Source organism: Hordeum vulgare, chromosome 4H, assembly GCF_904849725.1.
Source record: "Hordeum vulgare subsp. vulgare chromosome 4H, MorexV3_pseudomolecules_assembly, whole genome shotgun sequence".
NCBI lineage: Eukaryota > Viridiplantae > Streptophyta > Magnoliopsida > Poales > Poaceae > Hordeum > Hordeum vulgare.
Window position 1 is genome coordinate 303,606,130 of NC_058521.1, and position 72,089 is coordinate 303,678,218.

General features: G+C 47.9%; 1 protein-coding gene across 5 annotated transcripts; it reads left to right on the forward strand.

Annotated features, from left to right (window-relative positions):
* Positions 1-13,638: 13,638 nt before the first annotated feature.
* LOC123448537 (retinoblastoma-related protein 2-like) lies at positions 13,639-38,699 on the forward strand. 5 transcript variants are annotated; one of them, XM_045125467.1, is made up of 18 exons: positions 13,639-13,859; positions 13,943-14,041; positions 14,116-14,243; positions 14,338-14,434; positions 14,547-14,593; positions 14,784-14,967; positions 15,166-15,232; positions 15,329-15,508; positions 15,613-15,803; positions 15,887-16,754; positions 18,016-18,160; positions 18,267-18,339; positions 18,423-18,596; positions 18,673-18,786; positions 18,905-19,031; positions 19,115-19,227; positions 38,082-38,197; positions 38,274-38,699. In XM_045125467.1, exons 1-18 carry the CDS (start codon positions 13,800-13,802, stop codon positions 38,431-38,433), a joined length of 2,943 nt encoding a protein of 980 aa, XP_044981402.1. In that variant the 5' UTR covers positions 13,639-13,799; the 3' UTR covers positions 38,434-38,699. The 5 variants fall into 5 exon arrangements, 4 of the variants coding, with proteins under 4 accessions (XP_044981402.1, XP_044981404.1, XP_044981403.1 ...); XM_045125469.1 differs by having other exon boundaries at positions 18,905-18,998; XM_045125468.1 differs by having other exon boundaries at positions 15,329-15,493.
* Positions 38,700-72,089: the final 33,390 nt, after the last annotated feature.

Here is a 72,089-nt window from a genome sequence, read left to right on the forward strand (position 1 = left end):
TATACAACTACCATTGTTACTTAACTGGAATTAGTTTGCCTCGGGATTGCTTCCTCGCAGGGAGTCGAGGGAGGATCTTTAGGCGTGACCTCACTTTAATATTGCTGCAACAATATGACTATTAATGTTTTACTCGTGTTCTACTCTCGTCTATTGCTGCAAGACCCTGAAGATGCTAGTCTCCGATAGGACTAGGCCTTCTCTCTCTATTCTCGCATTGCTGCAGTCACTCCACATATAACCCCCCTTCTTTGATACTGGTGCATATTTAGCATAGTTCTGATGTAAGTCTTGCGAGTACTTTGGATGAGTACTCACCGCTGCTTTGCTCCCCCCTTGTCCCCTTGATTCGTTTGCTGCGACCAGATGATGGAGCCCAGGAGATGGTGTTTCCTGCCGACGCCTGTCGCCCCGTTGGTGTCTTCTTCGTGGAGGCCGCTGAAGATAGGAGTAGTTTAGGAGGTTCCCAGGCAGGAGGCATCGCCTCGTTCGATCGTTGTATCTTTTGTGCTAGCCTTCTCTAAGGCACCCCATGTTTTATGTCTGTACTCAGATATTGTTGCTTCCGCTGACTCGTGTGCTTATCGAGCTTCTGTATTCTAGCCCTCGAGGCCCCTGGCTTGAAATATGAAGCTTGTATTATTTTATTTGTGTCTAGAGTTGTGTTGTGATATCTTTCTGTGAGTCCTTGGGTTTGATCATACGCATTTGCGTGTATGATTAGCGTACGATTAAACCGAGGGTGTCACAAGTTGGTATGAGAGCCGACTGCCTGTAGGTAGCCCCCTTTCCAACTCCTTGGCCGAAGTTGAGTCTAGTGTTTGAAAAACTTTACTAACACTGATGTTGTGGCTTACGGGCCCACATCTCAATTGGGTGGTATTAGTATCTTTTACTCGTTTCCTATACTCTGGGCTCTACTCTCTCTTCTCTTTCGGGTTAAAGATTTTACTAACTCTAACATTAGGTTCTCGTAAATACTTCCTTCCGAAGAGTCCCTCATTCCTGATAATGACTCTATTCGTCAGGAGACTCCAATGATATTCTCCCATGCTTTCTCTTGAGAACTTGTGCCCATCGCTCTTGCGATTACCCTTCCTTCGTCAACCACTATGGATGACTACCTGCAAATGTCGTTCATACCTTCTTTTCTAATTGCTCTTGTTTTACGAGATGCAACGAATTATCTTATCAGGGATTCGTCCATCATCAGTTGTCATGGGTTTCGAAAGTTCTTCGGATTACTATTCGATCTTTCGGAATCCCCAGTAGCCTATTGCTTTTGACCTTTCTCATCAGCTGGTGTTATGGTTAAATCCATATGTCTAGCAGCCTACACTAAAATCCTTTGTGATTTTCCTGTGATCTTATTGATTCTGCCTTTGTGTGAATGCACACAATCATCTGTTGATATTCATAAATTATCTTCCGGCTCAGACGTCCTTCCACACAGAGCTGGTTCTCAACAATACGACTTTGATTGATTGCCCATCTAATTCTAATCAGCTTATTCATCCTTCATCGGAGCCTCTGAATCTGATACACCAATCTGGAAATTATGAATTCCTTTGGTATTTAAGTATCGGTATTTTTCAGATGTTCTATTTACCCGATGCATTGCATCCTATACCCCTATGATTGAGTACCGATACTCAATAAGATTTTGTGGACTGCTAAACTCATTCTGGGTTATTATCCGACGATATCTTTTGCTTTCGAAAATTCTTGTGACTGCTTCCCCTGACACATGATGCCATTGGTAAATTGAGTCTCCTCCCTCTGATAAATTATATCCTATACTTTTGTCGGCCATGCACTGTTGTCAAGCATGTGTTAATTATTCTTGGAGTGTATGGTATATGTTCCTAAGATGCCCCTATGGGTTGAACCTATGCCTTACTAAATCAATATGACCCGAAGAGTTTTCACGAGTCTTGCTCTTCTGGTGTTTTTGCCGAATGTTCTTTCAAGGCTACAACTTGATCAAAGGCGAGGAATAAATGGCAGGTGATGCATTGATGAAGTGGGAGTCGACCTTGAACTTTGTGTTCATGCCCATGGAAACGATGTTGATCCTATCAAACTTCTCGTATCGATAATCATTCATTATGTGGATTAAATCTAGTATCTGTGATCTTGTCCTTTACAATCATGGTTCCGACCATGTTGTCCTACAATGACTTCATTCTCAGGCGAGTTAAAGGTACTTGTCTTCTTCAGATCAACACATCGTCCCAAGCCTTAACGTTGATCTACCTTCGAGTATTATCCCTCGTATCTCGAGGATATCACGGAGCTACATATTTTCGTGTGAGATCCTCATCAACTATGATATTTTCATTAATTCCAGTTTTCCTCGTATTTGAGTTTTTGGACACGCGAGTACATCGATAACGAAATCGAGTACGCATTGCGATTCAACAATTTTTAGTAATCTTCCTTGTTTACGAGTTTGTACTCGATCATGTCATTCCAAGCTGTTAAGCTACGTCATCATCGTCATGTTGGAGCTCGACCATGCTATCTATACCCTTCATCCCTCGAACACAATTCCAACTGTGTGTTAAGCTTGCATCGAGCTTTCCACATCATGTTGGTTGTCCTGAAAGGCAATCTCAATTCTAAGCTAGCAGTCTTGTCTGTGTTCCCGACCACCTCTTGCTTCATCATTCCCTTGCTTGATGTCGTCGCTAAACGATTACATCTTCATGAAATTTCTCGACAAATGTGTCGTGATCATCATCAGCATTCTGAGCTCTTGCAGGTTATCGACCGAATGCATGATGAGAAATACCATCCTTGCCCCTCGATGATTTGTATTATCATCGACATCCTTGTTTGCTTTCCCTCCAACACAAACGTGTTCTTGTTTTGTGTTGTCCCTTGAGTTCCTTGCTAGTTCAACTTATGTTAACTTCTACCTTGGAGTATTACTATCTTTTATGCAAAGGATGTCGTGAAACTTGCACACGTCTTAAGAATTCTTGATATAGTGATACTTCTCGACATCACCATTCATTTCTTGGTCCCGTGTTGTTTCAAACCGGGATACCAACAAGTGAACTCTGATGTGTGAATCTAATACTTCTGGCAACCCTCTTACCTTGAGGTTAACAACTGATTGCTTCATTCTTAGTGTGTTGGGTGTTGACTCATCATTTTAGCATTTGTCGTGCTACTCACTCAGTAATTCCGAGTGCACCCTTTTACCAATGTTTAAATGTTGTGGTTCCCTCGAGCATACAACATTATATCATTTGATTTGACAAATGCTATCTCCTTGATATTATAATTTTGGCTGTCAAAATTTTGAGGGATTGTTGTTGAGCCCATCAGCCACACCCTCAACTTCTCTATGGTTCACGATGAAGCCCTTGAAAGCTTTATCTTTGTGCCTAGCTTGTGAAGAATATGTTTGACAGAAGAAGTGTGTTTTCCTAAAGTTCACGTGCACTCTTTCTGCCATGAATATGTGAAAGTTTTGTTTCGCTTCCTCTTGGGAAATATCAAATCATTCATGCATGTGCGAAGTGTTATATGCTATGAAGATTTGTTATCTTCACTTCATATAAATTCTCTTAGCACGCCAAACCACTAACTGATTTGATCAAGGAAAAGAAGTTCCTTCATAAGAGCTAATCCAGACTTACACATGGGACCTTGTTATCCCCGATGATGGTTCCCAAATGAGAACTCAGTTGCATTTGACGTAAGAATTCCACATGGGCACGAATGTATTGACATGATGTTCATGTGTCTTACATACGGACTCATGGTTCAAGAATTGCTTGTGTAGCTCCTATCATGAGAATCTTGCATCTTCATTTTTCTTCTCAGGCATATTGAGTCTGAGGTGTACCGGCACCAATCAGATTTAAATCTCGGGCACATATCCCAATAGTTATAACTTTGGACTTTAGGAAAACCGGTACGGTGATGTCTTGTCTCGCACACTGGGCCGAAGGACCTATTGTTATAAATTCTTCCATATGAAAGATTCGCCATCTTCCATGCGAAGAATATATGACTTATGTCATAAGTTACTCCTCCTGAATCCTCTTTGTATACCCATAAGTCCGACCTTCATCTGATGACCATATCGATGCTACCTCGAAGCATGGATGTGGTACTTCAAATTTCAACAGGAACATTGAAAGCGCAATGCTAAATTGTTCCTGATCCGTTATCCAAACCGAATGGTATGGGTAAACATCATGCTCCCTCTTGCCTCTTTATCCAGATGGATAGGCACTTAATGACCTATCATGTATACCATACTCTATGTTTTCCTCGGGAATGGTATAATTTAAATTCTTTGTGTGAGGGAACACATTCTCATTCCCATTGGTTTGTTTGAACTTTCTTGTGGCATAACTTATCTAAGCAGTGTTAATTCCCTGCTTAAGTAAAATTCTCGGTATATAAATTTGTCAGTAAAACCCAGTTACTATTGTGGATAACATTCCGGTAGCCGTCGGTGAACGAGAACTTTGCCTATTGGTCCGCCTCGTTGTAACGAGCAGGAAGATGGTTCTATTCGTCCCCGCCCTTGGTACCGATATGTTGTTCCAACATAACTGACAGGCTATCCTCTGACATGTCTTGATACCAAGACCATATAATATGTCACCCCACTGTCTACTCTCAGCCCACATGGTGGACCCATAACCCAAAGTTCCACAGGATTGAAACCTGACTCTCCTGTACATCTTTGACTCCAAAGTATCCTTTACACTTGGCTTCGTATGAAATTCTCGAGCCACCGTTCAATGTACCGATCACTCTTCGGTCCGGATATTATCCAACATACTAAAGATCAAGTCCACATTTTTCATGACAATCTGAAGGCTGCTCAGTCTCGTCAGATGAGTCGGTATGACCGTCATCATCGGGATATGGTCTATCAACCTGGCGAAAATGCTTATCTTCACATCACACCAATGAGAGGTGCACATCGTTTCGGAATCAAGGGCAAGTTAGCTCCTCACTATATTGGTCCTTTCACTGTTCTTGAAAGGCGTGGAAAAGTGGCTTATCAATTGGAACTGTCGGCGAACCTTTCTTAGGTTCACGATGTCTTCCATGTGTCTCAGCTCCGCCGTTGCTTCAAGGATCCTATCCGAGCAGTGGACCATGATATGCTTGAGCTACAACAATACCTATCTTATAAAGAGCATCATGTCCGCATTTTCGACCAAGCTGAGCGTAAGACTCGTCGCAAAGGCACCAAGTTCCTTAAAGTGCAGTGTTCAAATCATTCTGAAGATGAAGCCACTGGGGAACGCGAGGTTCATCTTCGTGATGAATACCCCGAGCTCTTTCCTTCTACCTCTTGATTCTCGGGACGAGAATTCTTGTTAGTAGGGGAGAGTTGTGACACCCCGGTAGTTAAGCTACAGTAACCGCACCCTAATGATGCTAGGTCATCATATTTAACTGAGCTAGGTTGTCACTTAATAAAAATCAAAGCAATTGTCATATTTAATTTAAAGACAAACGAATTAGATTTTCAAATGTAAAAATATAAAAATGTTTGATTTGTAGCAGATAATAATGGTTAATATATTTTCTAAACTAGAATGCAGAAAAATATATAAATAAAGAAATAAGCAAAAGGGTAAAATAAAACTAAAAATGAAATACAAAAAAAGACCTTCACCCCACTGGGCCGAACCCAAATCAGGCCACCTAAACTACCCGAGCCCACTTCCACCGGGGGGTATAAACCCCGTGGAAACCCTAACCGGGACGCTCCCTCCCCTCCACACTTCCTGCCGCCGCCACCAGGGCACGAGAGCCTCCCCTCTCGGCCCCCACTCCCACCAACCCCCACGTACCGAGCCTCCCTCCTCTCGGTCTCCCTTCACCCCCCACGACAGAACCCCCGCGAGACCCCCTTCCCCATCTACTCGATCCCCCCCACTACCCACGCGAGGAACCCACCTCTCCCTACTCCCGATCCATCCCATCTCTCTCTCTCGGTAACCCCTCCTCCCCTCGCTCCCTTCTCTCTCCCAACCGACAGCTCCCGTCGGCCCCTCCCTGCCTCCCAGGGACCGAGTCCCTCTCCTCCCACACCTCGCCTCCCGCAGCGTCGCCCGACTCCCCTCCCGTCAGCCCCCATCCTGCTGCCGGCGGCTCCCTGCCATCTCCCTCTCGGACCCCCCTTTCCCCCACGACACCACCTCCATCGAGCCCTTTCCTCACCATCGGCCTCCCTCTCCGGGAACTCCATCTCGCCGGCCGGAGCCCTCTCGGCGGCTCCATCTCCGGGGGACCCTCCTCACCGGGGCCCCTCTCGGTGACCTCTCCGGCGACCGTCCTCACCGGAACCGCGCCGTCACCATCACCGCCTCGTCGTCCTCCTCGCCGTCACCTCCGCCTCCGGAGAACTCCGGCTTCACCGGGCCCTCTCGTCAACGTTGGTGAGCCCCTCCTCGAGCTCGTCCCACGATCTCGTTCCCCTCGCCGTCCCGGTTCCGTTCCGATGAACGACACTCCGATCCGACGCCGTTAGGTTCATGTAGGAGTTCGTGGAGATGTAGCTCTCTCTCTCTCTCTGTGAAGTTCTATGTGTTAACACAGAGGTGAGAGTTGTGAGAGTTAAAATAAATAAATAAAATAAATGATGTATTAGATGCGTATGTATGTATGTATGTATGTATGAGATGCGATGTATGTATTTGCGTATATAGATATTTGGAGGAATACGATATTTGCATGATTATGTATCTGTGAATAAAATCGAGTATTTGGCCTAAAGCCACTTACCGGTGGGGCCAACGCACCCCGCTGTCTATGACAGGGAGGCCCCACACCCCTTTTAAAGAAAAGTAAAATTAAAATATAAAAATAAAAATAATGTTTTTATTAAATAAATAAATAGATATATTAGTTAATTAATTAATTAGAATATGACACGTGGGTCCCCCCACTAAATTAATCTGATTAATTAATATTTAATCTTAATTAAAACTTGTGCCTATGACGTTCGGGACCCGCTAGTCAGTTGACCAGTCAACTGTTGATGTCAGCATGACATCATGCTGATGTCATAATAGCTTTTTATTAAATTATTTAAAATTATTCTTTAATTCCTAATTATTGAATAAAACTTTAAAAATTAATATTAAATAATCTGTAAGTCAGATCAAAATATTTTCAACATGAAAGTTGATCAGCAGAACGAGACGAACCCGGATACACGGTCCATTCGTGTGTCACGCGTCCCTAGCATAGCAAACATGGAACATTTCCATCGTTTCCAGTATGACCGGTAGTAGCCCGAGACTCGGAAAATATCGTGAGATATTCTTCCGACCCGTCTATGACGGATGTTGCTGCGTTAGCTCATGTCTAGCGTGCATCTTGCCATGTCATGCTTTGTGTTGCACCGTTGCTATTATTTATTGTTTCTTCCCCCTCTTCTTACCGGTAGACCCCGAGACTGACGCTGCTGCCGGGTACATCTATGACCCTGCCGATGAGTCCTTTGCCGCAGAGCAGCAAGGCAAGCAAACTCCCCTTGATCATTCCTATATCGCCTATGTCTTTCTTCCTACTGCTTGCATTAGTATTTAGCTACCGTTGTAGTTAGCTCCTATATCTGATGCATGGCCTATTTTTGATGAACTGCTACTTTCAGTCCTGTACTTTAAATCTGCTTAGTATAGGTGGAGCAGTCATCCCCTCTGACCCCGTAGTTCAGTTGCCCCGCTTGTTTTCAAATCTCGATCTCTGATCGACGAGCCAGACCCGACAGAGCACATACACCCCCTTCGTTGTACGAGGCTACAGGGATACTATCGGGTACCGAGGGTGACACCTCGCTAAGTACTCATGATGATATCTCTGTAGTATAGCTAGTCGGTCGTGGTTATCGAGGGTGATTCCTCTTTCACCATTCCCGATGATGCCTCTGTCGTGCAACCCCTCAAGTGTGGGACCCCTGAGGGTGATTCCTCTAAGCCCACCTTGACGGGTACATCGTTCGGAATCCAACGAGGGTGATACCTCGGATTCCCCCCGATGTTATACCCACACAGCTACTCGACCATGTTATTGGGATCGTTGATGTTTAGTTGTAAGACGGGTGGATTCCCGTGAGACTGTGAGTTGGCCTAATTAAAATGTTAACGGATTTGGGTATTTGATCTGGGTTGGTCGGAGACCTTTTCGCACTAACCGGCTACGCGGGAAGAATTATGGGTACTCGGCGTCGCGGTATCAGCCGAAGCTTTTCAGATGCCAGCAATGTAGCGGCGCGCGCCCGAGGGGTCCCGAGATGCATCGCTCTTGTGATTAAGGGATGCTAGGACTAACGTCGGCCGCCCACGCCATGTGCAGGAGCGCGAAGGGGAACTGGGCCCACGAACCCTTTGTGCTTAGGAGTTAGACCGGCGGGCTAGCCTCTCTGATTAGTCTTAGGTGGGGCTGCGACGTGTCGATATTCCGAGGCCGGGCAGGACCCAGAAAAGTATGTCCGGCCAGAGTGTTATCGAGCGTGACGGGACATGTGGTGCACCCCTACAGGGATGAAAATTAACTATTCGGATAGTCGTGTCCACGGTTACAGGACGATTTGGAGTTGTGCCCTGATCTTATACAACTACCATTGTTACTTAACTGGAATTAATTTGCCTCGAGATTGCTTCCTCGCAGGGAGTCGAGGGAGGATCTTTAGGCGTGACCTCACTTTAATATTGCTGCAACAATATGACTATTAATGTTTTACCCGTGTTCTACTCTCGTCTATTGCTGCAAGACCCTGAAGATGCTAGTCTCCTATAGGACTAGGCCTTCTCTCTCTATTCTCGCATTGCTGTAGTCAGTCCACATATAACCCCCCTTCTTTGATACTGGTGCATATTTAGCATAGTTCTGATGTAAGTCTTGCGAGTACTTTGGATGAGTACTCACCGCTGCTTTGCTCCCCCTTGTCCCCTTGATTCGTTTGCTGCGACCAGATGATGGAGCCCAGGAGATGGTGTTTCCTGCCGACGCCTGTCGCCCCGTTGGTGTCTTCTTCGTGGAGGCCGCTGAAGATAGGAGTAGTTTAGGAGGTTCCTAGGTAGGAGGCATCGCCTCGTTCGATCGTTGTATCTTTTGTGCTGGCCTTCTCTAAGGCACCCCATGTTTTATGTCTGTACTCAGATATTGTTGCTTCCGCTGACTCGTGTGCTTATCGAGCTTCTGTATTCTAGCCCTCGAGGCCCCTGGCTTGAAATATGAAGCTTGTATTATTTTATTTGTGTCTAGAGTTGTGTTGTGATATCTTTCCGTGAGTCCTTGGGTTTGACCGTACGCATTTGCGTGTATGATTAGCGTACGATTAAACCGAGGGCGTCACAACTACAAGCCGGAGGCGATGTCTTCGTCGGTGCTGCTCAGCCCTTGGCTCGGCTTCTTCGTCACAGACGCTCTTGACGGCGCCGCGGACACCACATTCCCGATGCCTTCGGCGCGGTCGTACGTCGATCTGGAGGAGCTGTGCCGGGGCTAGCCTCTCATGGACTACTCCAACATGTGGTAGATCGGAAATCCATCCATCGATCCATCCGATGGACTGGATCGTCTCCATTTGCTTGCTGGTAGCTATAAATGGTTAATTTGATTGGTGCTAGCTCGTGGATTGATTAGTTGCTTCAATTACTTTCAATCAAGGATCGGGTTAATTAGGCGGTGGTGATTCGAGGAGGATGGTCGATCGTGTGTTTGTTGATGCGTGCAAGGCATAATGTTGGCCTATGAGTAGAGGGAGTGCTGATTAATCTACGCTAGGATGTGATAATAAACTGCTACTAGGTATTTGTAGTTTGTACATGGTTACCTGATTTCTTGCCATCATACAATTTAGCAATAAGGGGACGAATTGGAGGGTAGGAGATATACCGAGACCGAGTTGATTCATAAATCTGATTGTGTGTTGATTGAAATGAATTATTCCCCTTCTATATGTTCTATTTATTCGATTGTTGTTTGATCTTGTATGTCAAGGTTGATTTGAGGGTCTTGGTTACTCGACAGTACCGTGTCTATTAACCGTGCTTGTTTCCCAATACAATGGTAGATGTGTTTAATGAGCTAGCAAAATGACGAAATGGTTTGAAGATTTTGAAGCGCCCAATCGCAATTTCTTGTAATCACGATTTGTGATCCAGCAACATATGTGTTTATCGAGCAAAATATACTTAACCTGTTTAAATGTTTTGAAGCCCGTCAACGAGCCAAGGTGCATCGGGTACATTGTGTTTCGTCTCATTCCTTGCACAGGTCACAAGTTTCATTTTCCTACATATTTATTCAATGGTTTCCAAATTACAGTGGTTTTGATTTCTCAGCGCGTTTACTTACTGGTTCCAAAGGTAGCGGCCAGGATGGTTCAAACCTGCAACATGTGGTAGTTCCACGTGTTTTCCTCAAAGAGGTGACCTATTCACTCAATAAAAAAAAGAGGTGATCTATTTAATTTCTCTACCAATTTATTCATTATTTTTAAAAATATAGCAAAAAGTGATCAGAATGTTTCCAACGCCCGACCTGTAAGACATGAGCTACATAGGCAAGGTGTGCGGGCCAACCTATATGGAAGCCCAATTATTATTTTTCTCATATGGTCAAACTTGCTCTCACACCTCACCGATTTTCCTTCAAATCGTGCGGGCTGCAACCCATTTAGACTTGTTGTAGCTCCGCTATTGTTGATGGAGTATAGGACAATACAGTGCAGTTGTTCGAGTGCATTAACGAAATGTTGTTACTCGACTTAGAGCTATCGTTTTCGGGTTGAACTCTATTCTTCGTATGAAGATTGTTCTTATAAATTGTTGATGCAGTTCCATGGACGACCGATGTGGGGCGTACGTGATTAATTTTTATTTTTGAATTGGGGGCTTATGATTAGTTCAAATGGACAAACAAGCATTTGGCCTCACCTGCTCATGTCTCGCATAAATCAAACTGTGTCCTGTACATGAGTGTACCCAATCATGCGCATTCGTTTCAAGGTCACAGAACGTCGTCGTCAAATCCACTTGCATCCATGAGAAAAAAAAACTAATCAAATATATATTCCTTGTGATCAATGGGAGCGCGTCCAGTTGGAGTGTCTCTCGTGCTACTTTGTACTACTCCGTGTGCAATAAACCTGTAATAGCTCTTTTAACATTGATGACAAAACTAATTTTTTTTCATGTGTGTGCACTATTTTTACATGTACTTTAAAAAAATACTTGTCATGTAGATCCATCTTTATACTTATTACCACTACTTCCTCCCGAACTGAGACCTACATTTATCCATTTAATATATTAACCATTTTATGAATATATGCCATCCTTATAGATGAAATATTCTTGGTCAAAGACCTCCCCCGAAACAAGAAAACATCGAGTTCTTTTTTTGTAAAGGGAGCACTTGGTCTTGTGCATTAGATGATGCACATACCCATAAAAGATAAAACATTGAATTCTTGGTAAGAGCTAGAGATCTTGTTCACCTTGTCATTTGATTATTCTCTAAGAGTTTATTTGGAATATTGTATAAAGTTGATTGGGTACTAAACGTGATTTATGATACAAATTGTCATGCAACAAGCTTCGTTCTTGTGTAATATTTTATGATTTTATTATCTTTTTTGTTTGTTGTTGGATAACCATTGTCAGCGGCCAAGTTTGCAAAAGAAACCTTTTCAACGTGACACCTATATGCTTGTCCATTTTTCCTTGCATTTTTTAGCTTATGTATAAACTTAATTAGCTTAGAGTTATTTAGTAAACCCACTCAAAGCTTTTGTGTTGGTCCAAATAAAAATATCATAAAACAAGAATTGAGGACCAACTTTAATTAAAAGCCTTATGTTAAACTTTAATTGAGGAACATTGCCAATTTAATTATTCAAAATAGCACAAAACTGATCTTACATATATATTCTTAAAAAGAAGACAAATGTGATATCATTACTTAGCCATAGACAAGTGTTAAGGACAATATTAGTATTCATGGTAGTTCCATATGCCCAGTTAGTAGCAATGTTATTCATTTATACAATATTCATGGTAGTTCCATCTTTGATCACTTTGTAGTTCAAAACTTGCATTTTTGTTCAAAAATATTATCCATTTATCACTGAGTGAATGGAACAATGCACGTGTAATAATAAGTATCTCAATGAAAGGTATTTGCTGGGCACATGATCACATGTTTTCGCAAATATATAATATATGAGTGATGTGTTGCTATGTTAAATTGCTTTAATTTTTTTTTGCGGATCTGGACTAGCTGGTTGGTTAGATGAAGAAATCATAACACATGAATTAAAGTGGAGAGGGCAAATAAAATGTGATTTCACTAAGACGCAATGGGTTGAATAGTTGAATTATCTTGTCCTTTTATTAATCATAAGGCCAATTATCATCATATTTGTCATGGATCGCGGTGAGGGTTCTCATAGTTGGAGAAACTAAGTAGTATGTGGATTCTCATAGTTGGAGTTAGTAACACACACAATGACGTATTAGTTGCATGCCAAAGAACAAACATCATATTTTTGTTTCGTCGCAATGCACGACAATCAATTGTAATGTCACAACGTGGAAATGGCTCGGGAGGCATCTGATCTGCCGTCGTGGTTAAGGGGCATCACGGGTGGCGCATGCCTCGCCCCCCTTGTAAACGGTGGTAGATCAGCATGAACACCGCGAGGGGGGGGGGTGTGGATCAGGACGGAGAGTCGGGCGGTTAGCAGAGAACTCCTCCTTGATGGCCCATGGAAAAGTACGATGTGAAGGACAGATGGTGCCAAGACGAAGGTGAGATGGCCGTCAACCCGTTTAAAAGGAGAGGGTGCCGACGAAGAATATCTGACAGGAAAACTAAAGGGTGCATCATGGGATGTGTAGTTGGGATCGCGTGTTGGAGTTAACATGATGGATAGTCCACACAATCATATTTCTTTTCCGTCTATGGGCTAAATTTTTGGGAGCCAAGAATGTTTAAACGGTTGAATATTGAAAAGCTGCTGGGTGCTTGTTTGATGTCTTAACACAACCAAACTTATGAAAGAAAAATGAGCTTCGAGTCAACCTTAATTACTTGTAGGCACTGGCATTTTACTAGTTTCATAAGGGGGACGAATTCAAATCTGGCCAAACGGGTCGAGTAAATGGCTGGCCCGACAACCCGCGTGCTTGGCACGACACGGGTCCGGCCCGACACGGCTAATCGTGCTCGGGCCCGGCACGAAGCACGCCTCGGACCGTGCTTGGGCCTGGAGGTTGGGCACACGTGCCGACACGACACGTCCCATTTACTCCCTGTGTCTCAAAATAACTGTCTCAACTTTATACTAACTCTAGTATAAATTTGTACTAAGCTTAAGACACTTATTTTGGGACCGAGGGAGTATTATATATATACACAAAAATATGACCTCAATAGGTTAAAAAATAAACCCATAAGGTTAAAAATATACGGCCCAGCGTGCTAATCGGACCAACATGCCGGTCCGTTTAATAGCCGGACCGTGCCTGGACGCAGCCCACGGGTCGACACGGCACGACCCGACTAATAAACGTGACTTGGTGGGCCGTGCCGTGTCGGCCCGTTTGGCCAGGTCGACAACGGTAGTTTCTCCATAAACCCCTTTCAACAAGTTATTTCTCAATCCCGACCCCCCAAATCCGAAACCTAGCTCGCCGGAGCTGCGCAATCCGGTGAATTCTCAAGCGGTTCAGTACGAGGCGTCTACGCCATGCGATGCATCTGAAGCGTCGTGATTGACCGCACAATTCGTATAATCCATGGAGCCGCAACCTCCGCCGCCTCCCGCCGTGGAGACGCACTTCGCCGATCTCTGCAAGGTCAGATATTTCTTCGCCACAGCTGAAATCCTCTGAAGTTTGGGGTGGGAATTCTCTTACTAATTATTGAAGGTTTGATGCAGGAACTGGGAGTGGACGAGGGCGTCGCTAGCGAGGCCGCGGCGTTGCTGGAGGAGGGGAAGGGCGTGTTTCTCACGCCCCCTTTGTTTGGGAGCAAATCGGTAAGGAGTGCTCTCTTTTGTCCTGAAATTCTCAATCCTTGCGCGATATCTTGCTAAGGTTTGGATCCTTGCAGCCCGAGGATGTGGAGAGGCTATGTTTTGCTTTCGTGCTTTACTGCGTGGCTAAGCTGAAGGGAAAGGGGATGAAAGAGGAGAGCTCCAGGGTTCGGCTGTGGAAGATCTTGGAGGGATGCAAACTCAAGTGCGTGATGTCTGTTATGATGGTTGTAATTCTGGTTTAGTAAATCTTAGCGTTTGGTTGAATTGGTTGTGGTTTCCTTTTGTTTTCTTTGCAGTTACAATGATTTCTTCAAGGGATCACAGCAGCTTCTTTCGAAGCTTGACCATGTTTTACGGAGCCGATATGGGACGGATTGGGAAGATCTGCTAGAGGTGGGTTGATGGTCAGTCCTGTTTCGTTTTCAACATACTGAGATGAGATCTTCATGAGGTGCAGGTGCTAACTTGTTTATTTCTGTATTGGTGTTGTAACTTGTGATTCCAGCTGAAACAATTGCAGAGTTTGGTAAATCTGTTGGCAGATGCAAGCAGGTGAAAACCTCTACGTGCGATAAGATCACCTTCAGTTTGATAATAGTATAACAGTGGATTTTCTTCTCTTTCAGCAGGATGGGTTGTTCATAAGTTTGTTAAAACTAATATATAATTGATTATCTTGTGATTTGCTTATTTGCTCTGCATGGTAATTCTAATTTTAACATATGTTCCCCCAATATGCCAGGTTCTATTGCAAAGCATTTAATGAGCTATTCTTAAGTGCTAGTACTGGCCAGGAGCCTGGATCGACTACAAGTAATCCTGATTTTTTTTGTTTTGGGTGGCTATTTTTCTTAGCCCTCCGTTCAAAATCACCAGAATTGTTCAAGGACTTGGTATCCTGCATCCATGGATTAGTTGCCATATTGGTCAGTGTTATTCCCCCCCTTCTGTTTTGATTTTGTTTTATTTATACTATTCAGCCTTTAGTAATACGAGCTGGTACAGTTCAATTTTTGTTAATACGAGCTGGTACTTATGTTCAAGCGATCAGTTTCCCAAATAGCCACCACTTTCTCTTATCCTTTCTTGGGCTTAATTTGTCAAAATTGTTTAATCTGTGGCAGGCCATACTTTTAATTCATGTACCTGCTAAATTTAGGAGCTTCACAATCGAAGGTTCTTCTCACTTAAGTAAATATTCCCATCTTTGTATCAGTTGTTTCTTTATTGCACATCATTATGCAACGCATAGTTACGATTTTGTTTTGCTGTTCTAATCCAATTCAGTAAAACAAACGGTGAGGGGTGTTGATCTCCTTGCTTCGTTATGTCATAACTATCATACCTCTGAAAACCGCTTGAAAGAAATGATGGGGAAGTTTCACAAGGCTATAGAGGAGTTCTTCAGCACGAAAGCAGTAAGGGCTTCAGAGTGCAAAACAGAAACTTCGGGTAAAATAGATACAGGCATGACCTCGTATAACCATTCTCTCGCGTGCACACAGATCTATTGAGTTTGGGTTATTTTGATATGTTTAATTAGCTGAAGTGTTGTTTTGTTATGGTGGCAGATGGTCTAATTTATTTCAGAGATCTCCTTGATAAGGAGTGTTTTCATTCAAATTTTGAGAAGTTGGAGAAGCTAACTACTACCACTAGCTGGGAAGGGGAGCTTGATCTGGAAATGTTTTTGGTCAATAATGGCAATATAATCAGTGCTGAGAACTCTTCTAGAGATTTCTCTAATCTAAGCTGCCCAAAGGTATCCTCAGTAATTCATATAATTATGTCACTAGTATAGACTGAATTCCTTCTGCACATGACATTGACCCTCTCATTTTGCAGCGTGTCTTTGAAACATTAGCATCACCTGCAAAGACAATAAAGAACATGTTGACTGTCCCTAGTTCCCCTTCATCACCTGCCAATGGTGGTTCAGTTAAGGTAGTGCAGATGACACCAGTGACTTCTGCCATGACAACTGCTAAGTGGCTTCATGAGGTGATATCTTCGTTGCCAGAGAAGCCTTCGACTAAGCTCGAGAAATTTCTTTCGTCTTGTGATACAGATTTGACAAGTGATGTAACAAAAAGGGTCAGCATAATTTTGGAAGCAATTTTTCCAACTAAGCCTTCTGGCCATTGCGGTGGTTCCATGGGCCTCAATTGTACAAATGCCTTCGATATTCCATGGGCCGAAGCAAGAAAAATGGAGGCATCCAAGTTGTACTATAGGGTGTTGGAGGCAGTTTGCAGAGCAGAATCACTCAATACTAATGTAAATAATCTGACTCCGTTGTTGTCAAATGAGCGTTTTCACCGATGCTTGATTGCATGTTCAGCTGAATTGGTTTTGGCAACACATAAGACAGTCATCATGATGTTCCCTGCTGTCTTGGAGAGTACTGGTCTAACTGCATTTGATTTGAGCAAGATAATTGAGAACTTCGTGAGACATGAAGAAAGCCTTCCAAGAGAATTGAAAAGACATTTAAATTCATTAGAAGAACAGCTTTTGGAAAGCATGGCATGGGAGAAAGGTTCATCACTGTATAATTCACTGATTGTTGCCAGGCCATCACTTGCTTCGGAAATAAATCGCCTTGGTCTTTTGGCTGAATCAATGCTGTCTCTTGATGACATAGTAGCAAGGCAGAATTTCCATGCTGAAGACTTGCCAGCTACACCATCAAAAAAACAGGCTGCCGATCCAGGTACATTGCTACTCGGCCTTGACTTCATCTGAAGTTTTCTGAGACCAACTCTTCAGAAACTTCAAACTGAGTAGTCCTGGTATTGAGGTTGCTAGTTGCAGATTGTTCATCTTCTGATCAGTTTCGTCTATTTTGGTATTTTGAGAAGAACCATCTGCCAATTTGATTGCACAGTGCTCATGCTCCTTGCATTAGTTTAGGTGCGTTTTATCTGGGCCAGCCCATCAAACTAGGTGCATTTTATGTGGGCCAGCCCATCAAACGTGAAGTTTTATCCCTTAAGTAGAGTCCTGGTTGATTAAGCAACTTTCTTAGGGAAGAGTCCAATCAGTTTAGGGAAAATACACAGGAGTTCCTGGGTGGCCATCCCCTACATGAATATTAAATTTAAAAAATACCAGGAAATTAAAAAAAGCTGGAATTTTGGGAAATCAACCGTGGGTGCCTATTCTACTCCTGTGTTTTTAGTTTCGTTAAGAAATGGCATACGCGGCGAAGTAAATACAGTCCGACCTACGATCCATCCAAACAGTTCTTCTCTATACATTAGGATTTTTTTGACCTTTTCACCGAGAATACCATGGATGTCATTTCTTCATGAACCTTAACACGGGAGTAGATTGGGCACCCAGGTTTGATATCCCAAAATTCCAGTATGTTTTCCCTGTTCCTTTTAAATTTAATACTCATATAGGGGGATGGAGCACCCTAGAGCTCCAAATCCTCATCCAGATCATATTAGAGCTTGAATAGATCGTATTAAACTTAAATACATTTATTGGCTTGATGGTCAAGTCTTGTCTACCATATAAAGGGTCCGACCCCTCAATAAAGCAGAGAAGAATATTGTCATTTACTTTTTCTACTTTTCAGTATGGTTATGTCAGTAGTAGATCCTTTTAGTGCAAGTTTGGTTGGGCGATTTGTGCTTGACTGACCACGGTTCCCAGAATCTAAAAACTAGCCTTTCTACAATTGTGAAAAAACCCGAGGTTGCTATAAACTTGGTTATTCATGACAGTATGTTCGGCTTACTGCAGCTGGTCCATTAACCAGTACATGTCATGTACTGAAATTTTCAAAGAGTAGCTCGGTGGCCTTATTTTTGTTTACATCAACTGTAGCATATTGAGGTGTTCATCATGCACGATCTTCAAAGTTCAATAACCAAAAGAACTTAATTGTGATTTTATTTGAAACAAGCAGTTCTGCAATCTTACGTAGCTGTCAATGGTTTTAAGTTCTTTTGCTAATTGCTTAGATGAGAATGGTGACACTCGGTCACCAAAGAGATTATGCATTGAATCGAGGAGCACACTGGTAGACCAAATTCCGCAGACACCATCAGCAAAGCAAAGCTATACGTTGAAAGCGAAATGGTGTCCTCTCCAGTCGACATTTGCAAGGTATGTCTTACATTTCGGTTTTTACTAGTTTTCAGACATAGTATTTTTATGTTAACCAAACATTCATAATTTTCTGAAGGTTATATTTATATTGTTTCTTGTGCAGTCCCACTGTCAGCAATCCGGTTGGCAGGAATGAAAAATGTGCTGAAGTAGGGGTTCACATCTTCTTCTCCAAAGTGCGGGTCTTGTAATTTAATCTTCATTTTCTACCATTTAGTTCTGTTTTCAAATTTCTGATTATGGGTTGCAACTTTTGTAGATCTTGAAGTTGGCTGCTATTAGAATAAGGAACTTGTGTGAAAGGCTTGGGCATGTGGAACAGACAGAGCGTGTGTATAATATCTTCAAGCAGATTCTTGATCAACAGACAGCTTTATTTTTTAATCGACACATTGATCAGCTTATTCTTTGTTCCCTCTATGGTGTTGCAAAGGTCTTGCTTATGCTAGCCAATTAGCTCTGTATTACTTCTTCCGAGTTCTCTGTGCTGACAACAGCTCTTCTGACAGGTTTCCCAATTAACGCTGACGTTCAAGGAGATTGTCAATAATTACAAAAGAGAACAGCAATGTATGCCAGAAGTTTTTAGAAGCGTCTTTGTTGTGAATACAGATCACAATGGAGTATGTACCTGAACATGAAATTTCACTTTATTTTTCTTTTCTTCTGATAGTTCTTTCCTGAACTTCTGGTTTCATCTTTGTTGTTCTTCTCTTCTGACGATTCTTTTCTTTCTGACAGGGACTTGGATCACGCCATGTTGACATCATTATTTTTTATAATGAGGTGTTTGTTCCAGCAGTCAAGCCTTTCCTGGTGGCACTAATTCCTTCTGGTGCTCATCCAGACAACAAGAAGAATCATAATAGTATTTGCTCTGCTCTTAGTTTTATTATCTCGTGTCTATTAATTTGTAATTAACTAATACCATTTTAATCACCTTCATTGTAGGCCAAATTCCTGGATCACCAAAGTCATCTCCCTTCTCAAATCTACCAGATATGTCCCCAAAGAAAGTCTCATCTTCCCATAATGTTTATATTTCTCCTCTGCGTCAAACCAAGGTGTAAATTTTTGTGTCTGTTCATTTCCATGTTCAATTGCTTTACATTTTTTTTCTGTTTTTCTTCGTCTAGTATATTTAAATTGTTAGGCTGACCTATATACCATTATACCTATATATGCTGTCTGTCAGTGTGCCTTCAGTTTGATAGGTTTATGCATGATATTTCCATATAGTGTGTGCATGCTGTAAATTCTCCATAGGATCATTTTAGGGCACTCTTTGCTTGTGAATCAGTAACTGCGGCAATTCTAGCAATACAGGTCAGCAGACTACCTTTTATACTGTTAAAGAGCGTGTAAGTTGTAACACGTCTTACTGCTGTTGTTTCCTGTCGAGGTCGAGAGGAAGAGCAGTACCTTCAGACTGCTCGAGCTAAGTCTTACTCCTCACGTGAGTTCCTCTCCGGTGTGTGGTAGCTGAGCTGGGAACGGGATGGCTGGGTACCTCCTTCTAGGTCAGTCCCTCTACATGGGCTTGGGCCATAAGAGAAGAGGATGGGCTGGGCCCATACCTGTTCAACCCCCCCTCAAGATGGGTGGTAGATATCTATCATTCCCATCTTGTTACATGTCAAGTTACAATCCTTTGTTTCCAGTCCCTTTGTCAAACAATCTGCAAACTGCTGCCTAGAACTGACATGAGTAAGGCTGATGATCCCGGCACCAAGTTTCTTCTTAATGAAGAAGCGGTCAACTTCCACATGTTTTATCTTATCATGTTGAACTGGGTTATTAGCGATGGCTGTAGCTGACCGATTGTCACACCTCACCTTCAAGGGTCCCTTCCTCAGAAGTTTCAACTCGCTATCTCACACAACCCTTGAGATAATGCTCTATACTCAGCTTTTGCTGTTGATTAGACACAACCGGCTATTTCTTGCTTGCCCATGACACCAAATTTCCTCCCACAAACACGCAGCAGTCAGAAACTGATCTTCTATCATCTTGACAACTGACCCAGTTAGAGTCACTATAGCCATTCACCTCAAGATGTCCACTCTTCCCAAACCACAACCCTTTACCCGGAGTCCCCTTCAAGTATCTCAGGATTCTGTGCACAATATCAATATGCCCACTCCTTGGTTCATGCATGTATCTGCTCACCACCCCCATAGCATACGTAATTTCAGGCCTGGTATGACACAAGTACAACAACCTCCCAACCAATTTCTGATAATTTTCCTTATTCACTAGCTCTTCTGATTGTGCTGACACTTGGTGATTTTGTTCAATCGGGATAGGGGCAGTATGACATCCCATCATGCCCATGTCACTCAAGAGATCCAAGGTGTATTTTCGTTGGCACAAAGAGATTCCCTTCTCTGTCCGAGGCACTTCAATGCCAAGGAAGTATTTTAGGTTACCCAAATCCTTTACCTCAAACTCCTTGCTCAAACAACCCTTCAATTTCTCTATTTCCTCCTTATCATCTCCATTGATGATAATGTCATCCACATAAACAACGAGCGAGAATGGTGATCTTTCGATCAGAGTGCTTGTAGAACATCATGTGGTCACCGTTACACTGACCATACTCTTACCATGGACAACACGTCAGAACCTATCGAACCATGCCCTTGGTGATTGTTTCAGTCCATACAAGGATTTCTTGAAGTTTGCAGCACAAGTGACCAATGTCCTTACTGTGTTCATCTTTGCCACGAGAGCAATCGTCTCTCATAGTCAATTCCATAAGTTTGACTATATCCCGTGGCGACCAATCTGGCCTTATACCGTTCCACCTCCCCTTCAGGATTCTGCTTCACTGTATAGATCCACCTACAACTCACTGCTTTATTTTCTGCCGACAATGTGGTGACCATGTCTTGTTTTTCCTCAGTGCTTCCAACTCTTCTATCATCACTTCACGCCATTTGGCCACATTTCACTTAATTCTTTTGCTTGCGGGATGCCTCACTTAATTCTAAGTATGCTCGGTGTTAGGGCATATTTCTCCCTAAGTGGTTTTGGTGATTGATGACAATGCTTGTGCGGACTAATCGTATGCATTGAGCATTTCAGATAATTCATGTCTAGGCACAAGACGTTTCGGTGCCCCTCGGAGTCTTTTGAAGACGGTTGCTTTCTACGTTTCTTTTCAGTGGATTTGAGTCGTAGGAAAGCCGTACTGTTAAGAGGGGTCCGCTTCGGAAATGTTAGGGTGGAATCAGCACGTACACATCTGTTCTTTTGCACCACCTTTCCTTCGCTTCTTTGGAGCTCCAGTTCGTTTCCCCTTGTCTGTGCAAAGTGAAAGCAGCAAGGCACTTGTTTTCAGTGGCCAGCGGTAGTACCGCTCAAGGGACCGGTAGTACCACAGGTGCCAGCCGTAGTACCGCTGTCACCAGCTTCTACTACGAGCGCCTACGGTAGTAAGAGCGGACATAGTTTTTGAGGGCGGTAGTACCACAAAACCATGTCCGGTACTACCATGTCGGATTTTTGCACAGCCGTAGCCTCAGCGGAGGTAGACACGGAAGTAATTTTTTACTTTCGTGTACCTCCTGTGGCAGTTGGATACTGCCTTGCGGTAGTACCGTAAGGGCGTGCGGTAGTACCGCTCGGGCCGTTCTACCGCTCGTTGAACCTGCAGTAGTAACTCCCTGTGCCACTACCGTGCATGCGGTAGTACCGCTTTGCTCGGGTTGAAAGTGGGGGTAACGGTTGGACGCCGTGGTTCTTTACAACCAGGTTGGCAAGGTTATTTGGACGTAGCTCAGTCCCAAGCATCGAACCAACCGTGCGCCATGCGATCGTGGCCACATGACAAAAAAAAGAGATGTAGATATGTCTCTCTACACGAGCAGAATGAACAACGGGGATTGCCAGCCCAATTCCTCGGTTCCATAACATCTCTGGTGAGCACAACATCTTGGAAGAGTTGCGGTAAATTATTTTATTTTATTTTGGATTGGATTTTAAGTGGTATTTTAGCCTTCCAAATCCGTCGGTAATCACAACCAGCAAGGTTTCCTTCGGAATACATAGATTTAGTCGTATAGTTGCCTTTAGGTCCAAATGACCATTCAACTTTATCATGCCCATCCTTGGATCAAGGTGCTCAACAACACGTCCCACATCCACGACACCATTGGCCTCCCCGAGTTAGGCGAATACCTATGCCTTTGGCACATGACCCAAACCACCCTCAGCGATGAGCCGGACAACATTCGTTGGAAGTGGACCACGAATAGTGTGTACACGGCCAAATCCGCTTACGTGGCCACTTTCCATGGCTCCACCCATTGTCAAGCATGGAGGCTAACATGGAAGTGTTGGGCGCCACCACGGGTGCGCTTCTTCCACTGGCTTGCCAACCTTGACCGCTGCTGGACTGCCGACCGCCTTGAGCGCCGCAACCTGCCGCACCCACAGCGATGTCCGCTCTGTGACCAGGCGCTGGTGACTATACAACACCTGCTCCTCGCGTGCCCCTTCGCCCGACAGGTGTGGTATGCAATCCTATCTTGGTTGCGCCTCCCATGTTTGCCGCCTGACAACGACGCCGCTCTCCATGATTGGTGGCACTATGCAAGGCAGAGCACCCCCAAGCCCATGCATAAGGGCCTCGCATCCACTGCCCTGCTCGTCGTCTTCGAGGGTGCGCGCCCTTCCATCACTACCGTGATCGCCAAGATTAAGGATGAGACTGTTCTTTGGGCCAAAGCCGGAGCTTTGGGCCTCCACGTTCTATTGTCGCAGACCTGGGATATGCACTAATACCCCTGTAATTTGCCTCCTAGGAGCAGTGTACCAAACCCTATATTTTTAATACAATGAGACGCAAAAGCTTTTTGCATTTCTTGAAAAAAAGGTGCTCAACAACACTGCTAATTTCATTAAACTGCTGGGTAAGATCTGGGGTAAGCCTATGCCTGAACAGCGCACCAAACAAGTCTGCATATTTCTGGAGAGTTGAGTCATCCCCCCCCTACGCATAGAACCTCACTTTTATGAAGTTTATTTTAAGCCCATGCATAAGTTCAAACATATACAACAGCAACTTAAGCTTAACTGCCTTGTCAAAATCATCTTCAATGCATAACACCGTATCATCAGCATACTGCAGGATAGCTACCCCATTGGGAACAAGGTCAGCTACCAACCCTTTAATAAGATTGTTTTTCTGTTCAAAGTGTGCATTCATGATCATTTTTGTCAAACTTTCGACAGCCAAATTGAAAAGAAAAGGAGACAGGGGATCCCCCTGGCGGACCCCTTTGTGGCTTTGGAAGTAAGCCCCCACAGTGTTGTTAATTTTAACACTGACAGTGCCATTGTGCAAGATTTTTTCTATCCACCCACACCACTTCTCATCAAAGTCTCTAAGCTTATGACATTCTAATAAGACTTCCCAGTTGACTTTGTCATACGCTTTTTTGAAGTCAAGTTTCAAGACTATCCTAGTTTTTTCTTAACATGGGTGTGGTGTAAAACTTCATGTAAATTAAAATTCCTTTCATAATATTGCGCTTTTTGATAAAGGCATTCTGATGACGACTGATGAGTTTGTCAGCAAAAACAGCAACTCTGTTATCCAACACTTTAGTTATCAGCTTATATGGGCATCGTAAGAGACAAATGGGTCGGAATTCCTATTTTTCCCGCTCCATCGAGCTTAGGAATCAAGGTTATAACCCCATAATTCAGTCTCTCCACGCCCAGAATCCCCTCGTGAAAAGCTTTAAACGAATTCATGATATCTTGTTTAACTATATCCCATTAGAACCGATAAAATTCGGCTTGAATATTATCTGGGCTGGGAGCTCGATTACTATCCATGGACAATAAAGCTTTTTTTCACTTCAGCCTCACTGAATGGCCTAGTTAGGAATTCATTATCTTCCATATTTAGTTTTTCATCCGCTCCCCACGTATCCGGATCAAGATGAAAGATATCACCAGGGGCTGGTCTGAAAAGATCTTTGTAAAAAGTTGTGGCATGACGTAATAAGTTGTCCGTGTCCTCAATAATCACCCCCCCTGGTGGTAAAAGAGTAAATGGTATTTCCCCTCTTTTTTCCATTGGCTATCCTATGGAAAAAAGATTTATTTCTTCAACAACCATGTCTCACGAGACTGTTGGAGCCAGAAGAGTTCTTCATTTTTTTTTATCTTGGAGACCAGAACATGAACCAGGGACTGGACGCCATCGGAGATGCATTCATTACGCTGCTTCCAGATCATCCATGGTATCAATAGGGCAATGGAGGCAAGGCCTTTATGCATCAGTGCCGGCGTGTTTTGCCTGGCCTGCAACTACCAGTCCATGAGGGAGTCTTCGTGACTTGGTCCTGCGGTGGTCATCCTTAGCCAGGAGAGGATTTCGTACCAAGTCTGCCTGGCGAAGGGGCATTCCAGGAGGAGGTGGCTGATCGTCTTGGGGACTTGGTCGTAGAGTGGGCAGCGTGGCTGGTGTTTGAGACCTCGTCGAGCCAGGCGGTCAGCCGTCCAACACCTGTCCTGGTTGGCCAACCAGTGGAAGAACTTCACTCATGGCGGCGCCCAATTCTTCCAAACGAGCTTCCACGAGAAGCAAGTTGTGGAGCCTTGGAAGGTGGCGAGGTAGCATGAGCTAGCAGAGTATGTACCAGAGGCCGTCCATCTCTATACTAGTTGGTCCTCCATACTAGCTGGTCTGGGGCGTCTGAGAGTGTGATGTGCTCGATCGTCAACCATAAACGGAGGTACTGGCCGATTTCGTGTATGCCCAGGCTCTGGATTTTGCGGCGGCGCTTGGGGACGCAGGTGTAGAGGGCTGGGGCTATTTCACTTACGAACTGCCCATTTGATCCAGCGGTCTTCCCAGAAATACGGCGTAGTTCCGTCCCTGATGGTCATCGTGGTGGACGCGAAGAATAGTGCTCGCTCCTCGGCAGAGAATTGGAGGTCCAGGCCACTCCAAGGCGCTCATGGTCAGTGCGCGCGCAAGAACCATAGCCATCTTAATCGCAGGCGAGGCCGGCGCGCTCCAGATCTTGAACTCCCAAGCCTTCGTGCGATATGGGCCGACAAACGCGACGCCAATTGACGTGGCACATGGCCACCGTTGGCGGCCAACCCACAGGAATCTGTGCTCAATCTTCTCAATTTGACGAAGGTCTTCTTCGGCGGCGCGTAGGTGAGTAGTTGATGCACTGGAATGGCGCTCAACACCGACTTCACCAGCGCGAGCCGCCCAGATGTGTTCTTCAGGTTGGCCTTCCAACTAGAGGCTGCAATTGGCCGCAGCCGGCTGGCCAATGGTGAGGGGGATCCCGAGGTAGGTGATCGGCAGGTCAACGATCGGGCATCCTAGGTTTGCCAGTGCGACCGTCGCCTTGTTCGGGTCGCAGTGTAGCAGCTAGCCGGAGCTCTTGGTGTAGTTAACCATCAGGCCCGAGGCACGGCGGAAGAGTGCCAGAACCTCGCCCACGATGATGATGTTGCTCGTGGAGCAGTGACAGAATAACACCACGTCGTCCACGTACAGGGACACTGTAGGGGTCGAATGCCTCTGGTGCACCTGTGCCATGATTCCCATGTTGATAGGGCGCTTGATGAGCCTGCCCAAGATGTCGACGGTGAGCACAAAGAGTTGTGGTGATACAAGATCACCCTGTCGGAGACCCTTGTGGTGCCAAATGGGTGGGCCCGACTCACCGTTCATCAAAACCTGCGTGCTCGCTGAAGATAGGAGAATGGCGATCCACTCCATGAACCTGTTCCCAAAGCCATATTGGCGTAGGGTCTCCAGAAGGAAGGGCCAAGCCAGGGAGTCAAAAGCGCGCACAAGGTCCAGCTTGAGCAAGACCCGCAGGGCCCCCAACTGAAGAAGGAGCTTGGCCGATTGCTTGATGAAGACGAAGTTGTCGTGCAGGCATACGCATTTTGGCTTCGGATAACAAGGCTACCTAGCTTGGGGGCAAGTCGCAAGTCGCAGGGAGAACACCTTTGCAAAGATCTTTGCCACCAGGTGGATGAGGCTTATAAGCCGGTAGTCGTTCAACACGCTCGCGTCCGCGCGTTTTGGCAGCAAGGTGATCAGTGCCTGGTTGAGTTTGGCGAATTCGCGACCTCTCATCTCGTAGAGCTGTTGGAAGACGTCAACAAAGTCCTGGCGTACCGTGTTCCAGCAGGCTCGCACAAATTCAGCGGTGAAGCCGCCCGGCCCGGGCGCCTTCCGCGCAAGTAGCCGTTTGATCGCCTCCTAAATCTCTTTGGCAGTAAAAGGGCATCGAGGTCTGCTAGGTCAGCCGGAGCAATCAGCTCCGTAAGGTCCTTCGTGCACTCACGGTGGGCACCGGTGCCTAGCAGCTCATCATAATGAGTGAATGCCGCTTCTGCCATGCGCTCGGGATCGGTGATCCTCTGGCCGTCCATGGTCAGGCCAATGATCCTATTCTTTTGCCGTCGAAAGGAACATTGCCTGTGGAAGGAGGCTGTACTAGCATCGCCGTCTTTCAGATCGGCGATCCGAGCGTGCTGACGGGCGAAGGTGTGCTCCATAGACGCGAAGTCGAGATAGGCGACCTTGAGCTGTTTGCGAAACCAATCTTCATGTGGCGTCAACTGTCAGTCCTCCTAGGCTTTGTCGAAGCGCAAAAGAAGGTCGTGCGAGATTGCCATCTTGTGCTTGATGTGCCCGATAGATCGGGAACTCCAGCTTGTCAACTTTTGAGCTGTGGCTTGCAAGCATCTGCCTATGGAAGGGGTCGGTGTCGTGCATAGACGTCCAAGCAGTGTCCACCATTGCGTGGAAGCTGTCCATGTGCAACTATAGGTCCTCGAAGTGAAAACATCAGTGCGCAGCCGGTACCGGAGCATAGTCGAGAAACAAGGGGCTATGGTCCGAAATTAGAGATGCTAGGCATCGAAGGGTGCAGGCAGCGTGGGTATCCTCCCAGTCGGAGGTACAGAGCACTCTGTCCTGGTGCACAAGGGTGGGGGGGGGACTGCTCGTTCGACAGGTGTAGCCCATTGAGGTAAACCTCCTTCAACGCAAGATCGTTGATCAGCCTCAGGAATCTGCCCATCTTGCGTCTATGGAGGTTGCCATTGTTCTTGTCCTCATCGTGGTAGATTAGGTTAAAATCTCCACAGATCATCCGAGGTCCTTGGCAAGCGCTCCGGATGTCAGGCAACTCTTGGAGGAACCCTATTTTATCCCCTCTTCCCGCGGTCCATAGACGACCATCATCCACCATGGGGTAGCGAAAGCGGGGGAAACCTTGGCGGTGATCGCGTTCGCGGAGAACTCCAGGTCCGTGATAGTCACGACCTTGCTCTTCCAGGCGAGAAGGATGCCGCCTCTCGTGCCGATCGTTGGCAGGTAGACATAGTCGTCAAACTCTGAACCTAGCGAGAAGGATGCCGCCTCTCGTGCCGATCGCTGGCAGGTAGACATAGTCGTCAAACTCTGAACCTAGCAAGAAGGATGCCGCCTCTCGTGCCGATCGCTGGCAGGTAGACATAGTCGTCAAACTCTAAACCTAGCGTGTTGAGGATCACGGAGGAGCAAATCAGGGCCATCTTTGTCTCGTGGAGACAAACAATGGCTGCATCGGTGGAGGCCAGCAAAGAGCGGACAGCGAATCTTCGTGCACGGGCGTTTAGGCCACGGCCATTCCAAATAGGATAAGGTTTTAAAACAACCGACTGATCTAGTGGTTGCCGCTTGCGTTGTACACGTGTAATTGCTGGTCTTAAAAAAAAACAGTTCCACCAGCGTAGACTTATCTCTTTCACATAAGTTTTCCTCCACTCGTCGCGGCCTCGGTTGCATCTTTCATCATCTTCCTGGCGTCCTCTCTCTCTCTCTCTCAAAGTCGATACCTGCCTCCACTGCCGCCTCCATCCACCAGCAACCAAGCTCCATCGTCGCTGGGGAGCTTCTCTCTACTGCAAGGATAACCATGTGTGCAGCCATGGCGTCGTCGGTGCTACGTTGTAGGAGCACGTAGGGGATGGATGGAGGCGGTTGTTGCAACACAGCATGCAGTGGGAGGACGGCAGCGAGCACAGGTGGTAGCCGCCGGCGGCACTACTCGCTACCGGTGCTGCAATGCAACATGCAGGAGAAGACTGGCGGCGAGCACTGCCAAGTGCAGCAATGCAATGCAACACATGGTGGTTTGCGTGGGCACTGCTCGCTGCCGGTGCTGCAATGCAGGGGGAGACCGGTGGCGAGCGCTGCTACGGTGCTGCAATGCAGAATGCAGGGGGAGACCGGTGGCGAGCGCTGCTAACTGCTTCAACGCAGCACGCAATGGTTGCCGGAGGCGGGGGCCGCGCTGCCGGTGCTGCAACGCAAGCATGCGGTGGTCGTTGGCAGCGGGCGCCGCTCGCTGTAGTGATGAAACACAACATGCAGGGGGAGGCGGGCGGCGAGCGCTGCTCACTGCTGCAACGCATCACATGGTGATTGCTGCAGATGGGCGTAGCTGTCCTTTTGTACCGAGAGGGTGGTAGAAACTGCTGGGAGCGACGCAAGGGATGGCCGCGACTTCGTCGGCGTTTGCTGCAAAACGGCCGCACTAATGCGTGAGATCATAGTGTTTAGACGAGGTGATGCTGGGAGTAGTGTGGTGTGGCCACCGAGAGTCGTGGGTGCTTTTCCTCTCCAGGGGATAGAGTAGAGGTACGAGGTGATGAATAGAAGGATCCAACGGTGCATCCCTGTGCAATCGGATGGCTAGGGATCAACCAGTTGATTTGTAGCAGCGCCCTTCCAAATAGCAATCTTAAGGCCGTGATACATAAAGAAATGATCGACGGAACAAGGATTGCCACATCACAAGGCCTAAGTCTCGCAAGCGGCGACACTGCATGAGGCGACAACCGAGGGCGGCGCCACATCGATAGGGAGCTCGTGGTCGACAAGCGTGGCTATGGCCGAGAGGACGGCGAGCGGGATGGGCACAGCAAAGATGCCATCATACGCCTTCATCTTCGATGCTGTAATCCTCTGATCGGTGCCCACGATCCCGAGCGTGCGAAGGATGTGAACCGTTGCCCGCCGTTCAGCAGTTGGCGGCACCGTCGTGGGCGAGCGTGCTGCGGAGGCTGAACGTCCCCCCGGGAGGGGTGAAGTTCAGAGGTCGTTGTGCCTTTTCCTCGGCGCTGGCATTGTGGCTCCGATTTGCTTTGTTGCTGCAGTCAGGAAATCGCCAAGCGTCCAAGCCCTGTTCGTGGTGGCGCAAGTAGCGGAGCGTTACTGGTGAGGATGCAAACCGGCCAGCAGCAGCACGAAGAGGCGCAAGATTAGGCGATGCCCTCTGTGCATCCCTATTGGGCTCAGCCATGGGTGATGTGGGCCTCAAGGGTGGCCCAATGCGGTCCGGAGTGGACATGGGGGTCGTGGGGCGCTGCAGGAGCATGATGGTCTGCTCGGGCCGCAGCCCAGCTTCGGGGTTCTGCTGGCAGCTGTTAGCTGAGGCGGTGGTGAGGGGCGCCAGAATTTGCGCGTCAGCGCCAGCTGTAGTCGTCCTAGCCATGGCGGACCGGTCAGCAGAAACCTCCAAACAAACGCCAGTGGCTGAATTGATATAGAGAGGATGGAGGAACAAGGACCTCTTGATTTAGAGCTATGAATGATGCCTGAATTCCAACCTGTGGTACTGCTATTATGTATATTGTTGAACATGTAAACCTGAAAGCTCTGCTCGTTGCATCTTTATCAGAGAGAAAATCTTGGAGAACAAAATACTTCGCTAAGGTTCAACCATTTCGCTACGGTTTTCTTCCAATTTTTTCTAAGGAATTCTGATATAATATATATAGGAAAATGATTCGGTACCCCTGGGATTATGTACTCTCGCTGATATATACCGCATTGATGAATCGAGTATACCCCTTAATCATTTTTAATATACTTCATTAAATGTTACTCCCTCCATAACAAAATGGAAGATGTTTTTAAGCCCTTTGCAAAACCAAAAAACGTCTTACATTTTGGTACAGAGGTTGTACCAGATACCCCAAAGTGAGTTTAATGAAAAAATATATTTCAGACCATATGTTTTATATTATTTACACACAAACTGTTTTTTTTCTGTTACTCCCTCTGTTCACAAATATAAGATGTTCTAACTTTTTTCCGAATCCGATGTATATAGAAACGTTTTAGTGTTTTTGTTCACTCATTTCAGTCTGTATGTACTCCATATTGTAATATTCAAAATATCTTATATTTGTGTATGGAGGGACTACATTTTTATATTGCATAAACCGAGGGCTCTGACGATATATTTTCGTAAAACTTGTTTTGAGGCATCTTAGAATAATTACTAAGTTATATTGAGTATGATGAAGAGGTAAAATAGGTTAGTTTAAGAGGTATATTAAATGTGGGAGTACATACTTCTAAGGAGTACAGAAAATTAGTCCAGGGATGGGCAGCACTAGCATATGACCTGGCTCTGTGATGAGCACACTGTTATGACGGGCACTACTTATAGCCGGAGGAGGCCCAATGGGCCCGTTTAGTTAGGGGCTTAGCCCAAGTTATCTTATTTTTATTAGCAGTATGGTTATATAAACAGTTGTAAGACACCCTTTTGGAATTAAGCAATAAGACATATTATATTGCCCGGCTCCGAGAGGAGCCGGAATCCCTAATCCTAGCCGCCGCCTCTTCCATCGCCACCGCCTCTCCACCCCGCGAGGCGGCGCCCTCGCGCCGGCTACCGCGCCCTCGCCCTCGCCAGCCTCCCTCATACCCCTACAGCCTTCGGCCAAGACCCGGTAGGATCCTAGCTCCTACCAGGCAGGAAGCTTCGGTTCGACCATGTCTTCGCCGCCGCCCTTCCCATCCCTTCTGCTGTCGATCTCCACCACCGCCCCGCTCGCAACAACGACCGGCGCCCCGCACGTGCCCGTGCTGGTCACCTCCGCCGCACCGCTTCCCGCTGTCCTCACCCCGGAGGAGCTCACAAGAGCGATTCGCGACCTTGCCACTTCCATGCAGGGGATCCGCGTCTACCTGGCCGGTCCCTACGGGCCACCGCCGGCCGCGCCACCACCCGCCGCTGCTTTCGTGGCAGCCGCCGCACCAGCTAGCATCTACCGAGCTCGTCGGGCCGCTGCAGCCGGCGCTGCAGCTACCGCCGCCACCAGCCACCACCTCCGGGCCGGGCCCCACCCCGGCGCCGGGGGTCCCTCTTCACCAACTCCGGTTCCCGCCCTCGCCGTCGCCGCTACCGGCCTGGGTGACCGGTGAAAGGATCGATATGGTTGGCTAGAGGGGGGGGGTGAACTTTTAAGACCATCAATTAATTCTTTAAGCATGGTTTTGACTTCGCTCGTCAAGGACGTCTTGAGGGCGGCCATAGCCGTATTCAAGTCGTCCCTTGTGACCGAAGTCAAGTCCATGTCCTCGGGTTGCCCACGGTTAACTTCCTCTCCGCCTTCAATACTTTTCGGGTGGTTAAACCCTTAATAAAGAGACGTGGCTCTGATACCAATTGAAAGGATCGATATGGTTGGCTAGAGGGGGGGGGGTGAATAGACAACGACCACTTTTTAATTAATCTTAACAAGTTAAGGTAAACACTATACGGGTTCACAAATAATATGACAAAGAGGTGAACCCTATAGAAGCTAACAACAAGAGCTATTAAGACAAGTAAGATATAGTCACAAGCATAAGCAAATACAAAGTAAAGGTTAGAGATAACCACAAGTGGAACCGATGGAGACGAGGATGTGTTACCGAAGTTCCTTCCCTTTGACAGGAAGTACGTCTCCATTGGAGCGGTGTGGAGGCACAATGCTCCCCAAAAAGCCACTAAGGCCACGTATTCTCCTCACGCCCTCGCACGATGCAAGGTACCGTGATTCCACTATAGGTGCCCTTGAAGGCGGCGACCGAACCTTTACAAACAAGGTTGGGGCAACTCCACACAAAGCTTGGAGGCTCCCAACTAAACCACGAAGCTTCACCACAATGGAATATGGCTTCGAGGTGACCTCAACCGTCTAGGATGCTCAAACACCCAAGAGTAACAAGATCCGCAAGGGATTGGTGGGGGAATCAACTTTTCTCTTGGTGGAAGTGTGGATCTAGGCCTTCTCAACCAATCCCTAAAGAATCAACAAGTTTGATTGGCTAGGGAGAGAGATCGGACACTTTAGAGTTTGTGGAGCAACAATGGAGCTTAGAGAGGTAAGAGATAGGGTTCCTCAGCTAGAAGAACCCTTTATATAGTGGGGGGAAAAATCAGACCGTTTTCCCACTCTCTGCCCGAGTACCAGCGGTACTACCGCTGTGCCGGAGCGGTACAACCGCTGGCTACAGCGGTACTACCGCTGGCTGCAGCGGTACTTCCGTTGGGCCTCCAGCGGTACTACCGCTGACACCAGCGGTACTATCGCTGAGCCTCCAGCGGTACTACCGCCGACACCAGCGGTACTACCGCCGGCCTGTTGGTAGTGCACAAGCACTACTACCGCCGGGAAAGTCTTCGCAAAAGGGTCCGTCCACAAACTACCGCTAGGTAGGTGGAACAAAACACCTGGAGCGGTACTACCGCTGATCAGGGGCGGTACTACCGCTGGCTCCAGCGGTACTACCGCTGGCAGTCCAGCGGTACTACCGCTGGGGACCATTTTGCAGAGATAAACGAGACGAAGAGGCGAGGGCCGCTCCAAAAGATAAGGAAAGGGAGAATGTGAAGTGTGCGTGTGTAAAGATAGATTCCACCCAAACCTTTCCACTACGGATCCCCTCTTAATAGTACGGCTTTCCTATGACTCAAATAAAGAGAATCGTAGAGAGCGCCGTGCTTCCGTTCCAGAAGAGAGGAGACGTGTCGTCTTGTGCCGTTGACGAGTGTTTCCTGAAACTTTGACACACACGGTTAGTCCTGTACGGTACTGTCATCAATCACCAAAATTACTTAGGCATAAACTATGCCCCAACAACCGGGTCGCAGCCGGTCTACACGACGGCCTCGGCGCCGCCGTACATCCAGTCGCCATCGGCGCCACCCCCGCAGTACGGCGGACCCTCCAGCTTCGCCGGTCCTCAAGCCGGCCCTGACGGGTACCCGGCGCCGACCCCCGCACTTCTCCGCGCCGACGAGCCCTACCACCACTGGCGCCCATACCCACACGCCGCCGCGGCTCGCCAAACTGGACTTCGCCACCTACGACGGCACCGAGGACCCCCTGAACTGGCTCAACCAATGTGATCAGTTCTTCCGGGGGCAACGGACGCTCGCTTCGGAATGCACCTGGCTCGCTTCATATCACTTCCGAGGTGCCGCACAGACGTGGTATTACGCTCTCGAGCAGGACGAGGGTGGCATGCCTCCATGGGAGCGTTTCCGCGAGCTCTGCCTCCTCCGCTTCGGGCCTCTGATCCAAGGGAGCCGGCTGGCGGAGCTTGGTCGCCTACCCTTCACCTCCACGGTGCAGGACTTCGCCGGTCGCTTCCAGCCCCCGGCGTGCCACGCGCCCGGCGTGACGGCACGTCAGCAGGCCGAGCTCTTCGTGGGCGGGCTGTCGGACCATATCCGCGTGGACGTGGAGCTGTGGGGACCTCAGGACCTCCAGACGGCCATGTATTACGCCCGTGCCTTCGAGCGTCGCGCGCAGGCACTGCAGCAGGCACCACCAGCGCCGGGGCGCCCGACGCCGACCTCTATGGCGGCCCCCGCTCCGGCTGCCACGTGGCACTTCTGTCGGCTCACCCCGGCCGAGCAGCTCGAGCGCCGTCGCCAGGGGCTTTGCTATAATTGCGACGAGCCCTACGTGTCGGGCCACGTCTGCCCGCGCCTCTTCTACTTGGAGGCATCCGACTATGTCGAGGAGGACACCACCATCGATGGGCTCAGCGACCTGGCCGCCCCAGTTGCGGCGGAGGCCCCACCGGCGCCCGTTTCCGCAAAGGCTCTCGTGGGCATCCGAGACGAGCGGACTATGCTCTTGCCGATGACGATCAATGGTGAGCGCCTGGTGGCCCTCCTGGATATGGGCTCCACGCGTAACTTCCTGCCTGAGTCGACCATGCGCCGCTTAGCGCTCCAGCCGACGGGCGGGGAGCACTTCCGGGTCACCGTGGCCTCCGGTGCCATGGGATTGCGTGGGACGTGCCCATCACCATCGGCGACGAGCACTTCACCATCGCGTGCGCCGGCATTGACTTGGGTTGCTTCAACTTCATCCTCGGCGTCGACTTCTTGCGGACCCTCGGTCCCATCCTCTGGGACTTCGACGCCATGACGATGACCTTCTGGCGCCAGGGTCACCGCATCTGCTGGGCGGGCGTGGGTGGCGCCTCCCCAGCGATGCCGCAGCTCCAGCTGGCAGCGACTGCTACAGGGCCCGAGCACCCACTGTTGGATCATCTCTTGCAGCAGCACCGCGACCTCTTCGACAAGCCTCCGGGCCTTTCGCCAGCCCGTGTGTATGACCACCGCATTCATCTCCTGCCGGGCACGGCGCCGGTTGCGGTGCGCCCCTTTCGCTACCCCCAGTTGCAGAAGGACGAGCTGGAGCGGCAGTGTGCGCTAATGCTTGCCTTTGGCATCATCCGGATTTCCACATCGCCGTTTTCAACGCTGGTCCTCCTCGTCTGCAAGTCGGACGACACGTGGCGCTTCTGCATCGACTACCGTGCCCTGATGCTCAAGGACAAATTTCCTATCCCGGTCGTCGACGAGCTCTTGGACGAGCTACATGGGGCGCGCTTCTTCACCAAGCTCGACCTCCATTCGGGCTACCACCAGGTGCGGATGCACCCGGACGATGTCGCGAAGACGTCGTTTGGGACTTATCACAACCACTTTGAGTTCTTGGTGATGCCTTCTGGCCTCTCCAACGCTCCGGCAACCTTTCAGGCCTTGATGAACGACGTCCTCCGCCCCTACTTGCGTCGGTTTGTGCTCGTTTTCTTTGATGACATTCTTATCTACAACGCCTCTTGGGCGGAGCACCTTCAGCATGTCGCCATCGTCTTCAACGAGCTTTGGGCGCATCATCTTCATCTTAAGCGCTCGAAGTGCTCGTTCGGCACGCCTTCCGTCGCCTACCTCGACCATGTCATCTCGATCGAGGGTGTTGCTATGGACGCCGACAAGGTGTCGGCTGCCGCGGCTTGGCCGACGCCGCACTCACCGCGGGCTCTCTGCGGCTTCCTGGGCCTCGCGGGGTACTACCGGAAATTTATCCAGGAGTTCGGCATCATCACGTCCCCGCTCACACGCCTGTTATGACGTGACGCCTTCGCCTGGGATGCGGAGGCAACGGAGGCATTTGAGGCTCTCAAGCAGGCCCTCACGACGGGTCCCGTCCTCCAGATGCCCGACTTCGACCGACCGTTCATGGTGGACTGCGACGCCTCTGGTGTGGGGTTCGCCGCCGTCCTTCATCAGGGCGATGGACCGCTGGCGTTCTTCAGCAGGCCCTTTGCTGCGCGCCATCATAAGCTCGCGGCCATATCTTTGGGGACGGCCGTTCTGGATTCGCACGGATCACTACAGCCTCAAGTTCTTATTGGACTAGAGGCTCTCTACCGCGCCGCAGCACCAGTGGATCAGCAAGCTCATTGGCTTCGACTTTACCGTCGAGTTTCGTCCGGGCCGCCTTAACACCGTGGCCGACGCCCTGTCCTGCGGCGACGCCGACCACGACACGGACGGACGCCGGCGACTCCGCCGGGACGGCTCTCTGCATCCGCTCGGGGCCTTCTTTCGCCCTCCTTGACGACATCCGCAGGGCTACCACGGACGCGCCGGACGCTTAGCTCCTTTGGCAGCGCCTCGACGCCGGCGACCTGGCAGAGCCGTGGCGTTTGGCGGACGGCTTGCTCCTGGGTGGGCGTCGCCTCTTTGTGCATGATCACGGCGATCTCTGTCACCAGGTTCTGCTGCTGGCGCACTCGGCAGGCCACGAGGGGGTGCAAAAGGCCCTCCACCGTCTCCGCGCAGATTTCTACATCTCCCGCGATCGAGCCTTGGTCCGGGACTGGGTGCGGTCCTGTGTTACGTGCCAGCGTAACAAGACGGAGACACTGCACCCGGCTGGGCTACTACAGCCCCTGGAGGTGCCCTCTGAGGTCTGGGCCAATATCTCCATGGACTTCATTGAGGGCCTCCCAAAGGTGGGCGGCAAGTCCGTCATCCTCATGGTGGTCGACCGCTTCTCCAAGTACGCTCACTTCATCGCGCTCGGCCATCCCTACACGGCTGCCTCCGTGGCTCGTGCCTTCTTCGATGGCATTGTCCGCCTCCACGGGTTTCCGTCTTTGATCGTCAGCGACCGGGACCCGGTGTTCACGGGGCATGTCTGGCGTGATCTCTTCCGTCTGGCGGGCGCGAAGCTCCGCCTGAGTACGGCCTTTCATCCTCGGACGGACGGCCAATCCGAGGTGGTCAACAAGGTGATTGCCATGTATTTGCGTTGTGTTACAGGTGATCGCCATGTATTTGCGTTGTGTTACAGGTGATCGTCCCCGTGCTTGCGTTGTGTTACAGGTGATCGTCCCCGTGCTTGGGTGGATTGGCTCGCATGGACGGAGTACTGCTACAACACCTCTTATCACTCCGTCCTGCGTGCCACGCCGTTCGAGGCGGTCTATGGCCGACCGTCCCCGCCCATCCTGCCGGTTGACCCTGAGACGGCTCGGACCGAGGCGGCAGGCGATCTTCTTCGCAGCAGGGACGAGGTGCTTGCGGAGGTGTGTCAACGCCTTCTCCAGGCCCAACAGCTGTCGAAGCGGTACTATGACGACCATCACCGAGAGGCAGAGTTTGCGTTAGGCGATTGGGTGTGGCTGCGCCTCCTTCACCGCTCCACGCAGTCCCCGGAACCGCGCGCTAAGCGCAAGCTAGGCCCTCGCTACGCGGGACCATTTTCTGTGGTGGAGCGCATAGGCAAGGTGGCCTACCGCATACAGCTTTCGGCCAGTGCCCGCATCCATGACGTATTTCATGTGGGACTGCTGAAGCCTTTCCACAGAGCTCCGCCAGCAGCCACACCGGCGCTACCTCCGACGGACGACTTCTTCCAGGTCCGGCCAAGGTGTTGCAGGTCCAGCAGTGTCGCGGAGTGTGGCATTTATTGATCCAGTGGCAAGGCCTTCCGGAGGAGGATGCCACTTGGGAGCAGCACAAGGAGTTCTGTCGACATTTTCCAGACTTCCAGCTCGAGGACGAGCTGTTTGCGTAGGCGGGGAGAGATGTTATGACCGACACTACTTATAGCCGGAGGACGCCCAATGGGCCCGTTTAGTTAGGGGCTTAGCCCAAGTTATCTTATTTTTATTAGCAATAAGGTTATATAAACAGTTGTAAGACACCCTTTTGTATTTAAGCAATAAGACATATTCTATTGCCCGGCTCCCAGAGGAGCCGGAATCCCTAACCCTAGCCGCCGCCTCTCCACCGGGCGAGACGGCGCCCTCGCCCTTGCCAGCCTCCCTCCTACCCGTACAGCCTCCGGCCAAGACCCGGTAGGATCCTAGCTCCTACCACACACCAAGCTTGATGTTTCCAGAAGCAAAGTGATTGCTTATATCCATGCAAAGCAGAGACTTGCTAGTTACTTATGGGTAGTCAAGGTTTGTTCCAGAAAAAATCATGAAGTTATATATGCCAGTGACCAAAAAAAAAAAGAAAACTGAACCATCGTGGTGCTGCTAGACTCTTGTCTGCTATAGGTGATGCATGGTCTGCTTTAACACCAGCACCACACGTGTTTGCCATAACAGCCACTTCGAGTTATTTAGGTCTATGAACTGCACTTCCACTTGCAAGTGGTCTCTACTAACATTTTTAAACCCTGACTGTATGAGTGCAGTGAAACATAAGTTATTAATGTATCTTTGTGAACTAACTCTTTGCAACATGTGCTTCTCTATTCCACTTGACAGAAGGATGCATTGCTTTCACCAAGTTCGAGGAGTTTTTATGCTTGTATCGGTGAAAGCACCCATGCTTATCAGAGCTCATCTGAAGATTTGGCCGCTATAAATAATTGTCTAAATTAGTATGTCAACTTTCTTAAAAATAAGGAATTTTTCTTGATAAGACATTGCCATCACTCATTTCACTCTAACCTGCAGCACCACCAGGAGAATCAACACTCGAATAAACTTTGACATGGTTAGCGATTCAGTGGTAGCTGGCAGTCTGGGCCAACCAAATGGTGTCCCTGCCTCTTCGGATCCTGCAGGTTCATTTAGTTTCTTGTCAAGGAAGGGCAACCCAGGACCAGATTCTTGAGCAAATAAATGAGCATCTCCTGTATATAGCTCACGGACCCACGGAAGGCCTTCTGTTCTTCTGAATAAGTGGGTGAACTCGAATGCTTCAACTGTACATCTGTGTGTTAGGGAGTAGCAGCAGTATAAAAGTGGCTGATTACTTAGCATCAGCATTCCTGATGTATTATTTTATTTTCCAGCTGTTGAAAAACAGTAGTGTAAGCTGTGGAAAATAATAACCGGCAATATTTTTCAGTGTGTAATAATCTGTTGGTGTTTACTGTAGATAATCTGGCATGTGACTTATGGAATGCTTCTATGTGGGAGGGTCACCACCATCCGTGCCTCGCTCTATGCCGATGCTGCTGCTATCTCTATCAAGCCCGTCAAGAAGGGCATCCAGTTTTTCTCTTCGGCCTTGGCCTCATTTGGGGAAGTTACCGGTCTAGTCACCAATTGCGCCAAAAGTCTTGTCGTCCCGATCCGTTGTGAAAATATTGATCTTCCTTTTCAATGAGATGAGATATCTTGGACTACCTTTATCAGTCAAGCGACTCCAGAGGATCCACTTTTAGCTACCACTGTGGCAAGGAAGACATGTCACTACTGCTGGCCGGGCTGTCCTGGTCAAAGCTGTTCTCATTGCCATTGCCATTTATCACCTCATGTCGCGATAGTCTTTGATGAAAAATGTAAAGTTAATTGGAACCTCGTCTGCGGACAGATTCTCTAAGGGCGTGTTGGTTCCCTGGGTAGCTACAGGCTGCATTGCATCAGGGGACCTGGATGAGCCGCTGCCTTCACTGTCGTACCACTTCACACACGGAGCCACACTCCCTGCGGTTTGTCAACCCCAGTACTACGACTGAAGCGGCTGCATGATCCAAACAAGAAGCTCTCGCGGCTCCATGGAGGATGAGCGCCGCTGCCTTCACTGTCGTACCACTTCACACATGGGGCCACACTCCCTACGGTTTGTCAAACCCCGAGCACTACGATTGAAGCGGCTGCATGATCCGAACGGGAAGCTCTCGCGACCCCATGGAGGATGAGGGACGCCCATGCTTCCTCACCATGACCAGAAACTGAAGCCACCTCAAAGAACCAGAAGAGAAGAGCAAACCAGGCAACCCTAGGTTGGAGAGGAGGAGGATGGATGAGCATCGTTTGTCGCACCCCTCCCGCTTTTATAGGAAGGGCGCGGGGGGGGGGGGGGGGGGGGCTCTCCTGCGCTCCGAGGGTCATCGTCCGCCTCCACCTATGTCGTTGCCCACCATCACGGACGAATAGGTAACCACCCCATCATTTCAATCCACGACGCTGCAGCTCCTGCCACGACCAAACCTTTAAAGTCATGTGCATCCGCCGTGAGTTCGCGCAATGCATGTGGCACGCATGGCGGAAACGGCCCGGGGAGGTGGGAGGACGCGGAATAGTGGGATGACGGTTACCTCTTTACGAATTCCATGCCCGCGCACTAACTTTGGGCTTGACCCAACAATGCTAGGCGATCGAGTATGGGCTAGGCCCGGGGGCTCTTGTGGGTGCACTAATAATGGGGTGCCTAATATCCCTGACTTATGCACGGCCGTTGAGAGCATCAACCCGGGGGCTCAAGAACAACCGTCAACTGCAACAGCCCAAGACGCGCCAACAACCCTGGCACTTGCCGGAGGCGAAGGCGCAATCATCCTCAACAAGACTCGGCAAGGCGCCTACCCGGCAGGCGTGAGCCAGCCTGCCATAGCTCCACCTCATCGCTACACCAATCACTTGTCGATGAGATGTCGAGTCCCCAGATGGCTAGGTGGCTCTCGCTAGCTACGTGGCGCCGTGCTGGAAGACAGGTTGCAACCTGTTGACACCCGCCCGGAAGCGTGTCAAGACCTCAAGCCATGGCCAGCTCATAGGTGAAAGAGGGCTGCCAGGAATGCACCCTCGCTAGCCACCTAGGATCACATTTATGGTGCTTTGTCTTAAGTGCCAGAGTTAGGTATGATAGCACTGTTAGCTATCTGATCATGTCAGTTGCCACTGTGGACGCCCCTTGAGCTATAAAAGGAGGCTCGAGGCAACCTTGCAAAGGATTCAGATCTTTGGACATTTGAGCGCTTAGAGATTCGACTCTTGGTAGATTAGGTCCCCGTGGGTTAGAGCCAAGTGTAAGCGCACGCTCCGACAACCCTTGCCGGGGTATAGCTTCGTGCAACTTCATCTTCCACAATCAATCCACCAAAGCAGGAGTAGAGTTTTATGCTTCACAACGTCTCGAACCTGGGTAAATTCCCTCGAGTCTCATCACCGTGCTGTTTCGTACTCTCTGCTCTTTATGTGATACGACCTCCCCGAACCATAAGGGGCCCGAGGTATGCGGCCATGTGACCTCGTGCCTAACATCTTTGACCTATCATGAAAGAAAAATTGCACGATCAAGCGGGCTTTAACAAACAACACTTGGGTCACTCATATTGACTTCTCCAATGGCCTCACAGTTGAGCACTTTCAGCAGTTTACTGCCCTTTGGGAGAAGATTTCCTTGGTCACTCTGGACCAGGACTTGGAGGATTCCATTGTTTGGAAGTTCACCAAGGATGGACTGTATTATGCTTCCTCGGCCTACAATGCGCGGTTTGAGGGCCTCAATACACCGACAATGGTCCAATCGGTCTGGAAGGTTTGGGCCCTTTCGCGGTGCAAATTTTTCATCTGCTTGTGCTTCAAGATAGAATCTGGACTTCGGATCGCCTGGTTCGACGTGGGTGGCCCAACTGTGGACTGTGCCCCCTTTGCAAGAAAACTCCAGAATCGGCGGCCCATCTGTTCTTCCGCTGTCGTTTCACTATTCAGGTGTGGAACTATATTCTTTGGTGGCTTGACATGCATCACATTGATATTCCTTCTTGGTGAGCGAGGGCTCAGTACAGGAATGGTGGACCGATAATGTTTATCTTCGTTCCGAGTCCCCCAAGATGCTTGCTTCACTCATGATGCTCATCTCTTCGGAAGTTTGGATGGAGTGCAATGCTTGAGTTTTCCTCAACACGACCGCTCCTTCGACGACCATCATTAGCAAGATAAAATAGAAACTATGGCTTTGGACGTCGGCGAGCGCCAAACACTAGTATTATAATGCCGCGAGAGTAGATCTTATCTTTGGCCATTTGGTGGCTTGTCTGAACCTTCTTCTTAATTAATGAAATGACAAATCTTTTGCCTTGTTTTATAAAAACCCTCATGGAATGCTTTTATTGTCCCAGTTGTTATAAATAAACCAGCTGTAATAAATAAATAACCCTTGCGGATATTAGGGAATAATCCCCGCTCCTTCTAACATGTGCGGTTGCACACTTCCAGCAACCAACATCACAGCAGTTTCTGAAACGGCACTGTGTGAACCATCGCATTCCTCGGAGGCGAGTGTTCCCATTGTATACAAGTGCTCATTCATCTTCAATAAAGGATGGTTCTATCATTTGTTTTCTTTCGATGTCAAACACGTTATCAACACATATCTCTACCGAGAGCAGAGCACAGAAAAATCACGTCGGTGATGTCGCCGGGAAACAGAAAGAACGGAAGAAAAGCCGGAAGCATGGTGTCGTGCACATCCCGTCCCAGGTGCTCGTAGAAGGCAACACTTGAAGATGCTGTTTCTCCGAACGTCCGGGTCGCTCGGCTGAGGATGCCGCTGCATATAGCGAGTGAAGTTGGCCGCGCCAAGAAGTTGGCTTGACGCCCGCGAGAGTGACCACCCGGCGCTGCTCCCCATCCGTCGGACTCGTCGGCACGGTGGCCAACATCGTGGCGCCCCTCCGGCGTGGCTCGAATCATCCAGGCAACGATTCTCTGAAGTAAATCGATTGATTTGTGTCCACGTAGGGAATCACGATGGAGAACCTTATCTCTTCGCCTCTTTGCACTAAGGTCCTTGCAGTTGCTAGAATTAGCAAAACTGGCAGATTCAATGGTCTAGACCAATATTTGCACATCATTCTTCAGTTTTGGGGATTTCGCAAATTGGTCCTGTTAACAATGTTATTTATTAGCGTTGATCTGTTTTGACCTTGTTATTTCCATTATTTGTCTTATAAATACTGTGTTTGTGTAGAGTACCTTGTATTCCAGAACATATGTGTGATATAAGATATTTCAATGTTTCCTACATGTTGAGATTAATTACATCTACTATTTTTAATTGAGATTTTTAATATCTTACAAAGATAAATCTAGTACCTCTACAATACTATTTCTTCATTGAGTACGATGTATATATTTCCATGTTCACCACATGTCGAGATTAATATGTCTATTTGTAATTGAGATTTTCAATTTCTTGCAAATACAAATGCAAAATTCAAGGTGATTTCTTCAAATTGATGCTTGGGATCACAAGGTAGTCATATGAATCTATTGCCTACATAGATTACAAATGACTACTGATAAAGCCTACATTTTTCTGTTTTGACATTATGATTGCTTTACAAAGTGGTGTCCCACACATTTTACTAAGTCATGACATACGACATTAGGAGTAAGTATCTACTGATTTCATCAGATTATACTCCCTCGTGGTGCGAGATCTACTCCCTTTTGGAGATTATCTTCAAGATGTCATACTTAGCAATTTGAAGTTCACACTCATGGTTTCAAGCCAACTTCTTGAAATACCCATCAATTTTGTAAAATTCATTACAACACTAACCATGATGGTCTTTAATTTACTAATCATAAATTAATTATCTCTCGTTTTCCCCTATAAGTAATTGATGGCTAGGTAATTTGAGGCTCTTTCTCTCAATGGCCACAAATTATTTAAGCGGGTCATGGACATCAAGATCAGTCTTGCATCCCATTGGATAGCGCATGCAATCCAAGCCATGCCACTGATACGTCTCCAACGTATCGATAATTTATGAAGTATTCATGTCATATTTGTTTATGTTTACTATACTTTTATATGATTTTGATGCACTTTATATTATTTATTTAAAACTAACCCGGGTTGACGCTGTTTTCAACACAGTCATGGTGTTGTTTTTTGTGCAGAAAATGGAAGTTCTCAAAATCGCGTGAATTTTTTTGATGATTTTTCTGGAACATATGAGCAATATTGGAGCGAAGAACCACCATAGGAAAGCCACGTGTGGTCCACGAGGCAACAAGGCGCGCCCACCCCCCTAACGTCACCCTGTTGCATGGTGGTTCCCACGTGGCTCCATTTGACGTGATTCCAACATTGAAAAATACTATATATATAGAAACCTTTGAAAGTATAACCTAGAACTTCTGATCCGCCGCCACAACTCTCTGTACCAAAGAAAAACCCATCTGGAGCCTTTCTAGTACCCTGCTAGAGAGGGGAAATCATCACCGGCGGCTATCTCCACCATCCCGGCGGTGTCCATGACGAGGAGGGAGTAGTTCACCCTCGAGGCTGAGGGTATGTACCAGTAGCTACATGTTTGATCTCTCTCTCTCTCTCTCTCTTTCTCTCTCTCTCTCGTGTTCTTGAGATGGCACGATCTTGATGTATTCGAGCATTGTTAATATAGTTGGATCATATGTTGTTCTTCCCTTGCTATCTTGTTGTGATGAATCAAATCTCTGGCTTTGAGATCTCGTTATGTTGGATTGAATATTGGATTTGAGAACACTTGACGTATATCTTGCATGCGGATACACGTAGTGACATTTGGGCATTCTATTGATTCACTTGATATATGTTATGGCATCAACTTGCAGATTCCGGTGGCCTTAGGGATCTATGGATTGGGGTTGATTGCATGTTTTCACACTACATTCTCCGATAGAAATCTTGGGGTACTCTTTGAAGTTCTTTGTGTTGGTTTGAATATGATGAATCTGAAATTGTTTGATGCATGTTGTTGTATAATTAACCCATGGATACTTGAGGTGACATTGGAGTATCTATGTGACATTAGGGTTGATTGATATGTATCATAGGTGTTACTAGTATGAACTCTAGGGTTGTTTGTGACACCTATAGGAATAGCCCAAAAGATTTATAGGAAGAAATAACTTCGGGGTGGTCCGCTGCCTACAACAACTTCTTATTATGTTCTCCACTAATAGGGACTCTGGAGTGATTCTGTGTTGCATGTTGAGGGATGATCATATGATTCTACTATGTTAGCATTGTTGAGAGATTGCACTAGTGAAAGTATGAATCCTAGGCCTTATTTCCAAGCATTTGTATAACATTTTGCTCGCTGTTTACTACTTGTCACCTTCCTATTTTTATTTATTCAGATTATAAAAATCTATTTCTACTATCCATACTACACTTGTATCACCATTTCTTCGTTGAACTAGTGCATCTATACAATTTTCCATTGTATTGGGTGTGTTGGGGACACAAAAGATTTCTTCTATTTGATTGCAGGGTTGCTTGAGAGAAACCATCTTCATCCTACACCTCCCACGGATTGATAAACCTTAGGTCATCCACTTGAGGGAAATTTGCCGTTTCCGTTTCCAAACAAAACTCTGCACTTGAAGGCCCAACAACATCTATGAGAATAAAGTTGCGTAGTAGACATCAGCCACCGGGACACAGAGAACCTAAAGGGTAAATGTTTGTAACTTATTTCAAGACTTCAACCTCACACCATCATCGAAGTCTATTGTTTGCATGATATTCTTCTAGAACCGAGCAATAAAATGACTATCCATCTGTCACGGGACCCTATGAGCATGGAGAACATGAAGGTTGAATATGCATCAACTAATATGTTTGGAGACTACATTTAGTCCGTCAATCTTCTTAGTGATCTATTTATTTATGTCCATTTCTGATGTTCTAATATGAACATGATTATTGCTGTCATCATATATTGTATATCATAGTATATTGTATCGACACTTTGATACAAATATATTTGCATGTGTTCAATGAATATGACAATTATTTTCTTGTGAATCTTCATGTCTATATATAGATTTCTACGGGGGTCAGTGTGATGAAAGATGATATGTGCCCTGTGGACATATGCACCACAAACTCTATACACAGGGAAGTAAAATGTTTCCACTCTCGTTGGGAGAAAATGACACGATGAGGTAATTGTTGGCTCAACTCAAGTCATATTTACTATCCCAGTGGGTACTCGAGTAAGTCAGGGTGCTTCATTGCTTTCGAGTTTAACTCGTACCCTACTAAACTATAGAGTCATCCATCAAAATAGTTTCCATAGCGAAACTTATGATGACAAAAAAGAGGAATATATTCTCTTTACCATGTGCAGCGAATATGGCTAGCGTGTTCTCCATGTATCATCAGGATTGCACTACACAACCCGTAGCACATGTTGCATAAAAGATAGTTTTCCAAAATGTCTTTTACACAACAAACTCGACATACTCGCCTTGGTCAATGATAGATTGGGTTGAAATCGAAACTATCAACAATTCCAATAGTTATGATGCTAAATTCTAACAATATTTATATTTTGTGTGCACTACATGTGACATAGGGAAGCTAATTTTAAGGCTCATGCACCTTAAAGTCTACGTGGAACCACTCAGACTCCTTGAATGTATCAAGTCGAGGTAAGTGGCTCTTTCCAACCATTGAGTAGACTATTGAGGTATTCCATGATTCTAAAAGACATATCTAGACGATGGTCTAAAGTGTGTGCTTTATTCACAAGAAACCATTGGCTCATTATCCTAACATCAGTTTCAAGCAAATCGAATGGACAAGTTGTAGAATTCTCCTTGAGTGCCTTCACTATGGCCATCGGATTGAAGTTTAGCAATTTGTCCTAATGTCTAGACTCAAAATGGTTTGTAGAATCCCATCCAAAGAATTAACCTCATTGCATGATCTTTACTTTGAAAGTGCAACTTACCAATTTTATGTTGGAGTCATGTAGTTTTACACGATCATGACCAAAATGCATAATATTATTCCCCTCCATCTTTGATACGTGGAAATCTACCAAGTATTTCCCATCTACGCTAATTCGCTTACATACCGAGATCACCACCCCAACATACATCATTGGCCCCTCAACTTATAGTTGGGATCTATGTGAGGAATAACTGCATTGTCATCAATACCTCAAGCCCCTCTCAGGGGGAGTTATTCGGGGCCAGTATGCTGATTCAATGAGGAACATTTCCACGCATTAGGGGGAGATTTCAAGTATACAGAATGACAGGAAATTAGTGGAATGTTCAGCACATTTTTGCCTCAAGTCCATGTACTCAAAGATCTGAACCATGCGTTCAAAGGATTTGCAACACATTGCAAATAAACTGCTGAATTCATTTACTAACTAGAAAGGTGTCACACAATCCTACAATTCTAGAAAAAAGCCTAAAAGAGTGAATGTATCAACAAAAACCACTCCACTTCCCGTTTGATGCAAGAGGAGGAGTTGTATGGCAAAAGTACATCAGGATTCAGCTTCTCGCAAGCAAGGATATCAAGGCCTCTGAATAAGTAAATGGAAGTCAACTTCACGTTGGTAGACACCTAATGGGTAGTATACACCGAGTGGATGGAAAAACTCCACCAACCCAGGTCGTAGTGCACACAATGACCGGGACATCGAAATACCCGACTCAGCCACATTGGGAAATCGCGAGTAGTCACCATGGGTAACGATATTTCCATCAACTATATATTGATATGTAGATTCCAGCGAAACATATAACCGGAAGTCTACAATTATCGACATACATTTCTCAACTAAATTGTAAAAACCTTTCAAATGATTCAGATCCAAAGACCAGGACCATGGTAAAGTGTGAACAACACTCGGACGGAACTCAAGCAAAGGGTATTATCTTGGTAGAAATGATCTTTCTCAATAATGGGAAGGTATTCATAAGACAATACCTACTCCAGGTTTCTTCTCAAAAAAAATTGAGAACAACGAGGTGGTGAAAGATAGAGCAAGTATTGTAGCACAAGGGTTCATGCAGATACCCAACTATTCTGCATAGGTGGAATCTCTTTCCAGCAACTTATATCATTGGTAGTACAAAATCATCTATATCTGAAGTTGGTAGATGTAGTGATTACATATCCATGTGGATCAGTAGATTCAGATATCGATGGTTCCTGATGGAATCTCACTTCTGAATCGAATTGCAAAACGCAGCATACATTGTGTAAAAACAATAAGTCACCACATGGCTTATTATTGTCGGTACATTTGGTACAACCGATGTAGTGAGTTACTTACATGCAAAGATTACTCCTACAATGATGATTATCCATGCACACTCATCATATACAATGATTACTCCTACAATTATGAATCGTGTGATCATTTAAATGATAGAATTTGAGATAAAGGATTCGGGTAAAACCTCGAGCACCTTCACTCATGCATTATGGTAAACCATGTTGTCTATATCGAGAATATTGGAAAATTTGATTGTGGACAAGACTTATCCATCCATAATTCCCATGGTTGTTAGTTCTCTAGATATAGATAAAGATTCATTTAGACCATGATGAGGTGTAAATAAGATGTTGGAACCTAAGGTTCCATATCATCGTGCATGCATTGGATCCACCAAACACAATAGGTTGAGACTCAAGAATATCTTTCGATATCTCCAATGCATAAAAAATTGTCCTAATCTTCTAGTTTCAGAGAATATGGTGTCGGTGCACTAAAGACTGGGGCCTCCTGTGCCCCAGACTTGTGCACGGGCGCTGGCAACACCCTTGGCGGCAGTAGCTGACGAGAAAGATAACCCAAGCTCACCAAGGCCACACCCCTCCAAAGGTGTGAAGAACAAGCCCAAGCCACAAGGCCCCGACAAGCCCTCCTTGCCGGGAAGACACGCAAGGCCCCGACATGCCCTCCTTGCCGGGAAGACGTCCAAGGCCCCGACAAGCCCTCCTTGCGGGGAAGACAGGTTAGGCCACCAGCAAGGACGCCAGGCCGACATGCTCCCTTCGCCCGCCAAGTGTCCCTCCTGCCATAGTGCCACCGACTGTCACCGCTCCAGCGCATCCCTCATGCGCCAGCACAAGCCCATATGTCAAAACACCTGCGTACGTGTCAATGCCACCTTGATGCAGGTCAGGGGGGCTCACAAGGCATTTATTGCCCCTAACACCGCAGTAGATAGATAGCGGTGAACCCACTACACAGCACTGTTGGTGACCCCTTTGCCTATAAAAGGAGGCCCAAAGCTCAGTTCTAGAGGTTGGACCTTTTGGGGTTTTAGAATCTTTGATCACCAGCTGAAAGGCAATCACTGTAACAAGTGACCCTACAGTAAGCACCCAATGCAACAAACAAAGCAGGAGTAGGGTTTTACGCGCTAAGCGGTCCGAACCTGTGTAAAAGACCTTCCCGGTGCCGATCGCCAGTTCTGCCCTTCGCGCCACCGATCCCTCCGCCGGTCGGCGCCAAGGGATCCTTGGAGGTTCCCATAGGCGCGCCATTTTCCCGACATCTTTGGCGCGCCAGGTAGGGGGCTGCTGAGAGTTCTTTTGCGAATTCGAGCAAGCTCTGCACCAGATATTTGGAAGTTGAGTGCACCGCCGCGGTTCCCCAAAGCGGGACGCAGTGGTGGTCGCTCCACTTTGCTATGGCCTCCTGGCGCTTGTGCGGACGCGCTGCTGCGCAAGCGCGGGCCGAGAAGGCGGAGATCCCAAGTCCGGCGCCATCAGGCTGATGCGCCGCTCCAGGATAGTATGTTGCTGTTGAGTGCGTGCCTGGGAGCTTCGGCAAGGCCTCTGACGCATACTCCGGCGGACACACCTTTGCGGAGTGATGCATAGCCGTCGAGGATGCGCAAACAGGTCCCGAAGCCCCAGCGTGCACTCCAACAAAAATGTCTTCCCCCCTGGAAGTGTCGCGTCGCCACCAGAGACGCGCTCGGGGGCTCCGCCAACACGGCCTGACAAAGGAGAGAAAGGAGTTACACCCCGACAAACCCCTTCCCTACATGATAGTCAAAGACTATCGTCAAGAACCTTGCCGGTGGGGAGGTTGCCGGAAGAGCGTAACATCCTGCTTGTCGGGGAACTGAGGCCCCGACAAAAGATCCAGACGTTGCGGGAAGAAGTGCCGCGACACAACAGATAAGTGATGAAAATTCTAGATGAAAGTTTCGAGTAGATAAATTGTTTCCCTTCTAGAGATCCCGATCTTTGTTTGAGAAACCTGCCCATAGAAGGAACCTTACCAGGATCAGTGCACCTTGTTTCTGTTTTGAACTCGTTCGATGACCTGAACGACCACAGAGCGCCTTCACACTTTTTCGAACTTGCTCAACAGACCAAGCGGCTACGCAACGCCTTATTTTGCCTCGAGCCGCGCTCGACGATTTAACGGTTGCACTGAGTGCAGCAAGGAGTCTTGCCGGTAATGACCCTTTCGACGAACTGCTAAGAATCCGTTCCTCAAAGCACTAGCGGCAGGACCAGTCACGCCGGCAAGCTTCCGAAAAACACAAAGGACCTATCATACAAAGAAGGGGATCAGACAAAAGGGAAAACAACATTTCATTCATTTGTTTGAGACAAGCTTAGACATATTACATGGATGATTTTTACTACTCTAACCTTGATACTGTCTTTTGGCGAGGGAGAATCCTTGTCGGACATAAGCTCAAGAAGACAAAAAGCGGCAAGGCCCACGACGCAACCCAGGCTGGCTCCTCCTAGACCAACACTGCGCGGAGGAGAACGGGGCCAGAAGGGACGGCGGAGCTGGGAACCACGCGATGCCAGCAACATGTGGCAGCGTTGGTTCTTCCGGGTCGTTGGTCCCAACTCGGGAGGAGGAGAGACGCGGACTGACGGTGATGATGCGACCGGCGGTCAGTCCGAGGTCAGGTCCTCGTACCCAGGCTTAGCCTGCCGAGGATCTGACCCATACCCACTTTCGCTCCCGTCTGTCCTGTCCTCGTCACCCTCGCGCAAGGAAGGGCTTTCAGTCCTGCTCGATCTCTCTTCGCAGCAGCTGAGGCGTACACCTCAGCTCCTGTATATCTTGACGGAGAGCAGGTTCTCCGCCATCATCTTGAAGCGAAGAACGTGCCCATCCCAGAGATTATTGGCACGAGCGAAGCTCTTCTACCCATGGCCAAGGAACAGGAGCCGAGGCCCTGGTTGCTCCATGACCACCGGTACAACGCTGTTGCCGCAGCCATGCACCCAAAGCCACAACATCGGGAGCTTCTCTTCTCTCATCACCTTGGCGAAGGGGATGGGGAGTTGAAGCCGGGTCCTGATGCAACCTTGCAGTTTGACAAGGAACTCCAACAGAGTCCTTTCAACATAAGTCCCCACAGGAACAAGCCTGGGAGAAGACGTGGGTGCTGGAGTAGCATCCCGCCTTCCCCGGCCACGGCCTCCGCGGCGACCGCGACCCCTCGCCCCTCCGCCACCTCGAGCGCTCGGGCCACCCTCCGCAGCTGCGACCACTGAAGCTGTAGCATGATCTGAACGGGATCCTCTCGCCGCCCTGGCGGCTGATGGTGGCCGCCCTCGTCTCCTAGCCATGGTTAGGGGCGAGCGCCACCTGAAGCTAAGAAAGATGCTACAGAAACAAGCTGGAGGTGCTGAGCGTTTCAGGAGTTGGATGGATGAGCAAACCCCCCTCGCAAACCCCCTAATTTATCGGGCGAGGCGCGGGGGCTAGCCCTCCTCGCTCCAGAAACTGCCGCCCCTCTCGCCCAATCACCCATGATCACGAGTGAGCAGGGGGCCGCCCTGCTGCACCAATGCATGCAGGGGCGGGCCCTGCCATGACTACGACCTTTAAGGCCACGATCGCCACTTGCCTGACCGTTACTGCGCTTGCCTCACGCGTGGCAGTAATGCTTCGGGAGATGGGAAGGCCACTGTGCGCATGCCTCTCCACCTGGCGCGCTCAATGCACGACGTGGGGAAGGCCACTTGCAACGGCTCCAAAGTGCCGAATACCCTGTCACAGAAGCCCGTGCACCACTTTGGGCCTAGCCCAACGACGCCTCGTGCGCGTGTGTGGCTTATGCTCGGGGGATCCTATCGGCGCACTAAAGACTGGGATCTCTTGTGCCCCAGACTTGTGCATGGGCGCCGGCAACACCCTTGGCGGCCGTACACGAAGAAGGCTGACGAGAAAGATAACCGAAGCTCACCAAGGCCACACCCCTCCAAAGGTGTGAAGAACAAGCCCAAGCCACAAGGCCCCCGCAAGCCCTCCTTGCCAGGAAGACATCCAAGGCCCCGACAAGCCCTCCTTGCGGGGAAGACGGGTTAGGCCACCAGCAAGGACGCCAGGCCGACAAGCTCCCTTCGCCCGCCAGGTGTCCCTCCTGCCACAGTGCCACCGTCTGCCACCGCTCCAGCGCATCCCTCATGCGCCAGCACAAAGCCCAGGTGTCAAAACACCTAGGTACGTGTCGATGCCACCTTCATGCAGGTTAGGGGGGCCTGACAAGGCATTTACTGCCCGTGACACTACGGTAGATAGATAGCGGTGAACCCACTACACAACACTGTTGGTGACCCCTTTGCCTATAAAAGGAGGCCCAAAGCTCAGTTCTAGAGGTTGGACCTTTTGGGGTTTTAGACTCTTTGATCGCCAGCCGAAAGGCAATTACTGTAGCAAGTGACCCTATAGTAAGCACCCAATACAACAAACAAAGCAGGAGTAGGGTTTTACGCGCTAAGCGGCTCGAACCTGGGTAAAATACCTTGCCGGTGCTGATCTTTAGTTCTGCTCTTGGTGCCACCTCTCTCCCTCGGCCGAACGATCAAGGGATCATTGGAGGTTCCCATAGGTGTCACTTTCCCGACATTTGGAGACGAGTATCATTGGATACATTGATCATATACCTACTATGTGAGATCGTAGACAAGGTTTTCCTACTAGGTGTGGTATCCATCTCATGAGAGTCTTTGAAATAGACCTTGTGGCTACATCCACGAACCATTATCTCAACGATAATGTTGCTTGTGTTTCCCGGATGCAAATAGGTTGCACATCTCGCAAGACAAATCATGTGATTGATTTGTTCACCAAGTCTCTACCAACGTCTACATTACATAAATATGTTCATGGAATTGGTATATGACTGCTTCGAAATTTGTGAGAATCAGGGGGAGTATCTTCCTGATTTGTTCTTGTTCAATGCAACATATTATACTCCTTTTCCCTTTATAAGTTTACTATACAGGTTCACATAAAGGTTTATAATGAGGTAATATCAACATGAGATCATATATCATACATCTTGTTTCCCCAGCATCTCTTAGGAAAGTATATACAACATATTTATTGTCCTCTAAACTCTATGAGTTTTCTCATATTGAGCTAAAACAGAAAATAACCATTATATGTTGCATCATTTTCTCCATATTTTTCTCACCAGGTTTGAATGAGTTTTAGCAACATATCAAACACAAAACTTCTCATATTTTTCCCATAGGATTTTTGGTGGAGACTTAATAAGATGATGAACTCTCATGCGATCAAGCGGTGATCAGGGGGAGTGTTAAAAATAAGTAACCCTTGTGGTTATCAAGGAATAATTCCCGCTCCTTCTAACATGTGCGGTTGCACATTTCCAACAACTTCCATGGCGGTTCGTAGAACTACATCTCTCTGAACCATCACATCCCTCGAAGGCGACTACATTGTATATAAGTGTTCATTCATCATCAATAAAGGATGGTTCTCTCATTTGTTTCCTCTCGATCTCAAACACCAGTTTCCAAGAAGTGACATACTATTATCATTTTTTTGAAATGCTACTATTCTCTGTTTTTTTGAACAAGAAACTTTTATTCATTTAGGAGCATTTTACAGAGAGGATTGTGAAAGGCATCATTCTTGATACACAGAGTATGTCCTTGTATGGACATTGACATGCTTCAATGTTTAAGCAACGAAAAACTACACAAGTACACTGAATTTTCAATGCTATTATTCTCTGTTAGTATAACATTAATTTTGGAGAGAATTCCTTATTTGGCCCTTTCTTAAATCTTGATTCCCTATTTGGTCTAAAAATGTTTTTTCTTCCCTTTTGACACAAAATGTTAAATTTGTTCCCTATGTGACACTTGTGCATAGTTTACCACAAAACAAGGCATGAAAAGACCATTCTGCCCCTAGTATTATACTAGGCTGAGAAAAAGAGCGTTCATTTGTTTCACTGAGCCGATTTATTAGTGCTACTGATAAGGACATTTCCTATTCATAATTTGGCACACAAATATACCAGTTATTGTGATCTGACCATCAATTCTTGCTATCAATTGTTGCATATTTGAATAAATATCATATAAAGGGACCATTTACTAGTGACTTGTTACCTTTGCACAAAAGGGTGAAAAGGCATAAAATTCTTCTATGGTGGACATGAAGTGAAGTTGCTATCACTACAATTCAGGATTATGACCTATGCGAGAAGAAGCAAAGTAAAAGGGTCCAACTATAGAAGAGATGGGATCTACTTGGGAACAAAGAACAAAGTAGTAGGGCCAAAGTGAAAAATGACAGATCAGAGAAGGGGGACCAAATCCCTAACGCGACCTCCATTCCCAAATCGGGCCTCGCGCCTCCACTCCTCTCTCCCTTGCCTCATTTTCCTCCTCCGACCGCCGCTACGGCTAGGCCGGCGTGGTTGCGTGCCATCCATCCACCAGTAGCACCGTCATACCATCATCCATCATCCACCAGCACTACCAGCTCCCCACCATCACCGTGCACCACAACTGTACCTGGCACAATCGATGTAGTAAAAGTGTGACACATTCATTTAGAGTAAGATAGGTGACACAGTCGCTCACATGTTGCCTAAGGCAAAATCGGTACTTGTATCAAGATACAAACTACAAAAGCAAACAACAAGCACACATGGTTTCAAATGAACCATTACACAGACTCGACTTCAGATGGGAGATACACGACTGATCCTACCCTAGGGGTTTCTCGGACTGAGTAGTCGTGCTTTGCTTCATTACTTGGAGGGGGGAATGCTCGGTCTTCAGCTCCTAGGTCCTTCTATTGGTACCACTGGGTATACGACAGTCGATTGCTTGTTGGGGTACCTCCTAACATGACGCCCAAACTCACCACATTCTAAACACGTGAATGAAATCCATAGGTTGTTACTAGGCCTTGGGTTATGACGCCGGTGGTTTGATGATGGTCCTCTACAAGGTGAATATGGAAATATGTTCCTGTGCCTCCTGCGCGGGGCTCGGTTGCACGCTTCCTGAAGTTCCTCAATCCGTTCCTTCAGGTTGGTGATGTAAACTTGCAGGGCATCAATTTGTTGTTCTTTGTTGGTGTACTAAGGAATGGGGTCCTTAGTTCCCCTTACTTAGGCACGGGCAGTCGCGGCCCCCAGGCGACAACTCCTTGTGGGGCTCACTGTGAGCCGTGAGGTAGACCAAGACCAAGGCCGAGGAGGGACATCAATACATGCACCGGCCAACGCACACATCCGCTCAGGATGCCCGGCAAGATCCCAACCTGCCAAGCCGCCACTCCACCTCACTAGGGAGCTGATTGTCTACATCAGCCGAGGTGACGATCGGACAGGCGGGCAGGCGGAGCTGGCAGAGGCACGTTGCCGTGGTAGTGGGCGCGTCTCAGCCGCGATGACACCCGTCCCGCGGCGTGGCAGCATGATAGGGAGGTAGGTGGGCGGACGACGCACAGAAAGTGGAAATCCTTGCCGGGAGACACCGTTTGTGCACCACCTCATGGTGCATTTAATGTGCCTATCCCAGTCCGTCACAGTTACATATTTCTCACTACCTACTCTCGCAAGCAGTCCTTTCACTGTAATACACACTGTACACCTAGTAAAATGACCATTTTGGCCACTGTGGTAACCCCTTTATGTTGGGGAACGTCGCATGGGAAACGTTAGTGATGTCCATCTACGAGAGGGGATGAGTGATCTACGTACCCTTGTAGATCATATAGCAGAAGCGTTAGTGAACGCGGTTGATGTAGTGGAACGTCCTCACGTCCCTCGATCCGCCCCGCGAACAATCCCGCGATCAGTCCCACGATCTAGTACCGAACGGACGGCACCTCCGCGTTCAGCACACGTACAGCTCGACGATGATCTCGGCCTTCTTGATCCAGCAAGAGAGACGGAGAGGTAGAAGAGTTCTCCGGCAGCGTGACGGCGCTCCGGAGGTTGGTGATGACCTTGTCTCAGCAGGGCTCCGCCCGAGCTCCGCAGAAACGCGATCTAGAGGAAAAACCGTGGAGGTATGTGGTCGGGCTGCCGTGGAAAAGTCGTCTCAAATCAGCCCTAAAACCTCCGTATATATAGGTGGGAGGGAGGGGAGGAGGCAGCCTCAAAACCTAAAGGTTTGGCCGAAATTGGAGGTGGAGGAGTCCTACTCCAATCCTACTTGGAGTAGGATTCCACCTTCCCACTTGGAAACTCTTTCCACCTTGTGTTTTTTCCTTCTCAAACCTTATGGGCCTTAGTGGGAACTTATTCCAGCCCACTAGGGGCTGGTGACCCCTTGGGGCGTGACACCCCTCCCGATGGTCCCCAACACCCCTCCCGGCACTCCCGGTACACTACCGATGAGCCCGAAACTTTTCCGGTAATGCACGAAAACCTTCCGGTAACCAAATGAGGTCATCCTATATATCAATCTTCGTTTCCGGACCATTCCGGAAACCCTCATGACGTCCGTGATCTCATCCGGGACTCCGAACAACATTCGGTAACCAACCATATAACTCAAATACGCATAAAACATCGTCGAACCTTAAGTGTGCAGACCCTGCGGGTTCGAGAACTATGTAGACATGACCCGAGTGACTCCTCGGTCAATATCCAATAGCGGGACCTGGATGCCCATATTGGATCCTACATATTCTACGAAGATCTTATCGTTTGAACCTCAGTGCCAAGGATTCATATAATCCCGTATGTCATTCCCTTTGTCCTTCGGTATGTTACTTGCCCGAGATTCGATCGTCAGTATCCGCATACCTATTTCAATCTCGTTTACCGGCAAGTCTCTTTACTCGTTCCGTAATACAAGATCCCGCAACTTACACTAAGTCACATTGCTTGCAAGGCTTGTGTGTGATGTTGTATTACCGAGTGGGCCCCGAGATACCTCTCCGTCACACGGAGTGACAAATCCCAGTCTCGATCCATACTAACTCAACTAACACCTTCGGAGATACCTGTAGAGCATCTTTATAGTCACCCAGTTACGTTGAGACGTTTGATACACACAAAGCATTCCTCCGGTGTTAGTGAGTTATATGATGTCATGGTCATAGGAACAAATACTTGACACGCAGAAAACAGTAGCAACAAAATGACACGATCAACATGCTACGTCTTATTAGTTTGGGTCTAGTCCATCACATGATTCTCCTAATGATGTGATCCCGTTATCAAGTGACAACACTTGCCTATGGCCAGGAAACCTTGACCATCTTTGATCAACGAGCTAGTCAACTAGAGGCTTACTAGGGACAGTGTTTTGTCTATGTATCCACACAAGTATTGTGTTTCCAATCAATACAATTATAGCATGGATAATAAACAATTATCATGAACTAAGAAATATAATAATAACTAATTTATTATTGCCTCTAGGGCATATTTCCAACAGTCTCCCACTTGCACTAGAGTCAATAATCTAGTTCACATCACCATGTGATTCCAATGAATCCAACACCCATATAGTTATGGGGTCTGATCACGTCTTGCTCGTGAGAGAGGTTTTAGTCAACGGTTCTGAAACTTTCAGATCCGTGCGTTCTTTACAAATCTTTATGTCATCTTATAGATGCTGCTACTACGTGCTATTCGGAAATGCTCCAAATATCTACTCTACTATACGAATCCGTTTCACTACTCATAGTTATTCGGATTAGTGTCAAAGCTTGCATCGACGTAACCCTTTACGACGAACTCTTCAACCACCTCCATAATCGAGAAAAATTCCTTAGTCCATTAGTTACTAAGGATAAATTTTGACCGCTGCTAGTGATTCAATCATGGATCACTCTCTGTACCTCTCAGCATATTTTGAGTCAAGGCACACATCAGGTGCGGTACACTTCATGGCATACTTTAGATTCTACGGCTAAGGCATAGAAGACGACCTTCGTCTATTCTCTTTATTCTGCCGGGGTCGGGTTTTGAGTCTTACTCAAATTCACACCTCACAACGCAACCAAGAACTCCTTCTTTGCTGATCTATTTTGAACTCCTTCAAAAACTTGTCAAGGCATGCATCTTGTTGAAACTTCCATTAAGCGCTTTCGATCTATCTCCATAGATCTTTGATGCTCAACGTTCAAGTAGCTCAATCCAGGTATTCCTTTGAAACTCCTTTCAAACAACCTTGTATGTTTTACAGAAATTCTACATTACTTCTGATCCACAATATGTCAACCACATATACTTATCAGAAATTCTATAGTGCTCCCACTCACTTCTTTGGAAATACAAGTTTCTCATAAACCTTGTACAGACCCAAAATCTTTGATCATCTCATCAAAGTATATATATTCCAACTCCGAGATGCTTGCACCAGTCCATTGAAGGATCGCTGGAGCTTGCATACTTGCTAGTATCTTTAGGATCGACAAAACCTTCTGGTTGTATCACATACAATGTTTGCTCAAGGAAACCGTCGAGAAAACAATGTTTTGACATCCTACGTGCAATATTTCATAAATAATGCATCAACAACTAACATAATTCTAACAGACCTTTAGCATCGCTACGAGTGAGAAAGTCTCATCATAGTCAACTGTTTGATCTTGTCGAAAACATCTTTGCGACAAGTCGAGCTTTTCTTAATAGTGACTTATCACCATCATCGTCTGTCTTCTTTTAAAGACCCATCTTTACTCAATAGTCTTCTGACCATCAAGTAGTTCTTCCAAAGTCTACACTTTGTTTTCATACATGGATCCTCTCTCGGATTTCATGGCTTCCAGCCATTTGTCGGAATCTGGGCCCACCATCGCTTTCTCCATAACTCGTAGGTTCACTGTTGCTCAACAACATGACCTCCAAGACAGGGTTACCGTACCACTCTGTAGTAGTACGCGACCTTGTCAACCTACGAGGCTTGTAGTAACTTGATCTGATGCTCGATGATCACCATCATCAGCTTCCACTTCAATTGGTGTAGGCGCCACAGGAACAACTTCCCGCGCCCTGCTACACACTGGTTGAAGTGATGGTTCAATAACCTCATCAAGTTCTACCACTCTCCCACTCAATTCTTTCGAGAGAAACCTTTCCTCGAGAAAGGATCCGTTTCTAGAAATAAACACTTTGCTTTCGGATCTGAGATAGGAGATGTACCCAACTGTTTTTGGATATCCTATGAAGATGCATTTATCCGCTTTGGGTTCGAGCTCATTAGACTGAAACTTTTTCACATAAGTGTCGAAGCCCCAAACTTTCAAGAAACGACAGTTTAGATTTCTCTAAACCTCAGTCTATACTGTGTCATCTCAACGGAAATACGCGGTGCCCTATTTAAAGTGAGTGCGGTTGTCTCTAATGCATAACCCATAAACGATAGTGGTAATTCGATAAGATACATCATAGCATGCACCATACCAAATAGTGCGTGGCTATGACGTTCAGACACATCATCACACTATGATGTTCCAGGTGGCATGAACTGCGAAACAATTTCCACATTGTCTTAACTGCGTACCAAAACTCGTAACTCAGATATTCATTTCCTGATCATATCGTAGACAGTTTATCCTCTTGTTACGACGAACTTCACTCCGAAACAGAATTGAACTTTTCAATATTTCAGACTTGTGATTCATTAAGTAAATACTCTAGTATCTACTCAAATCGTCAGTGAAGTAAGAACATAATGATATCCACTACGTGCCTTAGCACCCATTGGACTGCATACATCAAAATGTATTACTTCCAACAAGTTACTATCTTATTTCATCTCAATGAAAACAAGGCCTTGCTCATGTGGTATGATTCGCATGTCACTAGTGATTCGAAATCAGGTGAGTACAAAGATCCATCAGCATGGAGCCTCTTCATGCAATTTATACTAACATGACTCAAGCGGCAGTGCCACAAGTAAGTGGTACTATCATCATCAACTCGTATCTTTTGGCACCAATATCATGAACATGTGTAACACTACGATCGAGATTCAATAAACCATTGAAGGTGATTATTCAAGAAAATAGAGTAACCATTATTCTCTTTAAATGAATAATTGTATTGCAATAAACACGATCCAATCATGTTCATGCTTAACGCAAGCACCAAATAACAATTATTTAGGTTTAACACCAATCCTGATGGTAGAGGGAGCGTGCGACGTTTGATCATATCAATCTTGGAAACACTTCCAACACGTATCGTCACCTCGCCTTTAGCTAGTCTCCGTTTATGCCGTAGCTTTCATTTCGCGTCACTAATCACTTAGTAACCGAACCGGTATCCAATACCCTCGTGCTACTAGGAGTACTAGTAAAGTACACATCAACATCATGTATATCAAATACACTTCTTTCGACTTTTGCCAGCCTTCTTATCTACCAAGTATCTTGAGTTGCTCCGCCTCAGTGATTGTTCCCCTCATTACAGAAGCACTTAGTCTCGGGTTTGGGTTTAATCTTGGGTCTCTTCATTAGTGCAGCAACTGTTTTGCCGTTTCACGAAGTATCCCTTCTAGCCCTTGCCTTTCTTGAAACTTAGTGGTTTTACAAACCATCAACTATTGATGCTCCTTCTTGATTTCTACTTTCGCAGTGTCAAACATCGCGAATCGCTCAAGGATCATTGTATGTATCCTTGTTATGTTATAGTTCATCACGAAGCTCTCACAGCTTGGTGGCAGTGACTTTGGAGAACTATTACTATCTCATCTGGAAGATTAACTCCCACTTGATTCAAGCGATTGTCGTACTCAGACAATCTGAGCACATGCTCAACGATTGAGCCTTTTCTCCTGTGCTTTGTGGACAAAGAATCTTGTCGGAGGTCTCGTACCTCTTAACAAGGGCACAAGCATGAAATCACAATTTCATCTCTTTAGAACATCACTTATGTTCCGTGACGTTTTACAACGTTTTCGGTGCCTTGCTTCTAAGCCATTAAGTATTTTTGTACTGAACTATCGTGTAGTCATCAGAAACGTGTATGTCGGATGTTCACATCATCCACAGGCGACGCTCGAGGTGCAGCACACCGAGTGGTGCATTAAGGACATAAGCCTTCTATGCAGCAACGAGGACAATCCTCGGTTTTACAGACTCAATCTGCAAAGTTTGCTACTATCAACTTTCAACTAAATTTTCTCTAGGAACATATAAAACAGTAGAGCTATAGCGCAAGCTACATCGTAATTCGCAAAGACCATTAGACTATGTTCATGACAATTAGTTTAATTAATCATATTACTTAAGAACTCCCACTCAAAAAGTACATCTCTCTAGTCATTTGAGTGGTACATGATCCAAATCCACTATCTCAAGTCCGATCATCACGTGAGTCGAGAATAGTTTCAGTGGTAAGCATCTCTATGCTAATCATATCAACTATACGATTCATGCTCGACCTTTCGGTCTCATGTGTTCCGAGGCCATGTCTGCACATGCTAGGCTCGTCAAGCTTAACCCGAGTGTTCCGCGTGCGCAACTGTTTTGCACCCGTTGTATGTGAGCGTTGAGTCTATCACACCCGATCATCACGTGGTGTCTCGAAACGATGAACTGTAGCAACGGTGCACAGTCGGGGAGAACACAATTTCGTCTTGAAATTTTAGTGAGAGATCACCTCATAATGCTACCGTCGTTCTAAGAAAAATAAGGTGCATAAAAGGATTAACATCACATGCAATTTATAAGTGACATGATATGGCCATCATCACGTGCTTCTTGATCTCCATCACTAAAGCACCGGCACGATCTTCTTGTCACCGGCGTCACACCATGATCTCCATCATCATGATCTCCATCAACGTGTCGCCATCGGGGTTGTCGTGCTACTCATGCTATTACTACTAAAGCTACGTCCTAGCAAAATAGTAAACGCATCTGCAAGCACAAACGTTAGTTATAAAGACAACCCTATGGCTCCTGCCGGTTGCCGTACCATCGACGTGCAAGTCGATATTATCTATTACAACATGATCATCTCATACATCCAATATATCACATCACATCGTTGGCCATATCACATCACAAGCATACCCTGCAAAAACAAGTTAGACGTCCTCTAATTTTGTTGTTGCATGTTTTACATGGTGACCATGGGTATCTAGTAGGATCGCATCTTACTTACGCAAACACCACAACGGAGATATATGAGTTGCTATTTAACCTCATCCAAGGACCTCCTCGGTCAAATCCGATTCAACTAAAGTTGGAGAAACCGACACTTGCCAGTCATCTTTGAGCAACGGGGTTACTCGTAGCGATGAAACCAGTCTCTCGTAAGCGTACGAGTAATGTCGGTCCAAACCGCTTCAATCCAACAATACCGCGGAATCAAGAAAATACTAAGGAGGGCAGCAAAACGCACATCACCGCCCACAAAAACTTTTGTGTTCTACTCGAGAAGACATCTACGCATGAACCTAGCTCTGATACCACTGTTGGGGAACGTCGCATGGGAAACAAAAAATTTCCTACGCGCATGAAGACCTATCATGGTGATGTCCATCTACGAGAGGGGATGAGTGATCTACGTACCCTTGTAGATCATATAGCAGAAGCGTTAGTGAACGCGGTTGATGTAGTGGAACGTTCTCACGTCCCTCGATCCGCCCCGCGAACAATCCCGCGATCAGTCCCACGATCTAGTACCGAACGGACGGCACCTCCGCGTTCAGCACACGTACAGCTCGACGATGATCTCGGCCTTCTTGATCCAGCAAGAGAGACGGAGAGGTAGAAGAGTTCTCCGGCAGCGTGACGGCGCTCCGGAGGTTGGTGATGACCTTGTCTCAGCAGGGCTCCGCCCGAGCTCCGCAGAAACGCGATCTAGAGGAAAAACCGTGGAGGTATGTGGTCGGGCTGCCGTGGAAAAGTCGTCTCAAATCAGCCCTAAAACCTCCGTATATATAGGTGGGAGGGAGGGGAGGAGGTAGCCTCAAAACCTAAAGGTTTGGCCGAAATTGGAGGTGGAGGAGTCCTACTCCAATCCTACTTGGAGTAGGATTCCACCTTCCCACTTGGAAACTCTTTCCACCTTGTGTTTTTTCCTTCTCAAACCTTATGGGCCTTAGTGGGAACTTATTCCAGCCCACTAGGGGCTGGTTTATCTCTTCCCATAGCCCATGAGACCCCTTGGGGCGTGACACCCCTCCCGATGGTCCCCGACACCCCTCCCGGCACTCCCGGTACACTACCGATGAGCCCGAAACTTTTCCGGTAATGCACGAAAACCTTCCGGTAACCAAATGAGGTCATCCTATATATCAATCTTCGTTTCCGGACCATTCCGGAAACCCTCATGACGTCCGTGATATCATCCGGGACTCCGAACAACATTCGGTAACCAACCATATAACTCAAATACGCATAAAACATCGTCGAACCTTAAGTGTGCAGACCCTGCGGGTTCGAGAACTATGTAGACATGACCCGAGTGACTCCTCGGTCAATATCCAATAGCGGGACCTGGATGCCCATATTGGATCCTACATATTCTACGAAGATCTTATCGTTTGAACCTCAGTGCCAAGGATTCATATAATCCCGTATGTCATTCCCTTTGTCCTTCGGTATGTTACTTGCCCGAGATTCGATCGTCAGTATCCGCATACCTATTTCAATCTCGTTTACCGGCAAGTCTCTTTACTCGTTCCGTAATACAAGATCCCGCAACTTACACTAAGTCACATTGCTTGCAAGGCTTGTGTGTGATGTTGTATTACCGAGTGGGCCCCGAGATACCTCTCCGTCACACGGAGTGACAAATCCCAGTCTCGATCCATACTAACTCAACTAACACCTTCGGAGATACCTGTAGAGCATCTTTATAGTCACCCAGTTACGTTGCGACGTTTGATACACACAAAGCATTCCTCCGGTGTTAGTGAGTTATATGATGTCATGGTCATAGGAACAAATACTTGACACGCAGAAAACAGTAGCAACAAAATGACACGATCAACATGCTACGTCTTATTAGTTTGGGTCTAGTCCATCACATGATTCTCCTAATGATGTGATCCCGTTATCAAGTGACAACACTTGCCTATGGCCAGGAAACCTTGACCATCTTTGATCAACGAGCTAGTCAACTAGAGGCTTACTAGGGACAGTGTTTTGTCTATGTATCCACACACGTATTGTGTTTCCAATCAATACAATTATAGCATGGATAATAAACAATTATCATGAACTAAGAAATATAATAATAACTAATTTATTATTGCCTCTAGGGCATATTTCCAACACTTTATCCTATAAAAGGAGGTCCATGGCCACCAGAACAAGGGTCGACACCCTGTTTAGTCACACCCATAGTAGAGCCCTCGAGCATCCTTTTCGGGCCACTGCGCTCTTGTACTCTTCCCACCTAATCAACAACCATGACCAACAAGACGTAGGGTATTCGCGTCCGATTAACGCAAGCATGTATAAACCCTTTTGCGTGCGACCTTGTCGACCGATGCTCTGTGCGCATCGAGACCCCCCTGCAAAACCATAAAAGGGGCCTTCCACGTCCCATAGATCCTCGCTGGTCCTTTCCCCTAACATCTTTGGTGTGCCAGGTAGGGGGTTTCTTTTGTGCGCGTATCTTCACCGGCATTTCTGCGTGCCTTCCTTGGTGCCCAATAGGACCAGGAGTGGCACGACGACCGCCCCTTTGACCTCCAGGCTGCCCATGTTAGACACAACAGGCGACGAGGGCAAGGGTGATCACAAGGCGCATCGCGCTGGTGAACACAACCACAATACTGCGTGGAGATCCACGAGCCATGGCCTGGACCCTGCCGTTGTGCTAGCGCGAGCCGCTATGACGGCGGACGGGGGCGATGCCACGGCCGCAGCAACCGGACCTCCTTCGCGCCCCTCCTTAGACAACCACGATCCGCGCCCGCGGGATGACGACCTGGGGCATCGCGTGGATAAGACCCTTGCACAAGGAACGCAGGACCACGCTCAGCCACCTCCTCCTGGTGAGGGTTGCCGGTGGACGACAACATGGGAGAGTGCTCCTTCTAGCACTACCTGGAGTATGAGCGCTACGTGTGCCTCGACCTTCCCGGTCCCTAAGACCGCGGGTGAAGCTCTAGCACATGCTTAGTTGCTACTGAATTTTCCGCCTGCGCCAGAGTTGATGGAGGACTGGAGGGCGACCATCCAGAGCTTGTTGAGATTCGCCAACAAGGACAAGCCAGATGCAGCGGCTTCCTCGCGTACGTTGTGCATGACCTTGCGGGTCCCACCGCCAAGCCCAATGTCGGCGAGGTACCCATGGTGCAGTCGCCCCCACGACAGCAACAAGCCACCCACCAGGCTGACGTACAAGATGAAGGGTATCAAGTCTCGATGGACCCACGACTCAAGCAAGATCAATGTCAAGTCTTGAAGGACCGACGCAAGGAGGACGCGCGTACCACAATCGAGAGGCGGTGTGAGACACGCCGCCAGTCCGATGGACGCGCGGATCGAATGGTCGATGAGCCCACGCCAATGGTGCCTGTTAGCCTACCTTACGAGGTAGGATGCCCGACGTTCACCCATGAGCTACGGCAAGTCCGCTCGCCTTCCATCCGGGCCTTCAAGCTAGAACTCCCAGACAAGTACGATGGCAACATCAGTCCATCAGAGTTCCTAGGCATCTACTCCATCACAGTGCAAGCTTCCAGGAGGTGGGACGAGAAGGTTCTCGCCAACTACTTCTCATTATCGCTCAAACCCAACATGAGGAGTTGGCTGATGAACATGCTGGAGGGGTCCATTTCCTCCTAGGTGGACCTATGCAACTAGTTCATTGGGGCCTACCACGGGGGCCGCAAGCTCCCAGGGCAGCCCAACGATCTGCATGTTTTGCCCCAGCAGGACGACAATAGAAATACATCCAAAGATTCAGCCGCGTGCAACACAACATCCCGGACATCCACACCGCTACGGTGATTGCTGCATTTCACACGAACATGCGCAACCGCCGCATGCGTGAAGAGATGAGCATCAACAAGGTGCGGGACATCGCCGAGCTTTACGCTCTGGCTGACAAGTGCACACGGGATGAAAAGGGAAGAAGGCTCCTAGGGGAGGACGCTCGCGCGGAAGTTGACCCCGGCGATAGCGTGGGCGCGCCTGCCTCCTCGAACAAGGGACACAAGCGCAACAAGAAGCGCAAAGGGAAAGCAGTTATGGCCGTCGAGAGCTCCAACAAGCCTAACACCGACAAGAAGGCCAAGTCCGAGGAGACCATCAAGGATGTTGCTGCGTGCTCTGGAGACAACAAGGCCGCGACAGGCGAGAAGACCAGCAAGCCATACTGAAAGATCCACCTCACCAAGGGCCACGCCATAAATGAATGCCTCCAAGTAGAACAACTTGATGAAAAGCAGAAGCAAGAGTACGAAAGGCGTGACAAGGAGAAAGACCGTGACGGTGGTGGTGGATGTGACAAGAAGAACCGCGACAACCGAGGTAGCCACCGTGGCAAGGCCAAGCAGCAGAAAGAGAAACCTGTCACGGGCTGAGACAACCAATCATGCAATGATGATGATGAGGATGAAGAGGAATCCGACAGGAAGGAGTTCAAGAAGGATATATATGCTATGCATGTTGACAGAGGCACATCTTTGTACTCCTCCCACATGCAGCTTAAGTAATGGGTCCACGAAGTCAACACGGCATAGCCAGCAGCACAAGAGAGGAAACCTCTCAAGTGGTACAACACTCCCATCATCTTCGACACTGAGGACCACCCCGATTGCATCAGCACGGTTGGGTGCTTGCAGCTGATGGTCTCACCAACGGTGCGCAACCTCAGGGTCACGAAGATGTTGGTCATTAGTGGGCCAGACTGAACTTGATATTGCCCATGTGATCAAGAGGCTGCAAATCCCTGATTCAGATCTTAAATCCATGAGCTCTTTTCAAGGAGTGGACGGGGGGAGATTTCAGCCGAAGGGCAAGATAACCCCTCCGGTCACATTCGACAGTGAACTAAATTTCAGGACAAAGAAGGTCACCAACAACATTGCCAAGATGACAGTGCCATACAACGGGATCCTGAGCCACCCCGTGCTGGCTAAGTTCATGTTAGCGTCTTACCACGCCTACAACACGCTCAAGATTCTAGGGCCCATGAGCATAATCACCATCCATGTAGACAAGAAAGACGCAGTCCTTTGCGTCGAGAAGATCTACCGGGAGGTAGTTGTAGCGTCCACCGACAAGGCGCTCGCTCCTACCAAAAGCAAGCCCAAGACCTCCAGTAAGACTCACAACAAATCCAAGAAGCATACCGCTGAGCAGAGCACACCCGTTAATGACTCGCCCGAGACTTCTGCCACCGGGGGCAACAGGAATAAGACCGTCGGCCCCTTCCCATATGGTGCGGGTCGTTAGGCCTAGCACTAGCCACCTGACGACCAGGGGCGACACTCAGATGCTAAACACATGCAGCGACGAGCGTCCTGTCAAGCATCACCCGAGAAGGGCACGGTTACCGGGCCTCCCGACAACCCCTTCTATACAAAGTCTCCGCCCAAGGCATGTACTCCCTCCGTCCCAAAATAAGTGTCTCAACTTTATACTAGCTCTAGTACAAAATTGTATTAAGCTTGAGACACTTATTTTGGGACGGAGGGAGTAATATTTAGTACGAAGGCAGGCGACAGGGGCGCACCACATATGTAAAGCTAAGTATCCCACAACTTTTAGTTAAAAATGCACGCTTAATCCTATGAGTGTTGCACAGATGTCGTGGTCATTTTCTGTTTTTTTGCGAGGCGGTCCCGAAAATGTTACTGTCCCCAGTACCCTCCATTTTCCTTCCTTCCTCCTTAAAGGAAGACATGGACCCCCCGTGCAAATCTTTCCGGGGGAGGAGAATGGTAGTGACATGGACGATCACGGAATAATATCGTTGTTTGTATGTAAATCCCTGCACGTGAGGGGCCCTTGCTAAACTGTCCGTGCGTTCGTTGGATGTTTTTAGTCCACGCAACGTCCCGATCAGCCGCGCCAGGGACCACAAGGTGGCCTCGCCGGCAGCGGCATCCCTAAGGGCTATTGGGGATCCGTCCAAAAAAGATGCCCATGGACAGTATGTGGGCACGTGCAAGCATTTCCGGCAAGGCGCATGGCTCAAAAAAGCATACAAATCTAAGATTGCAGTGAAAGGAAACATGCATACATGTTGATGAAACAAAGTGCGTTAGGAACGAAAATAAGTTCACGACGTTAATCCCGGGCAGGCGCCCCTTTACATAAATGTTGCAGGAATAAAAACTTAGTGGTTCAAAGTCACAGAGCTGGCCTTGGCGAATATAGGGGCAACGAACGCATCAAGCTCGTTGGTTTTGAAGCCCTTCGGTAGCTTGGACATGGCTTTCGATAGGTCGATGCCAGGGATGTGGTAGGCGACCTTCACCAAAACCTTGTGGAGAGCTCCACGACATAGCTTGCGGCATCCCTTCAGGAAGTTGTCTGCCCGCTCCACCTCGTACTTCGCCAAGGCACCTACAAGCTTCCCGAACAAGAGGGATAACCTCGCGCTCGCCGCCTCCGGGCCGTCGCTGGGGAAGACGTACTCCTGCAGGCCCATATTCATCAGCTAGGTGGAGAGTTTCTTGGCAAGGTCGACAAGCTGCGTCGTCCACAAGAGAACATGCCCCTCGAACTCGTTGTAGGAACGTCCGGAGGAGGAGACCAACGCCATCTCCGCCTCGAGTTCCTCGAGAAGGCTGCGCTCTCTGGCTTGGGCGCTCTTGAGGCTCCCCTACTGGGCGGTCACCCTCGCGAGCAAGTCAGAGCTAGTGGTCGCAGCGGCCTCCAGGTCCTTGGTCTTGCCCGCAAGCGCGGCCTGCAAGTCCGCCAAGGCCTAGGCATCCTTCTGGGTGCTCTCTTTCAACTCCGAGACCCCCCTCCCTGACGTAGCAAGGTCCTTCTCGAGCCACTTCACCTTGTCCTCCAGGTCAACCTTAGCGAGCTGGGCGGCCTCAGCATCATTCGCGGCTTCTTGAAGCTTGTCGGCGTACTCTGTGGTGTGCATCTCGAGCACGACCTTGTGCTGCAGCTCCAGGACCTGGACCTGCTTGCCCAACTCAACTCCGAGCTTGTCAGCGAGATCCTTCTTCCGAACCGCGAGCTCATCTTCCGCATAGTCCAAGGAGATCTTGCGCGCCTTCAACTCTACATCCTGCTTGGAGATATCCTCGTCGATCTCCCACCGGGTCTTGTAGGACTTGGCCCGCCTGTCAGCTTCAAAACCGCCAGATCTCAGGTAGAGGGTCCTGAACTATCTTTGATCCTATGTTTACCCAGGTCTAGGCCCTTTTGAGGTAAAACTCAACGTCCTGCTTGATTATATTGATGAGGAATGATGGTTACAGAGTTGATCTACCTCGAGATCATATGAGCTAACCCTAGATGAGGTATTCTCCCTCTATGTATAAGGGCCTCTGGTTTATATAGACACCAATACCCCTAGGGTTACATGTTACCCACATAGATCGGGAGTAGACAGGCCGAACTGGTCATCCCGCCGTGGAGTGCATGACTGTCTTCAAAGCTTTCCATCTTGATCGCATAATCATCAAATAATCCGGTTCTTCAAGGACGCAACCCATATGATTGGCCCATGAGGGATAACCCGACTGCCCGAGGACCCCTTAATCCAGAACTCACTCAGTAACCCCCGAACTAGCCTTCAATGCTGATGTATGTGGTCTTCGGCAGCCGAGCAGATAAAAAAATCGTCTTGCACAGAGAGTTCCCTTTATATTCGGCTAACATCGGCTTAGTCATTTCACCGATGTAGTGTTATCGGAAACATGCATCATTAAATCCTGAGGCTAATAAAAGCCCAAAGGTGAATAGTAACTCATGTGACAACTCTTCCAACTAAATGTCACAATAACAAATAATGACTAAAATTCGAGTCGCGGCTCGACGCCACTATCCCCGGGGCATGTTCCATCATCAACACAGATCGTGTCCCGTCTTTAAGGGGATTTTGATATAAATGACCCGAGCCAATCTACGCACGTCCATTGGTGCATTTGTTTCGGGAAGTGGAGGAGCTGGTCGTGCAGTAAGCAGAAACCCTTGGTTTTGCGACCTCCCTTTTTAGAAGGGGAAAAACATCTAAAGCCCATCACAGGCATTCCAAACCCTTGCTCCTTCTTCATCCTTGCTCAAGTGCCCAAATCCATTCCGCCTCACATCCATCCAGTCTCCCTCCATCTCAAGCTCCCCAATGGCTAGCTCGGGCGCTGATGGAAAATGGGAGGCCTCCAGCGTCTCCGAAGGAGATTTCGAGGAGCTGAAGCATTGGAGCTACATCAACATCGACATCGCCCACCGAGCATCGGAAAAGGGCCATGTGGTTCCTACGCCAAGGCCCGAGGAGCGGGTGGTATTCGTCCCCCACTTCCTCCGGGGACTGGGCTTCCCACTTCACCGCTTCATCAGGGGTCTGATGTTTTACTATGGGGTGGATTTCCATGATCTCCCCCAAACTCTATCATGCACATATCGGTCTTCATCACCGCCTGCAAAGCTTTTCTGCGGGTTCATCCGCACTTCGGTCTCTGGCTCAAGGTCTTTGGTGTTAAGCCAAAGTCGGTCAATAGCCAGCATGCCGACTTTGGTGGGGCCGTGATAAGAAAGATCTGCCGCGTGACATGGCCGGAGGGCACACTGATCGACACCATCAAGAACTGGCAGAAGGAGTGGTTCTATATCACAGAACCCCGAGAAGAAAACTCGGCAGCGCTCGCCGAGTTTAGGCCTTGTCCCCCGGTGAGGCTGACCTCATGGGTCACAAAAGGCCTAGACTGGGGCTCGTCTTCAGATGTGCAACAGCTGCAAAACCGCATCACGCAAATGGTGTAGTCTAATATCCGGCTGGACGATGTGGTCCATGTCGCACTCCATCGCCATATCCTTCCCTGGCAGCATCGAGAGACCCGATGTGGTCTCACAAGGCCGATGAGCCTTGGACGATGCTCGAGTTCTACCGCACCACCCATGAGGACCTGTGGCGGGTGCTGCTTAAACCACAACAAGAGTTGCCGGACGAGGATGAAGATACCGGCCTAGACGACAATACTCCCCTGGTGGAGGTACGTTCGAGCTCTTTTATCCACTCGGACCTTTGTTTTTGTTAAAGATCTTACTATCCTTTCTCTTTCGCAGGAGTGGCTGGAACTGCCAAGAACATAGAAGGCCCACCTCCCATGCCCGAGGAACCCCGGACTCCTGTGCTGGAGCAGATGCTAGTAGAGTCACCGTATGTGGCACCAGACAACAAGAAGAAGGAGACCAGCAGGGGGTATCCGTTCAAGGGGTCCCCCGAATACAAATCAAAGGACACCCATGCCTCCTCTATCCAGGAGGGGGAGGAAGCGGATGTGGAGGAAGAGAAAGACTCTCTTTAGGCAAGGAAGAGGGTGGCACTAGAGGGGGCCGAGGAGGGGCTACCTCCTCGGGTTCCGAAGAAACCTTGCAAGCGCAAGGTTGCTCATCTTGGTGCATGCACGGATTTCAATGAAGCGGTCGAGGGGGGGGGGGGTCCTCGATGAACACTGATGGTCAAGCCCCCGGCCCAAAGGTACAGAGTCCATTCCCTATTTTAATAGAGTTATTCCAACTTTTATCAACAATGAGGACCGAGCCTTTTTCTATCACAACCCGGTCTGTGATCTTTTGACAGATCGAGTGTCGTAGGGGGATTCCCTGCATGCCGAGCTGGCCGAGAGTGCGAACGCATCCCACAACACCCCTCCCCGGACCTCGGACGAGCTAGCCGAGGTGACGTCCCATCAAGCGCCACCGACCACTACCGAGGAGGTGATGGTCAACGTGGACACATCACGTGCCAAAGATTGTGAGATCCTGGCCGAAGAAGAGATACCGTCTTCCGAGAACCGAGAGGTTCCGACTGGTGTTAACACAGTGGTCGCCGAGGACCAGGAGATTTTGACTGAGGTACATACCTTGGTCATTGATACTCAGGGGGCAGGTTCCTTCTCCGTAGGTGGGGAAAGAACCCAATTTCCTCCAAGCATTGCCTGGAGACAACCTCCGGGGGACCTGATGCTCTGGCATCTTCTATGCCGGCCCCAGCGGTGCCCACAACAGAACAAGCCATGGCTGGGGGGCCGACCATAATGGAGGATGCCTTGATCAGCTCCTCTATAGCCGAAGAGCATCTCAACCTTATGGGTGTGGTTTTAAAAAGTATTTAGTCCGTCAACAACGGAATGAATGAAGCCTTCAACGGCTTGCTAACTGGCTTTAAGGTAAGCCGTGTAACATTGTAGGTTTTATTTTGCAAAGTAATATATATACTTTTATGGTTATAACAGCCCCCGAGCCATGGGTGAGTTGGAAAGGAGAACTCACCCGTGGCTCAAAAATTCATGGGAAAAACGAAGAATAGCCCGAAAACTTATTTAAATTGTTTTGTTTGAGAATTTGGACTAAGCAATGTTTGCCCCAATAATTCGGAATCAGACTAACATGTTGTTTTTAC

What these genes read in the sequence shown, in the direction of transcription:
- LOC123448537 (XM_045125467.1), top strand. Translation starts at nt 13,800, where the DNA reads ATGGAGCCGCAACCTCCGCCGCCTCCCGCCGTGGAGACGCACTTCGCC. An exon ending in TTGGAGGGATGCAAACTCAA is followed by an intron (nt 14,244 to 14,337) that starts GTGCGTGATGTC and finishes TTTTCTTTGCAG; the next exon opens with TTACAATGATTTCTTCAAGG. An exon ending in AAAACAGGCTGCCGATCCAG is followed by an intron (nt 16,755 to 18,015) that starts GTACATTGCTAC and finishes CTAATTGCTTAG; the next exon opens with ATGAGAATGGTGACACTCGG.